At 35.4% G+C, this 60,948-nt stretch overlaps 2 protein-coding genes across 2 annotated transcripts in view; both read right to left on the bottom strand.

Moving 5' to 3' along the window:
- Window positions 1–4,393: 4,393 nt before the first annotated feature.
- LOC118980774 (membrane cofactor protein-like) lies at window positions 4,394–39,328 on the bottom strand. The gene is made up of 10 exons (XM_037037412.1): window positions 39,106–39,328; window positions 35,994–36,179; window positions 35,560–35,659; window positions 24,632–24,717; window positions 22,128–22,325; window positions 13,501–13,683; window positions 10,441–10,488; window positions 6,371–6,421; window positions 5,836–5,871; window positions 4,394–5,327 (listed from the first exon to the last, which is right to left on the bottom strand). Exons 2-10 carry the CDS (start codon window positions 36,145–36,147, stop codon window positions 5,263–5,265), a joined length of 921 nt encoding a protein of 306 aa, XP_036893307.1. The 5' UTR covers window positions 36,148–36,179; window positions 39,106–39,328; the 3' UTR covers window positions 4,394–5,262.
- A 13,213-nt stretch (window positions 39,329–52,541) lies between these two features.
- LOC118980775 (complement receptor type 1-like) overlaps window positions 52,542–60,948 on the bottom strand; it is a 19,418-nt gene continuing 11,011 nt past the window's right edge. Inside the window, exons 6-8 of the mRNA XM_037037413.1 lie at window positions 60,535–60,607; window positions 56,774–56,878; window positions 52,542–54,058 (exon numbers count right to left, since the gene is read on the bottom strand). Of these exons, the coding sequence (XP_036893308.1) occupies window positions 54,010–54,058; window positions 56,774–56,878; window positions 60,535–60,607 (227 nt within the window). The 3' untranslated portion in view covers window positions 52,542–54,009. The remainder of the gene's footprint in view (window positions 54,059–56,773; window positions 56,879–60,534; window positions 60,608–60,948) is intronic.

Raw genomic sequence — 60,948 nt, 5'->3', positions numbered from 1 at the left:
AGAGTGGGCCATTTTGTTTTTATTTTTCTCAAAGTATCTTTTGATTCATTCCTTGATCTCATTTTTAACTCATTGTTTAGTAGCTTGTTTTTTAGCTTTCATATGTTCATGTGCTTTTCACTTTTCATTTTGTATTTGATTTTTGGTTCCATACTATTGTGACAAGAAAAAACATGGCATGGTTTTGATATTATTAAATTTATTGAGACTTGATTTGTGGCCTAACATCTGGTGTATTCTGGAAAATTTTCCATGTGCACTTGGTAAGAATGTACACTCTGCTTTGGGGTGAAATGCTCCAGAAATATTAGTTATTTCTGGTCTAAAGTATCTTGTAAGCCCAGTGTTTCATTGTTGATTTCTTGTCTAGATGATCTATTTATCTATGGCAAAGGGGTGTATTGTCTCCTAGTATAACTGTATTATTATCAATTGCTTTCTTTATGTCCATCAATATATTTAGGAATTTCTACACTGGGTTTGTAAATGTTTATAGAAGTGATATTTTCTTGTATTGATCCCTTTATCATAAGAAATGGCCCCTTTCTTCTCTTGTGACAGTTATTCTTTTAAAGTCTACTTTGTCTGATAATAAGTATTGCTACTTCAGCTTTTTTTCATTTGCGTTTGCATGAAATATTTTTTCATTCCTTTATTTTCATCTTTGTACATCCTTTGATCTAAAGTCGGTCTTTTTTGACAGCTTATGTACAGTTCTGTTTTTTTTAATCTATTCAGCTACACTATGTCTTTCTATTGGATTATTTATTTACATTTAAAGTAGTCATTGGTAAGTATATTTTTATTGCTTTTTTTGTTTTATGATTGTTTTTGTAGTTCTTCTCTTTTACTTATTCTCTTGTTTTTTACCTATGTTATGCTGATGACTTTTTATAGCGTTGTGTTTGGGCTCCATTTTCTTTATTCTGGTATATCTCTTATACATTGTTTTGGGGATACCATGTACTTCATATATACTTAGCTAGTTTTATAGTAGCCTATTTTAAGTTGATGCACACTTAAGTTCAAACACCTTCTAAAATCACTACAATTTTTATTCACCTCTTTTATGTTTATGCTTTTGTCATTATTTTTAACTTTTTGTGTGTAATTGTACATGTCCCTTAATTTATTGCTGTAGTTACATGTGTAATTTTAAAATAATTTTACTTGTTACTTAACTTTTGTGCTAACTTTACATTTTTTGATCCACTGCTTTTACTGTTTGCCTTTGTCAGTGAGATTTTTTTCTCTCATGTTTTATGTTTGTTTGTTTGCTGTTTTCTACTTTAAAAAAGTCCCTTTAACATTTCTTGTGTTTCTGGTTTAGTGGTAATGAAGTTCTTTACCTTTTTCTTGTCAGGAAACTATATATTCTTCAACTCTAAATGATAGAATTGCTGGGTAGAGCAATCTTGGTTTCAGGTCCTGCCTTTTATCCCTTTGACTATTTCATGCCAGTATTTTCTGGCTCACAAAGTTTCTGTTGAGAAATCAGCTGATGGTTTTGTGAGAGCTTTTTACTTGGCTGCTTTTCTCTTGCTACTTTAAAGATTATGTGCCTTTAACCTTGGTCATTTTAATTATGATGTGTCTTGGTTTAGGCATCTTTGTATTCATTTTGTTTAGAATTCTCTGTACTTGCTGACTTTGTATGTCATTACCCTTTGACAGGACAGGGCAGTTTTCAGTTATTATTTCTTCAAGTAGGTTTTCAATATCTTGTTCTCTCTTCTCCTCATGGTACCCATATGATGTGGATGTTGGTGTGATTGATGTTTTCCCATAGGCCCCTTGAATTCTCTTATTTTACATTTTTTCCCCAATTGGATGTTTTCTTCTACCTTGTGTTCTAGATTGCTGATTCAGTCCTCTGCTTCATCTAACCTGCCTTTTATTGTCTATGATGTATTCTTTCTTTCAGTTATTGTATTTTATTTTTAATTGGTTCTTTATTGTTTTATGCCATTTTTAATGTTTTCTATATCTTTGTTGACATTTACACTGAGTTAATCTATTCTTCCTATAAGTTCACTGAGCATCCTTATAACCATCATTTTAAACTCTATTTAATCCACTAGACTGCTTATCTTCATTTCCTTTAATTCTTCTCTAAAGTTATCTTGTTCTTTTATTTGGGACGTGTTTCCTAATCTCATTTTGGCTGATTCCTTGTGCTTGTTTCTATGCCTGAGGTAGATTTGCTACATCTCCTGGTATTCCCAGAGTGGCCTCATGTAACAGATGTTACATAGACTCTGTGGAAAGCAATAGTGCAGTCTCCTTTATAACTTTTACTAGGTTATAACCAAAAAGTCTCCTTTATAAGGTGTTGCATGGCTTTTTTTTGTGTGTACTACACAAATCTTTTAGACTTATAAACATATCCAACTGATAGTATTTCCTATACACAGTGTAGTGCATACATAATTTAAAATATGCTACTGATTGAAATATAAACATGCATGTGGATGCCTTCCATAAATACAAGATGTGGGATGAAAATGAAAGAATGCTGGGTACTTTATTTATTTATAATTTATTTTTCTAAATTATTAATAATAAATATTTTATTTATTTATTTTTTAGAGAGGATTCATTGGTAGCAGTTTGAATCAAGTCATTAACAATGGCAGCATGCTATTCCTTCTGCTCTGTTAGCAGAAGCTGTGGAACAAATTTTGCCATGACACTTTTCATGCCAAGACCCCTCATCAAAATCTCAGACACAGTAGATTTTGGAATCCCCAGATCAGCTTCTAGTTCTCACACTGTCATTCACCAATCTTTGCAGATTATAGCCCATACATGTTCAACATTCTCAGGTGTTCTACTTGTTTCAGGCCTTCCAGAACATGGGTCACTTTGAACAGATTCTCAGCCTTCTCTGAAGCATTCATACCACACTTTTATTTGCACTGCACTCATTGCATCATTCCTGAAAGTCTTCTGAATCATCAGAATAGTTTCCACGGAGGAATGTTCAAGCTTAACACAAAATCTGTTGCAGATCTGTCATTCTAATCACTGTTGTTTTTATTGTGGCAACAGCCACACAGTACACATACTCATCCAATGTCATCAACCACCTTCACTGACTGCTACAGTGAAGTTGTAATTGTTCATACTGGTGCACAGTCCACTCACCTTGGCTGACAGGTTACACTGAGGTTGCACAGACTATTCTCTTTATATTAACATTGGCTGGACTTTTTCCAGATAGACCTTCTATTTCCTGTGCTGTACTTTATATGTCTGTGACTACTCTGTAGCTACCAATTTGTACTTCCTAATTCTTTTACTTTTTCACTCGTCCTTCAAACCCCTCTCCTATCTGTCAATCATCAAAATGTTTCTATATCCATGAGTCTGTTTTTGTTCTGCTTCTTTGTTTATTTTTGATTCAGTTGTTGATAGATATGTATTTATTTTTATTTTATTATTCATATTTTATATTTTTTCTTCTTTTTAAGAGGACTCTAACATTTCATGTAATACTGGTTTGGTGGTGATAAACTCCTTTAGCTTTTTCTTGCTTGGGGAGCTCTTTAGTGTCCTTCAATTCTAAATGATATCTTTGTTAGGTAGAGTAATATTGGTTGTAGATCCATGCTTTTTATCACTTTGAATATTTTTAAATACCTTCTGGCTTGCAAAAGTTCTGTTGAGAAATCAGCTGACAGTCTTATGGGAGCTCCTTTACATGTTAATTAACTGCTTTTCTCTTGATGCTTTTAAGATTCTCTCTTTGTCTTAACCTTTAGCGTTTTAATTATAATATGTCTTGGTATACATCTTATTTGGGTATTTTAAAAAGAGAGCCAATAATAGAAAAAAAATGTTTGAACTCTTTACGAGTGAAAAACATACTTTTGTTACATAGCCCAAACCAGATGATTAATATAAAAGGGAAAGATATTATTGTAAAAGTTGACATAAGTGGAGCCATTTTAAAGTAGAGCTAGAGCAGTTGTTCTAGAGGAATGGCCTTGCATCTCTTGCTCCCTGAACCTTTGGAATGTTTGAATGGGGCATAACAACTTTTGGACTAAGACAAAGCAACATTGTGTTATAAACAAATGTTTGTAAAGTCAGCAGAGTTATAGATCCTGACAACAACGAAGGATAATTATGGACTTTGTATTTGAAGATAGAATCCATAACTAATCACACATAGCTAAAGGGTACCTCAATTTTTCAGAGCTGATAAAATTCTTTCTTCTTTTCTCATAAAACCCCTTCACTTTAGCACTATAATTGGAACACTGTACAGGTTTCTGCCTGAATTTGTGTGGCATGGCTTGCAATTCTTTGATCCCAAATAAAAGATCGTTGGCTCTCATTTTAGTTTTTAAATTTTAAATAAGCATCATAAAACCATAAAATTAAAATACTTAAAATTATTGCTTGATTTCAAAGGTATTTGAAAAATTACAAAAAGTTACTAAAATTAAGAAATTTCAAAGCATAATCTTGGTTTATGCTCCAGGATTTACTCTATGTCTTTCATTAAATTGTTAATTATTTTATTAAAATTTAAGTTTGATGTTTAAACACTATTCTTCTTAGAAGATATGTATTTGTAGACTTTTTTCCATTCTAAACCTGCCCTTTACCATTTTTATAAATAAAAAAGCAGATAAAGTTAATGAGGTGGCTTGTAAATATTATTCCTTTCAGTAACTTGACATTTAACCACATCAGTTTACTATACCCTAGGAAATTAAGAGAACATAAGAGAGAAATAAAATAGTGTTGCTTCTAATTCCTATTTAATTTATATAAATAAAAATTCTAAATGAAAAAAATCAAATTGGGTACTTGAATAATACACCTACATAGCTTCTTACAACTTCCTTCATTATACAGGCAATTTTCATTCTAAAAATTCCAGTCTCAAAGTCTCACAGTGAACCATTTTAAATTTAATCCTGGCCACTAGTCTACCTTAGAAAATAGGGTATACCTACAGTTGGAAAGGCCCCATCATACTCCATGATTCGCTGCAGAACTTGAGTCTAAAATGTCACTAAAATTTTTCTTACAGTTACAATAACTGAAGCATCTCTGACAGGTTATTCTTGTCACAGTGCTATTAAAAGTAGCTGGAAGTAATTTTAGTAAAAAAATATAATTCAGATGGCACACTATTGCTGCACATTTTAAAAATAGATGACATGCAATACAGAGTACAAACAAAAGAGACACACAAGTATGTCAAGAGTGAGAAGGACCAATAAAATCAGAAGAAACATGTTTAATTTACCCTTTCTTCTCTCTGCGAAGGCATTTATACAAGCAGGTGCAAATTATTGCAATGGCAACAACTATAAGAAACCAGAAAACAAATTACATGTAATAATCAAAAAAATAATTTCCAAGATTCAAAATCTAGCAGATGAAATTAATGTTGGTTACCTTTCAGTGGTCAGAAATGTTATTTTATTTAAGCACATATATATTTATATTCCATCTGAACGTTTCATTGTCTAAATGCAATTCCCTGGAATCATGTAAGTAGTTCACAGTAAGTCTGAGAAGAGTCCTTGTTTAGTTTAGAAAATTACCCAAATCATATTTGTGATGAAAAGTCTTATGACTAGACATCTTGGAAAGAAAACATTACTTAAGGTTTGTTAATAACTGGACATACAGAATTTAAATGAATATACAATCACCAACCAATTGGAGAGGTGAGGGATATTTTCTACACTGATTAACTTAATTTCAAGATAAAGCTATAGAAACTAAAAAATCTAAACTAAAAATCATTAAAAGTACACTTCTTCATTGCAATATTTTGATGCAAGTAGTATTCAACTTTAAGATACTTACGTATAGTAAAAATAATTAGAGCTATGACTCCTGAATCTGAGAAAAAAATGAAAGTAGTTTTAAAGATATTGAGCATATGTGAGTCCCAGATGACAACTGCATTTTACTTTCAATCAGAGCATCTAAAAACTACAGCAAAAAGGCACCAAGCTACTTTTAGCATGACTATTAGTACATCCAAGTCATTCTGATCATAGAACACTTCAAATAGATTCTGGTTATTGGATGTGTCTTATAAAATTCCTAATAGGAACCTCACCTGTCACTGTTTTGTACTGTAGTTATCACACCAGGTTATTTAGTACAAGTAAATAGGATAATTAGAATTCATAAGATTAGAAAAAACTACTTTATATATATCTACACATACTATCATATTTGTTATGGTATTTGGATACTAAAATAACTATAAATGTCAGTTATCATTAATAATTTGTGACATCTTGTTTTTTCCCTAACTACAAGTCATTGAAACATAATGTATTCGTGTAGAACTCTAAGGTCTCATAGTAAAGAATTATTAATAACTAAATACCTAATTCCACAATTTCTTCAATTGGTGGTAATTCAACAGGATTGGGATACCCTAGAAGAAAATGGAAAGAGTAAAAAAAAAAAGAGAAAGAAAGATTAAATAAAACTCAAAGATCTATAATTTCTATGGCATCGATATTTTGTATTTGTATAAAATTGCTTATGATTTCATTTCCTTTTAAATAGTATCTTTTATTAAAGTAGAATCATAAAATATTCAAAATTTTGAATTCAATATTCATATTGAATGTGAACAACATTCTTCTTCCTATGCACTGACATTTCCTGTCACAGTACTGTGTTGCACAGCAAGCAGATTGGTCATTACTATACTCTCAAAATTAGATTTGAAGTCAACACGATTCCATCTAAATTTTTTTAAAGATTTTGAAATTGATCTAGAATAGAAATATTTGTTAATATAATGAAGGCCATTTGTAAAAATCCCATAGCAAACATCATAGTCCATGGTGAAATATTGAAAGTTTTTACCTTAAGATCTGGAACCAAATAGGATGCCCACATTTGCCTCTTTTATTCAACATAATACTAGATGTAGGGTCACAGTAATTAGGTAAAGAATAAAATAAAAAGGATCAAAACTGGCATGGAAAAATAAAATTATCTCTCTTCACAGATGACATGATCTTTTACATACAAAACGCTAAAGATTGCACACACCCCAAGCTGATAGAACTAATAAATGAATTGGGAAAAATTGTAGGCTATGAAATCAACATGCAAAAATCTGTTGCATTTATATATATATATATATATATACACACACCAAAATAAACAACCCAAAAAGGAAGTTAAGGAAACAAATCCATTTATAATATCAAAAAGAATAAAATATTTTGGAATAACCAAGAAGGCAAATGACTCATACAAACACAAAAATTGTGAAAAATAATTAAAGAAGACACAAATATATAAAAGATATTCTTTTTCATGGATTAGAACACTTAATATGTTAAGATATGATACTGAAAAAAATAAACAAACAAAACAAAACCCTGCAGATGAAGTAAAAACCCCTATCAAAATTCTGAGGGTGCTTTTTGCAGGAATCAAAACAATTCATCCTAAAGTTTATATGGAATCTTAAAGCACATGAAATAGTCAACACAACCTTGAAAAAGAAGAGTTAAGTTGAGAGGACTTATGCTTCCTGATTTCAAAATTGGTTACAGGGTTACAGTAATCAAAACAGAATGGCATTGACATAAAGGAATACAGACCAATGGAATAGAATAGACAGCCTAACATATATGGGTCAAATAATTGCCCACAATGTGCTTCTAAGAACATTCACTGGGGAAAGGGTAGTCTTTTCAACAAATGGTTCTTGGAAAACTGGAGATCTGTAAGCAAAAGAATGAAGTTTGATTCTTACATTATACCATACATAAAAATTCATTCAAAAGTGATAAAAAAATAAATAAAAAACTAAAACTATTAAACTCTTAGAAGAAAACATAGAGGATAAACTTCATGGTGCTGGATCTGACAATATTTCTTGGATATGACACCAAAAGCACAGGCAACAACAACAAAAAGATAAATTGGACTTCAAAATTTAAAATGTTGTGCATCAAAGAACACTGTCAATAGAGTGAAAAAGGCAACCTACATAATGGAAGAAAACATCTGTAAATCATCCATTTGAAGAAAGATTAATTTCCAATATATAATGAACTCCTAAAAATCATCAACAAAAATTCTAACTTGATTCAAAAATGAGCAAAGGACTTGAATGACATTTCTCCAAAGGAGATATAAAAATAGCAAATAAGGGGACAAAAATATATTCTACACATCACTAATGAAGGGAGAAATGCAAATAAAAACCATAATTATGCCAAGTGATTAAGCCAGGTGGTGAAAGACAAATACCACATGATCTCACCTTTAACAAGAACCTAAACAACAAAACAATCAAACAAGCAAAATACAACCAAAGACACTGAAGTAGAGAACAGGCTGACAGTGTCCAGAGGGGAGAGGGGAGGGCATTTCAGGGGGAAAGGGGAAGGGTTTACAGGTATAAGTATAAAAGACATGAGGACAAAAACTAGTGGGGGTGGAAATGGGGGGAATGGGGAGGGCTTGGTGGGTGGGCTGGGATGGGAGTAAAAGGCAAAAAAACTGTACTTGAACAACAATTATAAAAATAAATTAAAAAATAAAAACCATAATGAGATATTACTTCACACTTTTTACCTACCATATATTAGAGTGGCTATTATTTTAAAAAATAAAACACAGGTGATAACATGTGTTGGATAAGAGGTAGAGAAGTTAAAGCCTTTGTGCATCATTGCTGAGATTGGAAAATGGTGCAGCTTCTGTGGAAGACAGTATGGTCATTCCACAAAACTAAACATAGAATTACCATAAAATCTAGCAATTCTACTGCTAGGCATATACCCTCAAAACTGAAAATGGAGACTCAAACAGATACTTGAATGCCAATATTCAGAGAAGAATATTCCGATTAGCCAAAAGGTGGAAACAACCCAAGAGTCTATTTAAACAGATGAATGGATAAACAAAGTATGGTATATATAAGCAATGAAATATTTTCAGCCATAAAAAGAAATGAAGTTCAGATACATGCTACTCTAGGATGGAGGAACCTTGAAAACATTATGGTATGTGAAATAAGCCATATAGAAAAGACAAATGTAAAATTCCACTTATACAAAGTACCTACGATGTCAAATTCATAGAAACAGAAATTAGAATATGGAGGTCACTGGGGATGGGGAGTTACTGTTTAAGGGGTATAAAATTTCAGTTTGGGAAGATGAAAAGTTTTGGAAATAGTAATGATGATTGTGCAAGAATGTGAATGTATTAGTCAGAATGGTTGAAATGGTAAAAAAATTAATTAAAAATTGATCTGAAAAAATTAACAGGAGAGTAGCCTGCACACTTCTGAACAGGAAGTGTTCTGCCATATATTAAAGCACGTTATAATGCTACATTAAAAGAACAATTTTATGCTTGCACAGGAATATACAGTCAAGAGAACAGAAACGAGGCTAGAACACCTCTGAATTTAATGCATGTTAAAACAGTTGGAGAGAAAACAATGTATTCCATAGATGGTGCTACTTAGCTACTGAATGGGGTGAGTGGAGTGGAATAACCCAGTCTCGTTCCATTTAGCATAATTTTCACATATACCAATGATTTAAATACAAAGAATGCAGTCAGAACACATGATTGAAATGTTTACATGAGTATAATTTGAAGGCTTAAAGCTGTTATAAGAAAGACACAGCACTAATAGACATTAAGGTAATGTCTCACTCAGGGCTGAATGTTTCAATGTAGTTGAAACATTCAACTACCCAGTAATGTATACCTTCTCACACATAACTGACCACTGATAGGAGAATAGTTAAATAAAACATGATATATATTAAAATCATCACCTAACTACATCCCCAATCTAATAGAGTAGTGTAAATTGTGAGAGTTTTAGAAAAATATGAAAAGCATAATTCCATTTCTGGTTAAAAAAAATGAAAAATGTCAAACTACATATAATTACATAAATAAAAATAGTGATGTATCCTTATACATCAGAAATGGATAAAAATACATCTAGTTATCAACAGTGATTAACTCAGACAATGTACCAGAAAGAGAGATGAAGAACTAATTTTTCACTCTGTATACTTTTTGTAATGTTTGAAAACTGACAAAAATACATCTGTATACTACACATGTAACAAAAGTTATAAAAAGAAATCCATACACAATAGTATAGTATAAAAGTCTTAAAAGAAAATGAACTAGCAAAATTAAGGCCAAAAAAGACCTGAAAAAATGTTCACTATGTATTTATTACAAGGTGTTTAATTTATAATGAGCTCTTACAAGCAACAAAAATAATGTTTTAGAGACCTAATAGACAAAAGACATGAATAAATAAATGTAGACAAAAAAGGTTCAGCTTCATTAATAATTAAAAGAATGCAAGTTAAAACAAGACATGACTTTTCATCCATCAGTTTACAAAGTTCTTAATAATATAAGTAGGATAAAGAATTACTGAACCTGGATATCTTACAACTGGAGGCTTGTTTGGATGAGTAGGCTTAAAACCTGAAAAAATAAATTTTATTCCATTCATCAGTCTTATCAGTAAAAATTATGGATTTAATTTAATTTTCTGTTAGAAAGATTGATTGTCCGTCAAAATTAAAAATGTGTGTACTTTCTGAACTTTGCATTTCTATTTCTGGGAATATGACCTAAATGTATATTTTATACAAGTATATAAGGATATATGTATACATAAAAATGTTCACTACAACTTTATACTTTATAATGGAGACTCTAGAAGATAACTATTAACAAATCATAAAAATTATGTGTTCAGAGTAAACATATATATATTTAAAATACATCATCCAAATAGTATCATATGAAAAAATTTATATCCTTTTTTCTTAGTCTTTCATAAACATTATTTCATATTAGTATAATCAGATCTACTTTATTACCATTATATGTTGTGACTGGTCCTTTTTGTACAGTTTTTCTCTAATAATAAAAAATTGATTACAGTAGTAATACCATGAGGAGGTTTGAGTTTTAGAAATAATTCTTGTCCTTTCCCCTCTTAATAAGTTTTTTTCTCACAATCCTCTCCTCTTCTTTCAAATATTAAACCATATCAGTGTTTTATAAATCCTTTATGAATTCTTATGGTCAACACTTTCAAAAGAGCACATCAACAAACAAATTATCCTGCGATGCATATACCCACTAGGACCATATGAGCAAACATGGAATGGTCAGTAAGTATAAAATTCTCATGCAATCTTACATAGCAGTCCACTAAAAAACCATCTCTTCTCCCCCAACTCCCAAACCTCACAGCACTCAACTAAGATACTCATGGAGGTATCAGGCATAGACAAATTATAAAAAGGTGTTTCAATGACCACAGTGACATGCATAATTCTCCTTAATCCTTTAGAGTTTAGGGCAACAGAAAATATACAAGCAAATTAGAAGACAATGCTTGAGATTTGAGTTCAAATACCCTCATTAAACAACAGGAAATGAAAGCCCACAAAAATGATGTTCCATAAGTAAGCAGAACAAAACTAGAGCCCTGAGTGAGGTCAGCCCAGGCTCTTCCCACTATCCCCACTATTCTTCTTCCCACAATTCTCTTGTCTCTTGTTTCTGCTGAAACCAAAGAGAAGCTAGAGATAGCAGCAGCAAAATTAAATCCACCGTATCAATTATTTTGATACACCATCCACCATATCACAATAATTTCTCAAGTGTTGAGCAGAGCAGTTGATGATTAGTCCATGCAAGAAGTCCTCCATTTCATTTCAATAAATAATGACTTCTCCTGCCTTTCAGTTGGTATGAAACTGAGTTTCTGTGGCCAAACAGAAATGCCCAGTAAAGGCACAAAGAGTACTTTTTTGAGGTAGAGTTGGTTGGGGTGAGGGTAGTAGAAATACAAGCCTTGTTCTAGAGACAGCAGAAATTTCCCAGTTCAAATTGTAGTACATAAAAAGAAGTAAACAGTCCGGGAAATGAAACATAGTCCTGGACCATGATGATACATTTAAATGTGTCAAAAGGTCACTTTTAAAATAAATTAAAATAGCAAATTTGGTGACACCCACAAAAATACATATTAGAAAATAAACACTATAGACCTATCTCACAAATATCAATTGGACTGATGCTGTAANTAAATAATGACTTCTCCTGCCTTTCAGTTGGTATGAAACTGAGTTTCTGTGGCCAAACAGAAATGCCCAGTAAAGGCACAAAGAGTAATTTTTTGAGGTAGAGTTGGTTGGGGTGAGGGTATAGAAATACAAGCCTTGTTCTAGAGACAGCAGAAATTTCTCAGTTCAAATTGTAGTATATAAAAAGAAGTAAACAGTCCGGGAAATGAAACATAGTCCTGGACCATGATGATACATTTAAATGTGTCAGCCCTGGCTGGTGTAGCTCAGTGGATTGAGCACAGGCCTGAGAACCAGAGGATCGCGGTTCGATTCCCAGTCAGGGCACATGCCTGGGTTGCAGGCCAGTTCTCTGCAGGCCAACTCCCAGCAGGGGATGCACGAAAGGCAACCATATATTGATATTTCTCTCCCTCTCTCCTTCATCTCTAAAGGTAAATAAATAAATAAAATCTTTAAAAAATAAATAAAATAAATAAAAAAATTTGTTTAGTTATTTAAAAAAAATAAAAATAAAAAAAAATGTGTCAAAAGGTCACTTTTAAAATAAATTAAAATAGCAAATTTGGTGACACCCACAAAAATACATATTAGAAAATAAACACTATAGACCTATCTCACAAATATCAATTGGACTGATGCTGTAAGTCATGCACGAGCTTTCTTTAAGAGGTTACTATATGCCGTGCACTGTGCTAAGTGGTTTAAGTGCAACTAGTTTAAACTTTATTTTCACCCAGTGAGAAAAGCATTTGATTATTTAAGTAAATACATTTGAAATTTAAGTAACTTGCCCAAGCTTATATACCTGTTTATATCTGCAGACTATGACAAATAATTTTAAATCACTAAGAATAATAACTAAAATGGCTATAAATATGTTCTCATATATTTTATTACTAAAGGTGGTGAGTGAGAGTACATAACATGAATTTAAAGTATTCTTGTAAAATATAAGTAGGATGTTCCTAAATTTGAATTGCCAGGAATTGACACTGAAAAACATAATAATGTAGGGTCAATCACTTGGGAATTACCACTTTCTTTTCATTTATACAAATTATCACTTCTATTCTTATTTAGATATAAATTCCCATGTTTCAGTTTATTTTGAAAAATGGTTGCTAAGCATGTTTATACATGGAAGTACTGAACAAGAGAAATTTATAAATCTACCTGACATACATAACCTGCTAAGAACTGTATGAACACACACAAAAAGTACAACAGCAAAATTCTATATGAACTTTACCTCATGTATCTGTCATGGATATAAATACAAGATGGAGTTAATTACTAAAATTGCTTATTTTCAAACATTCTGTATCACTGATATTTAATGTCAAAGAAATAAAACCTTAAGAAACAAGAAGGAAAATAAAACAATATGTACCTCTAATACATGTTGGCATCTTAGGCTCCCAAGTATTGTTTCCACCACAGAATACTGGGTTGCTGCCATTAAGATAGAAACCCTCCAGGCACTGAAATAAAATCTCATCTTGGTAGGAAAATTTTTCTTTAATTTTTGATACTGGTCTTCCATGTTTGAGTACTGGATAGTCACATTTGACCACTAAGAAGTAGAAAAATTCCAGAATTAATGGAAAGTTGCTTTAATGTAGTACCTGGAAAAAACAGTGCAAAGTAACAATTTCCAGTGGAAAAAGATAAAGAATTAAAGAAAAGGTGTTGTTTAAAAAAACATTTTTGTGCATTTTAGTTCCATGTAAACAGATTTAGAGAAATCTGATAAGTTTTCCACCTAGAAAAAAAAAAGTCATTATAGCTTATTGGTTTCATACATTTTTTTTTCTCCCATAGATTTTGTGAAGAGTGCGAGATACAAATTCTGGGTAAGTTCAAATGCAACTTTTGATACTCTTTACTTCTAGAGACTTTTAAAATTTTACAGTGACACTGATTACAATAAACTGTCTTTTTAGAAAGGCAGAAAAGACTCTTGTGGAAAGGTAATAGTTGAGTTGAAATTTAGACGTTGAAAAGTTAGCCATGCAAAGAGATGCAAAGAAAAAGTTTGCAGGTAGTAACAACATACATAAACTGGGATGTTCAAGAAATAGAAAGGCCCATGGAGTTAGGACCATGTTTTATAAACATTTTGGACTGTAACCCAGAAATTTAAAAAAGAAAAAAAAACAACTTTAGGTTGTAAACCATTATATAAGCACTCAGGGCTGAGAAAAAGTTAAATGCTAATACTTAGACTTCATAAAGTTAATACTTAGACTTCATGCCAGTGTGCTCTGTTAATTGCCTATTCCACTCTGCTTCTCAAGAAATAAAATGCTGGTCATGATCCCTAGATTGATTTCAGAATCCAGTGATGGGTTTGGAAGAATTTGGGAAAAAAAATACTGCGCTAGGCAGTAAGTACAAGAGGACAACTTGCAAGATTAAATCTTAACAATACATAAGGACCCATAATGTACAGCCACTTAAAACAGATGAGTGCTCTTCCTTCTCACCTATGGATCTGAATTTCTATCAGATATCTTTCCCTTTCAGCCTGAAATACTTCCTTTAGCAATTCTTGGAGTGCAGGTCAGGTAATAATAATTCTCTTAGGTTTTTTGTTTTCTGAAAACATTTTTATTTCATCTTCAGTTTTGAAGATTTCTCCCTGACAGAGATTTCTATGGTGTTTTATTTTCCATTCTGCATATGAGCAAATAGTCTTCTAGTCTCCGTGGTTTCTTAGGAGAAATCAGCTGTCATTCTTTCTTAAAGGGGTCAGACAGTGTAATATTTCTTTTCTGCCTCACTAGCTGCTTTTCCTTTTGTATTTTGTTTTCAATAGTTTTGTCATGATGTGTCTACTTTAGTGGGGTTTTCAGAAACTAAAAAATATACTTATCCTGCTCGCTAGGTTTACTAAGTTTCCTGGGCTAGGGGATGGTTGTTTTAGACACAATTTCAATATTTTTGGCCTGTATTTAGTAAAATAATCATTTACATTGTTCTATCTCCTTTCTTTCTGAAACTCCAATTACATTTAAACATTACTCCATGTTTAAATGCTTGTCACTCTCCCACAGTTCTATAAGTTTCTTTCTTTACAATCTTTCTTCTACAATCATGTTAGATTTGCATTGTCATGACTTCAGGTTCACTTATATTTTCACTGTTGTGCCAGTCTGCTATCAATTCCACCTAATTATTTGCCTTTAAATTAGGTTTACTGGATATAATTTACATCCAGTGAAATTCATCCTTTTATTTGCACGGCTGCATTAGTTTTGACAACGACAAATAATCATGTAATTATTACCACAATAAAGACAAAAGAGTTCCACTATCTCTCAGTACTTCATCATGCCTCTGAGTGATTCACCTTTAGTCTCTGCACCAATCAGTCAACCACTTCTGTTTTCAATCTCTATTGTGTTAGTTTTCCAGAATATCATGAATGAGATCACATCCTTCTGAGTATGGCTTATTTTACTAGGCAGAATACATTTGAATTTTATTCTTGTGGTTGCATGATTTGGGAGCTCATTCCTCTTTATTGCTGTATACTTACACCACCATATGGATGTACCACAGTTGTTCATCCATTTACCAACTGAAGAAAATGTGGGTAGTTTCCAGTGCAATATGACTACAACTAAGATTACTATGAATATTCTCATACAAGCTTTTATGTCAACATGCTTTAACTCTACTTGGATTGACAAGTACAATGAAGTGTATTTTAAACTTTGTAAGAAATTGTAAAACTGGGCTCCAAAGTGGCCTTACACTTTGCATACTTACCGGCAATGTATAAAAGTTTCAAGTGCTCCATATCTATGCCAGTACATACTAGTTGCTAGGCTTTTGTTTTTGTTTTTATGCCAACCATTTTAAAAGGTATTAGACTACATCTCCTTTTGGTATTTATTTTTGACATTGTATTTATTTATTCACTTTTAATTCTCACCAGAGGATACGTTTACTAATTTTAGAGGGAGGGAGGGAGAGAAAAAAATCACTGATATGAGAAACACCAATCAGTTGCCTCTCGTATGCACCCCAACTGGGGATTGAACCCACAACCTAGGTATCTACCCTGACTGGTAATCAAACCCACAACATTTTAGTGCCTGGGATGATGCTCCAATCAACTGAGCCACGCAGCCAGAGTTCCTTTTGGTTTTTAATTACATTTTTGTACTTAAGATATTGAGCAAATTTTCATTTTCATTACTTGTCTGTCATTTGCATATTGTGTTTGGTGGCATGGGTATATTTAAATCTTTTCCCTATTTTAAAACTATGGATTGTTCTCTTATTGTTGAGCTTTGAGAGTTTGTCATATATTGTAGATAAAAGTCCATTATCAGGTGTGTGCTTTGCAAATAAATATTTTCTCCCTATTTATGGCTTTGTTTTAATTTTCTTAAGTCTTTTTCAGACCAGAGGCTTTGAGCATGGATCATCTAATTTACTAAAATATTTAAAAGAATCATGATTCATGGGTTGTATTTAAGAAATTTTTGGCAATACCACAAATATTTCGTAAGTATTCTCATAGAAGTATTACAGTTTTAGGTTTTACATTTGAGTCTATAACCTGTTTTGAGTAAATGTTTGAGAATGGTTCTAAAATTGATTTTGGTTCTTTTTTCCATATGGAAGCCAACTGTGCCTTACCATCTTTGAAAAGATCATTTTTCCAATGAATTGTTTCTATACCTGAGATGAAAAGCTACTGGAAATATTTGCAAGGGTCTAATTATGGACTATTTTGTTACATTGTTCTTTATGTCTATCCTTTTACAAACACAGTGTCTATTCCTTACAGCGTGCTTTACATAAACTTGACATCAGGTAGAGTGTGTACTTCCATTACATTCAAAATTGTTTTGACTATTCTAGTTCTTTTGTCTAAATTTTAGAATCAGTTCTTTCAATTCACCAAAAGTTTTGCTGGCAATTCTATTGGGATCGTGCTGAATTTATAGATCAAATACTGAGAATCGATGTCTTGATAATATTGAGTCTTCCAGTCAATGACTAATGTATATTCCTTCATATATTAAGGTCTTTTAAATTTTCCTTTATTAGTACTTAGTAGTTTTTAGCATTCAAACCTTTTCACATATACTGATAGATTTGTATGTAAGTATTTTGTGTTTTGGAGGTATTCTAAACAGTATTTTTAAAATTTCAGTTTCTAGTGGTTTACTGCTAGTATATAGGTATACAATAGATTTTTGTAGGTTGACCTTACATTTTGAAACCCTGCTAAAATGAAAGTATTTGGAAGTTTTTACACAGACAATAATGGAATAAGTGAAGAGACTATTGTATTGCTTCCTGTCATATACATACATACACCTATTCCCCCCACCCCCCTTGTTGCGGGACCTCTAGTGCAATGCTGAGTAGAGTGGTGAGAGTGAATATGCCTCCCCTGTTCCCACCTTGGGAGGAAATAAATTGGTCTTTTACTATTAAGAATGATGTTAGCTGTGAGATTGATTCCTTTTAACAAGTGAAGATATTAAGTTTTCTTCTATTCATAGTTTGCTGACAAGTTTTATTGTGAAAAGATGATGAGTTCTGTTAACTGCTTTTTGGTGGCATCTAACAAGATTATATCATTTTCTTCTTTAAAATCTATTTATATCATAAATTACATGAATAAATTTTTGAATTTGAACCAATCTTGCATTTATGGAATAAATTTCAATTGGTTATGATGTACTAATATTGTTCTATATGCAAGATTAGATTTGTTGATATTTTCTTTAGACATGTTGGTTCTATATTTATTAAGGATACTGTTTATAATTTTCTTGCAATGATATTGCCTGGCTTTGTATCATGCTAATGCTGTCCTCATGAAATGAGTTGAGAGGTATTCCTTCCTCTCATATTTCTTGGCAAATTTGTTTACATGTGCTATTATTTATTCCTAAAATGTTTGGTAGAATTCCCCAGGTGGGCTATCTGGACCTGCAGTTGTCATTGTGAAAAGGTTTTAAGTCTGTTTCTTTAATAAATATAGGACTATACAGGCTACCTTTATCTTTGAGTAGTTTTGGTATTTGGTGTCTTAAAAAATTTTTTTATTGTAGGAACACCTCCTTGGGCTACTGCCATGTTACTAACGAGCAAACTGAGCCTTAGAGAGACAAATAAACTTAGCCACAGTAACCCAACTAAGTGACGAAGCACAGTTTTGATAGTTATAAAACTGCTTTTTTCATATATGTTCTCATGGTTACAAGTGTTTCACTAAAAACTTTGCATGAAGATTCAATGTTAATCTCATCTCACTCAGTATTTTCTTTTTGTCCATCCCTCTACTCCTCTCCCCTTTAGCAACCATTAGTTTATTCTCTGTGTCTCTGTTTTATATGGGCTGTTAATCTGTTTTGTTGTTTTAGATTTTACATATAAGATAAATCATATGATATTTGTCTTTTTTATTTCTGATTTCACTTGGAATGAATACCTCTTAGGTCCATTCATGTTGTAGCAAATGGCAAAATTTCATCCTGTATATTGCTAAGTAATATTCCATTGTGTGTGTGGGTAGCACTTTTTTTTTCTTTTTATAGTTTTATGGTTTAAAATTTTACATTTACAACTATAAACAGTACTTTTTGTATATTGTGTGAGGTAGGGATTGAAGTATATACTTTGTCATATGGCTTCCAAGTGTTTTTAAAATATATTTTATTGATTATGCTATTACAGTTGTCCCATTTCCCCCCCCCTTCACTCCTCTCCACCCTGCATACCCTCTCCCACCCAAATTCCCCTCATTTAGTTCATGTCCATGGGTCATATTTGTAAGTTCTTTAGCTTCTACGTTTCCCATACTACTCTTACCCTCACTCTGACTATTTTCTACCTATCATCTATGCTACTTATTCTGTGTACCTTTCTCCCTCTCTCCTCCTCCCACTCCCCTGTTGCTAACCCTCCATGTGATCTCCATTTCTGTGGTTCTCTTCCTGTTGTTTGCTTAGTTTGATAGGTTGGCTATCTCTTCATTGCTTAGTTGCATCTTTTCTGGAGCTTTGATCTGTTCATTTGTTTGGGCCATTTTTTTTTGGCCTTGATGAGCCTGTTCCGTTGTGAGGGGCAGAACCTTAGGCGTCCACCCGGGTCAGGCAACCCAGTGGCTGGGTTGTGATGCTATATTGGGGCAGAGGTCCAAGAGGGAACAATGGTGCTTGCTCCTATCTCTGTCAGATCTCAGTCCCCTCTGCCGCTTTTCCCAAGCAAACTGGGCCTTCTGGTGCTGATTCCTGAGTGGGTGGGTTTGTGTACATTCTGGGACCCTGTGGGTCTCTCCAGTGAACTCTCCTGTGAGGCTGGGAGTCTCTCCTGGCACCTCAACCCCAGCAGGTGTTTTCAATGGGTGTTTTGAGGCTTTATTTCCCTGCGTTGGAACCCTGGGTCTGTCTCGCTCCCCAGTTTTGCCTGGTTTATCTGCATGTGAATGTGGGACCACCTGGGTCTGAAAGCTACCTTGAGTGCCAAGGCCCTCCATTGTCTGCCGCCTACTTGGGTCCACCAGCTGCTGCTTTGCATGCCCGGGCCAGCCATCACTTTTCTTTGCCATGACCCCTCTCCACCTGATTTTGCCCCTCCTACCAGTCTGGATGAATGTGTCTACTTTAACTCCCTGGTTTTTGGATTTCCATACAGTTCAATTTTCTGTCAGTACTGGTTGTTATTTTGTTTCTAAATTTTTGTTGTCCTATTTTGGTTGTGCAAGGAGGCACAGTGTGTCTACCCACACCTCCATCAGGGCCAGAAGTCCCATTTTCTTTATCTATTCATCTATCAATGGACATCAGTAACTTGTGTCTTTCAAACAATTTGTTAGTTTCATTTAGGTTGTCAAATTTATATGCATAAAGTTTTTTGTAATATTTCTTGTTATTTTTTACATTGGTAGGACATTAATTTTGTCTTCTTTTTAATTGGTTATAAATGTCATCTTTTTATTTGTCATTCTAGCTAGAGGCTTATCTATTGTATCCATCTTCCCCAAGAGCCAGGTATTAGTTTCATTGATTTTCTCTGTTATTATATCTTTTCAATTGTATTGACATATATATATCTTTATTACCCCATTTCCTTGTTTCAAGTTTAATTTGCTCTTCTTTTTTAGCTTCTTAAGGCAAAAGTTCCAGATTATTTTTACTTTAGAGATGGGAAGGGAGAGAAACATCAATGTGTGGTTGCCTCTTGCATGCCCCTTACTCGGGAACTGACCAGCAACACAGGCATGTGCCCTAGACTGGGAATCAAACCAGCAACCCTTTGATTCACAGGCCGGCACTCAACCACTGAGCCACACCAGCCAGGGACAAAAGTTCCAGATTATTGATTTGAGATTCTTTTAATGTATTTTATACTATAATTTTTCTAAGTAATACTTTTGCTGTATCACACAAATTTTGATATTTTTATTGTTGTTCAAGTACAGTTATCTCCATTTTCCCCCTCCCCACCCAACCCCAACTTCCACCCTCAATCCTAAACCCCTTTGGCCTTGTCCATGGATCCTTCATACATGTTCCCTGACTAGACCCTTCCCCTTCTTTCCTCCATTATTCCCATCCCTCCACCCCTCTGGTTGCTGTCAGTTTGTCCTTTTTTTCAGTGTTTCTGATTATATTTTTCTTGCTTGTTTGTTTCATTGATTAGGTATGTTGTGTTTTCACTTTTATTTAATTTAAAATATTTTCTAATTTCTCTTTTGATTTCTTCAACTCAATGGTTAGTTAGAAGTGTCTTACATGATTGTCAAATAGCAGTCATGCACCACTTGACAACAGGAATATGTTCTGAGAAATGTGTCATTAGGTGATTGGCGATTGCATCATTATGTGTACATGATGGAGTGTACTTACACAATTATAGATAATATAACCTACTATAGTAACTGTAGGTGCTATACTTTTATACAACTAACAGCACAGCATGTTTGCTTACACCAGCATCACTACAAACACATGAGTACTGTCCTGTGCTATGATGTTATAACAGTTACAATAGGAATTTTCTGTGTGATAGCAATTTTTCAGCTCCATTATAATGTTATGGTACCACCGTCGTGTATGCAGTCCATCACTGACTGAAATATCATTATGAGATGTATTGCTGAGATTGGAGATTTTTAAAATTATCTGGGTTTTTTTATTTAAAAAAATTAAAAAATAAATTAAAATTTTAAAATAAATTCATTCTATTATGACCAGATAATATACTCTGATTTAAATTATTTGAAATTAAAAAATATATTATCTTATAAGATATCTTAAGAATATGGTCTATCTTAGAGAACATTCTATATACACTTGTAAAGAATATATATTTTGTTGTTATTCAGTAGTCCCTTTCTTCATAAGTCAAATCCCTTTCCGTGTCTCCCTGCTTTTGGTTACTCTCTAGTGCTTAAATTTTTTTTATTTTTAAAAGATTTTATTTGTTTATCTTTAGAGAGGAAGGGAAGGAGAGAAATATCAATGTATGGTTGCCTCTTGTGAGTCCCCTGCTGGGAACTGGCCTGCAACCCAGGCATGTGCCCTGACTGGGAATCGAACCGCAATTCGTGTGGTTTGCAGGCCCGCGCTCAATCTACTGAGCTACGCCAGCCAGGGCTCTGGTGCTTAAATATTATTAATATGTGTACAGAGTTTACTCCACCATTAACTATAGCTATATCTCTGAGATGTTTTAAGATAAGAATACACTTTCTCATTTTTAAGCCAGCATGTGTTGTGTTTTTTGGTTCTTTCAAGCAAAAAATCTTAACTTATACTATACTCAGTAGTTCATAGTGTGTAAACTGGAATGCGATTTGGGTTGGAGGTAGGAAATTCTACAACTAGAACTATATTTGACTCAATTTGACAAATATTAAATTAAATTAGAAGTCAGTTTAACAGGAGGAGGAAGCATGTATGAGTTTGTTTACTTATAGCTAAGTTACAAAATGTTTCCACAGTATGTACAAATGAAGAAGATAAATGAAAATATCATTACCTTTACACTGAGGAGGGTCACTACTCCATTTGCTAGGCCCAGAACAAATAAGCTTGCTCTCTCCTACAAGTGAATATTCATCTGGTCCATTTGAAGGATCACAACTATAGGTCACTAATTCATTAAATTCAAATACCTTCCTCCAGCTATTAGTGTGTTTTCCATTTTCTATTTTTCCAGGTGATTCACACAAAATCTCTTTAAAAAATAAAACACAGGAATTAAGAGAAAAGAAAGGTGAAAGACTAAGAAAACATTAATAAAATCCTATGAAATGTCTTCAGTAATTTCATCAACATGATTTCTACAGTCTAGTTGTGAATCTAATATCCATTTAAAAGGTTCCATGAGAAAATGTATAACCCTAAGTCAAATCATATAAAATGAACTTTCAAAGAAAACTAATTTTCTTAAATACCTATATTTATCTAGAAGGCCACTTTAAGTTTTGTTCTAGTCATCATAAGAGTTGTTGAAAATTTCATGAGAAAATATGCTTGTGATTAAAGATAAAATTTACTGCTAGCCAAGATGTCCTTCATAATTTATAGATATATCAATTTGTTAATTGCTGGTTCACAATAATACTAAGATATTGTCTTTTTCACTTTCATCCTTATGAGTATACAGTGAAAATTTCCAAAAGCTACAAACTGTTATTTTACAACAGACTGACTGTAGGTATCTTCTTTTAAGCCAGATTAGGAAGAGATTTATAAAAATGTAAAACAATGCCTTTATTCTATTTGTTTTAGAAATTTTGTATTGTTTATAAAAATACATTGTATATTTTAACATGTATTGAGTATACCATTTTTAAATAAATTATTTTAGAAACTTCTCAGTTTTAATTACAATATAGTAAATATTAATAGGCAGAACCCATATAAAGCAAAGCTCTGAGATCTTTGTTAATTTAAAAACATGAAAGACAAACAACAAGTGTTGGCAAAGATTTCTAGAAAAGGGAATCCTCTTGCACTGTTGGTGGTTCTGTAAATTGGTGCAGCCACTATGGAAAACAGTTGTGAGTTACAGTAAAATATTAAAAGTAGAAGTACCGTATTACCCAGCAATTCCACTTATGGGTACTTATTGGAAGAAAATGAAAACAGTAATTCAAAAGGATATGCACACTCCTAGATTCATTGCAGGATTATTTATAACAGCCAAGGTATAAAAACAACCTAGGTGTCTATCTATAGGTGAATGGATAAAAAAGTTGTAAAATATATGAGGTCTGTCCAGAAGGTATCTAGCCATGTAATACAAAAAATAGAGACATCTACTGAAGAAGACACAAGATACAAGAAACACTGTACTTAGGGCAATTCCACCTCCATCCCTTTCAAAGTATGAATCTTGGGATCTCCCACAGTTCTCCAAATCATCAGCTGTCCCATCATATTTTCCTGAATCTTATAGTCTGAAATCTCTTCCCCTTTGAAGGTGATTTTAGTTTTAGGAACAGCCAGAAGTCGAGGGTGGCAGACCTGGGCTGTAGGGTGCTGAGTCACCTGGTGATTTGATGTTTCACCAATAAACTCTGCAGGAGACATGATGCAGGAGCAGGCATGTTGTCACGATGATGCTACCAATCATGACAGTTTCATCTACCAGCTGTCCACAGCTGCAGCCTTCTGAATCATCTAAATAGTTTCCGGAGAGGAATGTTCAAGCTTAACACAAAATCTGATGTAGATTTGTTGCTGTCCTTGCTCAGTCATTTTGAATATGATGGCCACACAGTACACATGCTTGCCCAACAACAAATACCACTCCCACTGACTAGTACAGTGAAGTCGTCATTGTTCATGCATGCACATTCCAGTCCACTCTCCTTGGCTGCCAGGTTACATCAGTGGCACACAAACTATCCTTGTTATAGTAACAATGGCTGGACTTTTTCTGGACTGACCTCATATATGTATGTGTATATATGTACATAGGTATACACATAAAAAACATACAAATATACACCCATATACAATGGAATGTTACCTGGCCATAAAGAAGAATGAAATTTTGCCATTTGCAACCACATTGATGGACTAGACGGTATTATGCTAAGTGCAATAAGTTAAAGAAAGACAAATGCCATATGATTTCACTTATATGTGGAATCTAAAATAAGAAAACAAACAAAACAACAAAAATATACTTATAGAGAACAAACTGATGGTTCACAGTGAAGTGGGCTGGGAGGATGGATAAATAAGGTTGGGGGAATAAGAGGTATAAACATTCTGTTATAAAAGGAAATATATTCACTAATAATGTAATAAATTTGTATGGTGACAAATGGTTACTAGACTTATTGTAGTGATTGTATGGTAAGGCATATAAATATTGAATATACTATGTTGTACTATTGTATGTCAACTATACTTTAATTTTAAAATATCAGCATAATAAAAGGAAATATATTCACTAATAATATGGATCCCAAGGGCCAAAAAGATCAAGAATTGCTGGTCTAAATTTTATAGTGAAAATTTACTTACTTTCACATGTTGGAATAGCATAGTCCCAATTCACCTGGTCTCCAGAAAGTTTACAAGTTAGAATTTGTTCACCTTTTAAGTAATAACTAAATTAAAAAAGAAAAGGTTACTGGTTACTATTTCTTTACCAGTTATCAAGATGTACATAATAAAGAGGAAAAGTTCATATAGTTGTTTTTCTACATTAAAGTAATTTAAGGAGGAATTTTCTTGAATGACATAATATAATGAAAGTGCCAGCCAAATCTGGTACTTCATTAAACAGTTTTGCATTTGAACACACATTGGCCAAGAAACAAAGATATCTAAATAAATCTGTCATGCCTATCTTGTCAGTCTGGTCTCTGCTCTCTCTGGCAGTCACATATAGGGGTGTCCAATCCACAACCCAGGGTGGCTATGAGTGCGGCCCAACAAAAAATCATAAATTTACTTAATGCATTATGAGATTTTTTGTGATTATGTGTCACAATGTATTTAATGTGTGGCCCAAGAAAACTCATCTTCTTGTGTGGCCCAGAGATATCAAAAGGTTGGACACCCTACACATTAATTTCTATGCTTTTACTTCTTCCATTCTATTCAATCAGGACAATAATTGAGTAGACAGATCAATCCCTAGAGCTTGCTTGACTAGATTAAAGTTCCATCTCCATGACTGACATGTTATTGATATTGGGCAAAATCCCTAATGTTTCTCGTTTTCACTTTCCCCATCTATGAAAGGGGATAATAGTATGTAAGTTGTGAGGTTGTTTTCAGTGTTAGATGACTTGGTATCTGATACATAATGAGTGCTAGGTAAGTTTTAGCCCTTATTAATTAATACAGGTGTGCCTCAGATATATCACAGGATTGGTTCCAGATCATCACAATAAATCAAGTCATACATTTTTTTTTGGCTTACCAGTGCATATAAAGTTATATTTGTGCTGTACTGTAGACTATTAAGTGTACAATAGCATTATGTCTAAAGAAACAATAAGGACACTTTAATTAAAAATACTTCATTGCCAAAAGTGCTAATCATCATCTGAACCTTTAGCTGCATTGTAACTCTTGCTGGTGGAAGGTTATGTCTTGATGTTAATGAAAACATAATATATGCAAAGTGCAATAAAGCAAAGGACAATACAATGAAGTATGTACATATTCTTTTTTAAAAATAATCTTCACTTGAGGATATGTTTATTGATATTAGAGATAGAGGGAAGGAAGGAAGGAGTGAAAGAGAGGGTGGGGGAGGGGGGAGAGAGAGACATTAATGTAAGAAACACAAGTCAGTTGCCTCCTGTACATGTTCTGACTGAGGATTGAACCCTCAACCTAGGTATGTGCACCAAGAGGTGATCAAATGCACAACCTTTTGGTGTATGGGATGATGCTCCAACCAATTGAGCCACCTGATAAGGGCTGAATGTATTCTTTAAATCAGAATATCTTTCTAGGAATAGCTCAGGCATATTAGATGAAACAAACAAAAAAAATCTCTGGTTTAGAAGAGGTACAGTCTTTGAGGCTTCTTTTGTCTGGGGAGATCCTTATTTGGCATTCCATTTTAATTGAGAGCCTTGCTAGATAGAGTAGTTTTGGTTGCAGGCCCTTGGTTTTCATTACTTGGAATATTTCTTGCTATTCCCTTCTGGCTTGGAGCATTTCCATTGAGAAGTCAGCTGCTAATCTTATTGGGGCTCCCTTGTATGTTACTTCCTGTTTCTCCCTTGCTGTCTTTAACATTCTCTCTGTCTTGGAATTCTGCCATTTTAATTATGATGTGTCCTGAAGTGAGACTCTGGGCTCCTCTTGATTAGGACACTGTTTCCTAGATTTGTGTGAATTTTTCTCTCATCAAATTAGGAAAGTTTTCCATCACTCCTTTTTCAAACAGGTTTTCTATCCCTTGCTCTTCTTCTCCTTCTGGTATCCCTATTATACAGATATTATTATGTTTCATGTTGTCCTGTATTTTCCTTAACCCCTCTTTGTTCTTTCTGAGTCTCTTTTCCTTTTCTTGCTCTTTCTGGGTGTTTCTTTCTACCTTGTCCTCTGCCTCACTGATCTGATCCTCTGCTTCATCTAGCCTGCTTTTGATTATTCTGTGTTCTTCAATTCAGAAATTGTACTCTTCATTTCCTCTTGGCTCTTGTCGATTTCTGTTTCCATTTTCAAGCTGATATAGTTTACAATGAGTTCATTGTAGTTTCCCTGTAGATTCTGGTAATTCTCCATGAGCTCATTGAGCTTGCTTCTAACAACTGCTTTGAACTCCAAGACAAATTCCAAGACAAAGAGAGAATGTTAAAGACAGCAAGGGAGAAACAGGAAGTAACATACAAGGGAGCCCCAATAAGATTAGCAGCTGACTTCTCAATGGAAATGCTCCAAGCCAGAAGGGAATCTGATAGTTGAGTTGCCTCTATTTTACTTAGCATTCTTTCTGAGGCTTCCTCCTTTCTTTTCATTTAGGAATTGTTTCTTTGTCTTCCCAATATTTGTGAGACTCTTCTTGTCAGCCTCTCTGCTTCTTAAATTGATCTGTTCTGACTCCCTGGGTTTATGGTGTGAACTTCTATGGTAGAAGACCTGTGAGATTCAGTGGTGTAGTCTCCTTGATCTGAGTTTACTGGTCTTGGGCTGTTATTTACATTGGCTTTCTGTATGTCTTTAGGTTTTGATTGTTGTTGGGGATTTCTTTGGTGGGTCCTTCCCTCCAGCTGGTTAACTGAGGGTCAGTTGATACATCACATCTTGTATTCTGTTGTGCAGGTATGGACAGGTTGTATTGAAGCTGATTCTTCTGTGTGTACAAGGTTTTGAGGCTTCTCTCTCGCTCTTGTTAAGTTGTTGGTTCTGGGTAATTTCTCCACCATTTAGTTGTATTTCCAGATTGGTCCTGGGTTAAAGTTAGTGTGGCTTCCACTTCCTCCTTCACCTTCTGTTGTTATCTGTTAGTGGTTCCTTTGTTGGTGGGTTTCCTTTTCCAGTGGGTGTACTGGTGTTCACGGCTCCCACCTGCCCTTTTTTGTGACCAGTTGCAGGGGAAGGCAAAATGGTTTAAGACAGTGGGAATGTATTCTATAGTATTTAAAGTACCAACATGTAGAGAAGAGATAGGGGATCCTTTACATATGTATAGTGTTAAATATGTTGCTAGTTGCTATTTCACCCAACTAGCAACTTTTTAGAAAGGGTAGAAACAAAGATAAGACTCTTGTTGGTATGAAAAAATGGTAATAAATAAGTACCTATCAATAATAACCTTAAATGTAAATGTATTAAATGCCCCAGTAAAAAGACATAGAATAGCTGAATGGATAAGAAATCATGATCACACATATGTAGCCTAAAAGAGACCCACTTCAGAACAAAAGACCTACATAGACTGAAAACGAAGGGCTGGAAACAAAATTTCCAAGCAAACAGAAAAAAAAAAAAGCTGGGGTAGCAATACTCACATCGAACAAAATAGACTTCAAAAAAAAGAGCCATAAAGAAAGACCCAGAAGGTCACTTCATAATACTAAATGGAAGAATCCATCAAGAAGTCATAAACATAGTAAATATATATGCACCCGACACAGGAGCATATATATTTCCAAAAACATAAAGAAAATCTTGGAGAACTTCAAAAAAGATATTGACAGCAATACAATTATAGTAGGAGGTTTTAGCACCCCATTGTCAAAAGTGGATAGATCTTCCAAACAAAATATTAACAAGGATATTGTGGCGATGAAGAATGCCCTAGATCAAATGGACTTAACTGATATATATATACATATAGAGAGAGCCCTTCATCTCAAAGTAGCTAAATACATATTCTTTTCAAATACATTCGGAACATTTTCAGAGACAGACCACATGATAGAACACAAAACAAGCCTCAACAAACTCAAAAAAATTGAAATCATATCAAGCATTTTCTCGGACCACAAAGCACTAAAACTCATGGAGATTGAACAGCATGCTATTAAATGATGAATGGGTCAAGAATGAAATTAGGGAAGAAATAAAAAAAAGTTTCTGAAAACAAATGAAAATGAACTCACAACAATCCAAAACTTATGAGACACAGCCAAGGCAGTCCTGAGAGGGAAGTTTATAGCAATATAGGCCTACGTAAAAAAGATAGAAACATTTCAAATAAACGACCTAATCCTATGCCTACAAGAACTCGAAGAACAACAACAAATACAGCCCAGAGCAAGTAGAAGGAAGGAAATAACCAAGATCAGAGCACAATTAAATGATACAGAGTCTAAAAGCACAATTCTAAGGATCAATGAATCCAGGAGCTGGTTCTCTGAAAAGATGAACAAAATCGACAAGCCTTTATGCAGACTCATCAAGAAGAAAAGAAAGAGGACCCAAATAAACACAATCAGAAACGAAAGAGGAGAGATTACAAATGATACCACAGAAATACAAAGGATTGTAAGAAATTACTATGAAGAGCTGTACGCCAAGAGATTTAAAAACCTAAGTGGACACATTTCTAGAAAAATATAATCTTCCAAAACTCAGTGAAGAAGCAGAAGGCCTGAACAGATCAATAACAGCAGAAGAAATTGAAGCAGTAATCAAAAAACTCTCAACACACAAAAGCCCTGGACCAGATGGTTTCACAGGAGAATTCTACAAAACATTTAAGGAAGAGCTAACCCCTATCCTTCACAGACTATTCCAAAAAATTTAAGAAGATAGAAGACTCCCAAACTCTTTTATGAAGCCAGCATCCTCCTAATCCCAAAACCAGACAGAGATATACCAAAGAAAGAAAACTTCAGGCCAATATTGCTCATGAACATAGATACTAACATCCTCAACAAAATAATGGCAAACCACATGCAGCAATGCATTAAAAAGATCATACACCATGATCAAATGGGATTCATCCCAGGGGTGGAAAGATGGTACAATATTTGCAAATCAATAAATATAATACATCACATAAACAAAAGGAAAGACAAAAATCACATGATCATATCAGTAGATATGGAAAAAGCATTTGATAAGGTACAGCACCCATTTATGATAAAAACACTCAAGCAAAGTGGGAATAGAGGGAGCACAGCTCAACATAATAAAGGCCATATATGAGAGATCTACAGCCAACATCATACTCAATGGGCAAAAACTCAGAGCTTTCACACTAAGATCAGGAACAAGACAAGAATATCTACTTTCACCACTCATATTCAACATAGTATTGGAAGCCCTAGCCACAGCAATCAGACAAGAAAAAGAAATAAAAGGTATCCAAATTGGAAAGGAGGAAGCAAAACTGTCATTGTTTGCAGATGGCATGATAGTATTTATAAAAAATCCTACAGACTCCATCAAAAAACTACTTGATCTAATAAGTGAATTTGGCAAAACAATGAAATATTCAGAAAAAATATTGACTTGGCAAAACAAAGTCAATATTCAGAAATCAAAGCCATTTTTTTACACCAACAATAAAACAGCAAAAGCAGAAATCAGGAAAAATATTCCATTTGATATTGCAACAAGAAAAATAAAGTACCTATGAATAAACCTAACCAAGGCCTGTAAAAAACTTGTACTCAGAAAACTATACAACACTGAAGAAAGAAATTAAGGAAGACACATACCAATACCATGTTCATGGATTGGAAGAATTAACATCATCAAAATGTTCATACTACCCAAAGCAATTTACAGATTCAATGCAATTCCTATGAAAGTACCAATGACATATTTCACAGATATAGAACAAACATTTCAAAAATTTATATGAAACCATAAATGACCCTGAATAGCTGCAGCAATTTTGAGAAAGAACAACAAAGTAGGAGGTATCACAATACCTGATATCAAACTGTATTACAAGGCCACTGTAATCGAAATAGGCTGGTACTGGCAGAAAAACAGGCACATGGATCAGTGGAACAGAACAGAGAGCCCAAAAATAAACCCAAGTCTCTATGGTCAATTAATATATGACAAAGGGGGCAGCAGCATAAAATGGAGTACAAGTAGCATCTTCAACAAATGGTATTGGGAGATCTGGACAGTTATATGCAAAAAAATGAAACTTGGTCACTAATTGACACCATACACAAAAATAAATTTAAGGTGGATAAAAGACAAATGTAAGTCATGACACCATAAAAGTCCTAGAGGAAAACATCAGCAAGAAAATCTCAGTCATTCTGCACAGCAACATCTTCACTCATATGTCCCCTAAAGCAAGGGACGTAAAGGAAAGAATAAAAAAATGTGACCTCATCAAATTAAAAAGCTTCTGCATGACTAAAGAAAACAGTATTAAAATGAAAAGAGAACTAACCATATAGGCAAACATATTTTTCAATGATACCTTGGACAAAGGTTTGATGTCCAAAATATGTAAAGAACCCACATGACTCCAATCCAGGAAGACAAACAACCCAATTAAGAAGTGGGCAAAAGACTGGAAAAGACACTTCTCCAAGGAGGACATACAGAGGGCCCAGAGACATATGAAAGGATACTCAGCATCACTAGCCATCAAGAGATGCAAATTAAAACCACAATGACATACCACCTCACACCACTGCGAATGGACATTAAAAACAAGTCAATAAACAAGTGTAGGAGAGGATATGGAGAAAAAGGAACACGAGTGCAGTGTTGGTGGGAATGCAGAATTGAGTGCCTGCACCCAACTGATCTCTCCTTTAACTGGAACCTAATCAACAAAAGAAAAAAACAAATAAAATATAATCAGAGACACTGAAAGTAAAAATAATCTGACAGTAACCAGAGGGGGAGGTGGGAGAGAATAACAGGGGGAAGGGTTTTCAGGAACTACTATAAAGAATACATGGACAAAAACAAAGGGGAAGGTGCAACCAAGGGACAGAGGGGCATTTGGCTGGAGTGGGCAGAGCAGTTGGGGGGAAGGCAGACAACTGTAATTAAACAAGAATAAAAATAAATTAATTAAAATTAAAAAAATCAATTATTTAAATTCACAGTAGTCTCTCCTGAATTCTCATTGCAATATTTGTGAATATCTATTTGATACTTCCTATTTACTATTTTGTTGTGACATTTCTTGTATATATTCTTTTTCTCAATAAGGTACCATTTCTTTAAAAAGAATTTATGTATCAAATGTTGAATAGCCCTCAAAATGCTTTAGCTGTCTTTCTCTAAAACTATTAGGTGGGTGTTACTTTTTTTTTACTTGATTAAGTTAAAAAATAGTGAAACTGCTTATACATAGTTTTGCTTGTATTTTCTATCAAGGCTCACTCATTCCCCTCTTCCCATATTTTAGTGTTTTGAGAAAGAATTCTGAGAAGATGACAGAGTAGGAAGCACTAGGACTCTATCTACCCAACTAGACAATGAATGATTTCAATGGCAGAATCTGCTTGATGTAACTATTTAGAACTCTGGAGTCTACTGAATACCTGCAACTTCCAAGGGAAGACTCTGACAAGTAAACGTAATTTCAATAAGTTTCAGCTCTTAGGAAAATAGTAGCTACACATTCTCCACCACCCGCAACAGATCAGGCACCCATGTATGTGTTCTTGAAGCAGCTTGAAGTGAGTTGGTGGGGAAAAAAAGTCCTGTTGTACAAATATCAGGGGTCTGCACTCTGATTACTGCTTCTGGTCACAAAGAAGTGGACAAAAAGATGGACAGTTGTTGTTGTGGCATCTCTTCCCCTGCTAGCATGCCCTTTTCTTCCAAGCTGAAATTATTTTCAGGGGATTTAGAGATCCCGCATCCTTTTCTCCCCACTTCGGGTTTTGCTTTTCCTCTCTCAGGAGCCAGACATTAAAACCAAGGACATTCAAAAGACAACTATATGTATATGGGATATTAGAAATTGAGTGCATGTGCCCATGGAAATGCTCTGAAACAACCTGAATAGACTTTCAATTTACATCTGAGGCTGATCCTCAGCACAGAGATACCCTACAACAATCAAACATACAAAAACAATAACAAAAAAACAGTAAGGCCTAAGAATGGCGAAGAAGCTGATTTCTAGAGTTACTACATTTTTAGATTTAAATATATAGTATTCCACCAAAAAAATCAAAGGCATGCAGAAAAAGAGAAATGTATGGTCCATAAAAAAAATAGAAACTGTTCCTGATAGAGCATGATGACAAATTTACTAGACAAAGACTTCAAAACAACTCTCTTAAAGATGCTCAAACAACAAAATAAAGTGGAGAAAGTCAAAAAAAGGATATGTGAACAAAACTGAAATATCAATAAGATGATATAAAACCTAAAAAAAGTGAACAAAGTTCTGGACCTCAGAAGTACAATAACTGCTATGAAAAATTCACTAGAGGGATTAAAGGCAGATTTGAGCAGGCTCAAAAAAAGAATCACTGCTCATGAAGTTAGGACAGTGAAATTTATTGTCTGAAAAAGAAAAAGAAAACAGAGGGAAGGAAATTTAACAGAGCTTAAGGGACCTGTGAGATACCATCAAGTGGACTAACATACTCATTGTGGGAATCCCAAAATGATAAGAAAAACAGCATGGGCAAAATATATATATGAAGAAATCATAACTGGCAACTTCCCAAATTAGATAAAAGATATAAATATAAATATCCAAGAACTCAATGACCTCCAGGTAAAATAATTTCAAAGCAACCCACACCAAGACATAATACAGTTGACTGTCCAAATCTGTGGGTTTCACAAATGTCGATTTAACCAACCAAGAATTCAAAATATTCTTTAAAAAAAAGTATAGATTTTTTCTTGTCATTATTTCATAAACAATACAGTATAACAACAATTTGCATAGCATTTATATTATATTAAGTATTGTAAGTAATCTACAGATGAAGTATACAGGAGGATATTCATAGGTTATATGCAAATATTATGCATTTTAATGTGTAAGAATTGGATTGGTATCCACAGGGGGATACTAATCTCTTATGGATACTAATCCAAGGACTAATGTAATCAAACTTTCAAAGACCAAAAACAAAGAGAGAATCTTAAAACTGGGATGAGAAAAATGAATCATCACACACAAGGAATACTCAATAAAATAATAAGCAGATCATCAGAAACTTTGGAACCCAGAAGACAATGGGCTGCTATTCTAAAAGTGTGAAAAGAAAGAAAAAACCCTTTAAACAAAAAATACTTTTTCCAGCCAAACTGTCCTCAAAAGTGAAGGGGAAATTAAGACAGTCCCAGGAAAACAAAAGCTGAGGGAGTCTGTGGCCACTAGAACTTCCTTGTAAGACATTCTCAAGGAAGTCCTCCAAGGTCAAATAAAAGGACACTAGAAAGTAACCTTGACCCAAAAAGAAATAAACATCTCACTAAATATAAATACATGGGCAATTATAAAAGCTTGTATTCTTGTAATAATGGTTGGTAACTGTAATTTTTGTTTTCTTCACAGTTTAAGAGAGAATACATTTAAAGAAAAGTATTAGTGTGAAGTGTTACTGTAACTTTGTTTTTTAACTCCCAATTTTGTTTTCTATATGTTAAGAAATAACGTATTTAAAAGAACTATTAATTTATGCTTTGGGACACATAGTATATAAAGATGAAATTTTGTGATGGTAACAACCAAATGGCATGGTATGAAGCTATAAAGGAATTAGGTTGTTATCTGTTCTAATTTAGACTGATATAACTTTAGGATTTTAAATGTAATCCCCATGGTAACCACAAAGAAAATAGCCATAGAATATACAAAAAAGGAAATGAGAAAGGAATTTAAACATTTCATTATAAAAAGATGACTAAAGAGGCCCTGTCTGGTGTGGCTCGTGGTTGAGTGCCGGCCTGCGAATCCAAGGGTCACTGGTTTGATTCCCAGTCTAGGGCACATGCCTGGGTTGCTGGCCAGGTTCCCAGTAGGGGGTGCACTAGAGGCAACCACACATTGATGTTCTTCTCTCTTTTTCTCTCCTCTCCCCTCTCCTCTCTAAAAAATAAAATAAATAAAATCTTTAAAAAACAACATGACTAAATAAAGAAGACAGTAATATTGGAAGTGGACAAAAAAGCTGTCAGGAATATAGAAAACAAGTAGCACAAAGACAGAAGTCCCTCCTTATTACCAATAGTTTATATTTAAATGATAAACTCTCTAATCAAAAGAAAGAGGTTGAAAGAATGGACAGAAGACATGTGATTCTATTATATGTTGTCTACAAAAGACTCACTTGAGATCCAAAGACAAAATCAGGTTGAAAGTGAATTAACAGACAAAGATATTCCATGTAAACATTATCCCCAAAAAGAGCAGGGATGGCTATACTAGTATCAGATAAAATAGACTTAAAATTAAAATGGTTACAAGAAACAAATACAAGAGATCTTAAATATTATTAAATAAAGGTATTTATAAAAAGCAGATATAACAGTTATAAGCACTGTGGCACCCAATAACAGACATCAAAATATATGAAGCAAGTGGAATTAAAAGGAGAAATGCACATTTTTACATAGCAACCATTTCTACAATAACAGCTAAATAACTTTGCTACCCCACTTACAATATGACATAGAACAACCATACAAAAGATGTGTAAGGAATTAGAGGATTTTACTGACACTACATTTCTGTGACCCATTCCTCAACTCCGAGAACTGTTTTGCTTTTTTTAAAGTAGGGTACACTTTGTTGTCAAGGATAGAGTCATTATGACTACTACATTTGTGATGCTTACAATGATATCATTATTACACAGAGCAAGGGTTATATCATTTGGCTTTCCTCTGATGTAAATTTCTTTCTATTAAATACATCTCTTTTCAGTTTCCATAAAAAGCCCAAGAATTGACTGTTGCAAGTACAACTTGTCACACAGAAAGCAAAATAAAATCAACTTTATGGAAAAACTTAAGAAGAGAAGAAAAACAGTATGGAATCGATAATACCATATTTTCTTTAAGAAGCAACTTACCCATCATCACAATAAAAGTGAGCTTCTTTACCGAATTCAAAGCCTATATGTGAGTCAACTGCTCCACCATTTGGGACTTTGGGAGTTGGACATGATTTTTCTAAAAGAAATTTTTTTTTATTTTTTAATATAAATTTCAAAACAAATTTAAATCTATATCAAAATTCCACACTATTTGTGTATATTAATTTCTTGAGTTAACTATTACAAAGGAAAATGTAAAATTCACCTTTACCCTGTCAACCAATTGCCTACAGAAAAATTTCTGGGAGAGATCTGTCAAATTCTAAAAACTGCATTGCTATCTAAAAACCTAGTTTCACATGAGAAAAATCTTCATTGCCATAGTGGACAATGGACTCTAAATTGTGTAAAAAAATAAATAAACACTAGAGCAACCCCCTCCCCCCAGAAGAAAGGATTTGTTTACTTACTGTAGCAGGCTTCATCAATAGGGAACCAGGTATTATTTGGCTCACAAAAGGTGATGTAGGGGGCAAATAATTTATATAAGTGCCCTGGTTTGCAACCATAAAACACTTTCTCCCAAATCACATATGAAGATTTAGGGACACCCTTTATGATCATAGTGTCGAACACTGGTGCCTTACCACAGTCACCTAAAAATAAGAAAATAAGAACATAAAAGTAAAATATTCAATCTCTGACCAACCAGGGACTATGGCCTGGTAGCAGGTAGGTAGTACAGAATAAATGGAACACTCCTCGGCCAGATTTTAAGTAATTGTTCCCTGCTTTTACCCAAGTGCTGGTAGGAGTAGACGACGTGCTGCACTTGAAGTAACAATCTACTGGCTCTTAGTTTGTTGGGGAATGAGCTGCATTTTCATTCGACAGTAAATTTAAGAAACAAAAATCAATGTTTTAGGTTGGAGATTTTATATAGATATATAAAATGCATCTAAAAATGCATCTAAAATGCATTATATATATAATGCAAGGTTTTATATATATAAAATGCATTTTATATATTTATATATGCATGCATCATTCCCCATTTTTTCCCTAAATTCATTTCAAACTCACTTCTCCTCTAAGAATCTTCTGTAGTACATACCACTCTGCGCAGAGTACTTACTCTTCCATAGTTTGAAACAAACTTTTCACTTGTTTTAGGCTCAGTCTCCTCACAGGAGTCAAATTCCTAGAAGTTAGAGGTCATATGCTTTCTTATTCTACTAATGCTACCCAGTGCTCATGAAATGCTATGGTAAGAGGTGATTATTAAATAAACACTTTATGGATCATAGATCAAAATAGATATGGACTAAAGTATTTCAAAAATATATGAATTCATTTCATATTAGTGAATTGAGCATTTTATAAGTGAACAGATGCCATTTAAATGTTAAAATTCACTCATTTGAATAGCCCAATGTGATCAAAGTCTGCTTTCTCACACACTATTTTAAATATAATCTTCCTTCACTGATCAGTAGATCTTATATTCCCTCAGAAGCTCCTTGAGGTAGCTGTTTGGGCTGTAAATCCAATCTATCCTACAGTAAAGGTACTGTATTGCCATCCTTTTAGAATTTTTTACTTGTGCTTCATTTTGGTAGTTTTTTTCTCCACAGTTTCATTTTTATTTCAGCAATTCCTCTTATTTTTAATTATCTGTGGGCTGGAAAACCTAACAAATGTGTTAGAACAATTACATAAAATAAGGTGATGGAGACATATCAAGTCCTAAAGGGCTAAAAGAATGCAGAGGCCTCTCCCTCAAGGTTAAGGACCTAAGGAGAAAGGTCCATTTTGGGTCCTTAAGGGTCCTGAGAAACCCTTAAGTTTCTTACTCCCTGGATTGGTATGACTTCAAAGTGTGAGACTGGTCAAGAGAACTCCAAAGATGTGAAATTTTACTCTTATTTCGCGTCATCATCTAAGATTCTCTATACATACAGAGGCCAACATTTCATTTCCATCATGTCCTGAAATCGAGCTACTGACAAAACGTTTTCAACATTTCCACTATGCTGACCTAGTATCTGAATGTTCCTCAATCAACCGTCCAAAATAGAAGCAAAAAGCAACCCAAAAGCCCCAGTAATTAACAGCATTTAAAAAAAAAGAGGATTTGTATGGAGGTGAGTTTTATTAATACATTTACTGAATACCCTGAGCTAGACATTTTCACTTATAATAGGAAAACAAACATGAGCTAGACAGTCTATATAATTCTGTTCCTATACAAACGCATAACATCATTCTAGAATTTCCTGGAACCATCAAGAAAGAAATCATGACAGCATGTCTGTGATTAAATTATGCAACTGTCGCTTGATTTATCAAGTAGCTATCCTAAAAGTGGATGGCCTTCAGCTTTTAGTTTGAGCTGTGTTGTGTATGTGTGTGTGTGTGTGTGTGACCATATTACCATTACTTATTGCCCATTTCTTACGTATCTCATTTCTTACTAAGTTTGATTGCCAATTTTTTTAGGTTTCTTTAGATCTTTCCTTAAATAGGGCCCAACCTAATTTTAAAAAGTTAAACATTGCCCAATGACATTCAAGAACAGAGTATGTATTGTCTATACTGGACGGGAATAGGAAGGTAACTCCATAGTTCAAAAAAAAAAAGTCAGCAAGCCAATACCAATATTATTTGGGGGCAATAAGGAGCCTGTTGCCTTTACGTACAAAAAGCACTGCCTGTCGAGTTACCAATCCCTTTAAACCTCAGGACTCTCACTCAAGGACTCTCCTGCAAAAGGTGCCCCTTCCAGCCCCCATACAAAGCGAGCAGTGAGCTTCCCTGCCGCCACTCCACACAACTAGCCTGGACATTTCTGTAAACCACAACACCAGGTAACACCTGTTCCCCCAGCCCAACATAGCTGGCCACAAATACTCTCACCTCGCCCAGGGAACCGAGCGCAGAACCTCTCCACAGTCAAAGCACGGGCTCTAGCAGCATCCCCAAGCACCGGGTACTGAACAGAAAGCCCGCACTCACCTCAGCACAGGTGAGGGCTTCCCATGCTTAATAACTCAGTCCCCAAACACTAGCAAGCTTTTGCTGGAGACACACACCTTCACCCCGAGCAAAACCCGGCAGCACCTAGTGCCCCGAAAGGCTCAGCGCCCACTGCCGAGCAACACTCACCGCACTATAGGACCCCACTACCCTGGATCCGCCACAGCACAACCCTGAGGCTCTGCGGATAAGCATTCTACCCCAGCTCCCCACCACCGGGGTAGACGAAGCCCGGTGCCTCCTACCAGGCGAACCCAGCAGACCCAGCAGACCCACCAGGCGAATCCCCCCCCCCCCCACCCCGCCCTTGGCTCTGGTCGGTCTGCTCCCTGACCCGCTACAGTTCACCTCCGGACCACACACGGTCTCCAGATTCCTACCAAAGGACGTGGGTAACCGGACCACTAGGGCCATCAAGAGAATCTTAACGAAGCTCCAAGGAAAAAAAGGACTCTTGGGGCGGCGGGCAGGTGCCCTGCGCGGCTGGCAAGGCGCCGTCATTTTCCGGGAGGCCAGCGGGCAATCTGAGGGACAGTGAGCATTTACCTTTTTGAGTGCAGACACCAGACGCAACAATCGCTAGACTCACCAAGTGTTAAGTGAGTAACCGCAGGTGGGCGTGAACTACGGCGGCGCCACTGTGGCTGGGCGGGGCCACTCCGAGAGTAGAAAGGCGGGGCCGGGCGCGAGAGTGGGCCTCGGAGCGCTGGCGGGGAACGGGGAGTCTCCTTTGCTGGGTCCTAACCCACTCGGGTCTTTGGGCAGCTCCGGAAAGTAGACGAGCTGGTGGAGTCGTCACTGCGTCTCTTCCGGAACGCAGGACAGAATAAAGCACAACTTCCTGGAGGGGGGGGCGGGGGGCGCGGGGGGCGCGGTGGGGGGGGGGGAAGAACACAAAACAAAAACAACAAACCAACCAGAGCCTAGACAGTGGATCGCCTAGGGGCCAGCAGACCTCTAGTGTTCCACTTTTGTCCTCAAGTCTCCCAACGGTTACTAGTGCCAAGGCTCTTGCTCAAATTTGACATTAATCAGGCATAGTTAGGGGCAATACTTGAGGTTTTTCGTCGTTGAATGTTTCCTACCATCAAATGGATGGGATTCACTTGCCTGATGGTTTGGCCACTGCACACCCAACCCAACCCCTATTATAAATGATTCTGCCCATACTCCCATACTCCCCTGAGAGGGGCGCTGGGAAAGTAAATGTTGTTCTATCTTTTTCAAATATTTATTTATCTTTAGAGGGGAAGGGAAGGAGAGAGGAAGAGAAACATCAATGTAGGGTTGCTTCTCGCATCCCCTGCTGGGAACTGGCCTGCAACCCAGGTATGTGCCCTAACTGGGAATCTAAGGGCAATCGTCTGGTTCGCAGGCCTGCACCCAATCCACTGAGCTACACCAGCCAGGGATGTTGTTCTGTCTTTTTCAAACAACTTTGTTTAAAAACAAAGTGGGAATTATCTCTAAATGGAATGAGCTACAAGCATCTGCACAGAAAACCTTCCTAAATTAGGTATTGGAAGCTGACCTATGATGTGGAGCTAAAGTCTGTCCCTTAGCCTTGAGATCATTTCAGGGACTGAGTTCAAAGGAAAGGTATAGTCAAGGCTTTGAGTGAAGTAGAGGAATAAAAATTGGAGTGGTTCCTCCAATTTTTGCTAAAGATGTAATTAACCTGTCAAGTTAAAATGAAGAGAGAATGAGAATATACATGGTAGTAGACCAGGTTGCCAGCTGTGTGGTTGATGTTCTTTAAAGCAAAAGAAATCTAGAGAAAAGCACATATAGCAATACTTATATCAGACAGAACAGATTTCGAGGTAAGAAGGAAAAGAGACACAAAATGGACATTTTGTCATGATAAAGGGAATAATTTATCAAGAAGACATAACACATTTCTATAGACATACCCAACCTGGGAGCATTAGAATATATAAAGCAAATTACTGACAAACCTAAAGGGAGAAACTAATATAATAGTAGGAGATCTGACAGTAATGGGCAGATCATCCAGACAGAAAGTCAGTAAATAAATATTAACCTTACATGACACATTTCACAAAATAGACTTAATTGATAGCAATAGAACTTTCCATCCCAAAACAAAAGAATGAGTATTCTCAAGTGCACATGGAACATTCTCAAGGACAGACAATATGTTGGAGTGCAAAATTAGTCCCAATAAATGTAAAAAGATAGAACTCATACTAAACAAATATTCCAACCACAATGGTATGAAACTGGAAATTTTTACAAGAAGAATTCTGGAAAAACCACAAATATGTGGATGTTAAACAACACTCTACTGAATAACTTTTGGGTCAAAGAAAAATTAGAGGTCAAAAGATGCATAGAGATAAAAGAAAATAAAATAGGACAAATTAAAATTTGGGGAATACAGAAGAAGTATTACTAATGTGGAAGATTATAGCATTAAAAGCCTACCTCCAGAAATATAAAAAAATTGAAATAAAGTTTAATATTATACAGTAAAGAGCTAAAAAGAGAACAACAAATTAAACCTAAATTACTTAGAAGAAAGGAAATACTAAAAATTCAGAGTGGAAATAAATGAAATAGAAAATGAAAAGATGATAGGCAAAATTAATAAAACCAAGTGCTGTTTTTTTAAAGATAAACAAAATTGACAAGCCTCTGGCCACATGTACTCACTAAGGAAGAAACAGGAAAAATACAAATACAAAAAATCAGAAATGAAAGAAAAGTTACAATGAACACCACAAAAATACAAAAGATTATACAAGAATACTTATAAAAGCTATATGCCACTTAATTCAAAAACCTAAAAAAAAACCTTAATTCAAAAACCTAATGAACAAATTCCTAGAAGTGTACAACCTTCTTAGACTGAGTCATGAAGAATTGGAAAATCTTAATAGACTGATAATTAGTAAGGAAATTGAAGTAATAATAAAAAACAAAAGTCCAACAACAGATGGATTGACTGGTGAATTCTACCACATTCAAAAAAGAATTAATTCCAGTTCTTCTCAGCCTCTTCAAAAAATTGAAAAAGAGGGAATGGTTGTGAATTCATTTTATGAGGCTAAGGTTACCCTGACACCAAAACAAGGCAAGGACAACACACACACACAAAAGAAAACTACAGGCAATATCTCTGATGAACACAGATGAAAAATTCTAAATAAAATAATACAAATCAAATATAATAGTATATATTAAAAAGATCATACATTATGAACAAGAGGGGTTCATTCCAGGAATACAAGAATGAGTCAATATCCACAAATCAATCAATATGACATATACCGCATTAACAAAATAAAAAATAAAAATGGTATGATCATATCATTAGATGCATATAAAGCAAATGTAAAACAAAGTAAGATATGACGTGTATTTATGATAAAAAAAACACTTAATAAAATGGGTATAAAAGGAAAGTTCCTCAACATAATAAAGGCCATATGTGGCAAACCCTCAGCTAGCATTATACTTAATGGTATAAAACCTGGTAACTTTCCTCTAAGATCAGGAACAAGACAGGATGCCCACTCTCACCACTGCTGTTTAATGCAGTATTGGGAGTCCTAGCCAAAGCTCTGAGGCAAGGAAAAAAAAAAACATCCAAATTAGGAATGAAGAAATAAACTGTTACTATGTTCAGATGACATAATTCTAGATCTAGAGAACCCTAGACTCCACCGAAAAACTATCAGACATAATAAACAAATAGAGTCAAGTTGAAGGACATAAAGTCAATATATAAAAATTATTATGTTTCTATATACTAATAAAAAACAGAAATGAATAAAACAATATTATTTACAATCACACCCACAATAATAAAATACTTAGGAATAAACTTCACAAAGGAGGTGAAGAACTTGTGCACTGAGAACTACAAGACATTTTTGAAAGAAATTGAAGAAGACACCAAAGATATTTCATGTTCATGGATTGGAAGAATCAACATTGCTAAAATGTCCATACTACCTAAAGCAATCTACAGATTTAATGCCTTCCCTATCAAAATTCCAATGGCATTTTTCACAGAAATAGAACAAAATATCCTCATGTTGACATGGAACCACAAAAGATCACCTAATAGTTACAGCAATCCTGATTAAAAAAGAATAAAGCCAGAGGTATTATACTCCTTAACTTTAAACTATATTAAAAGCTACAGTAATCAAAACAGTGTAATATTAGCAGAAAAACAGACACACAAATCAATGAAACAGAATAAAAAACTCAGAAATAAATGCACATATAAATGGACAACTAAACTTTGACAAAGGAGCCAAGAATATAAAATAAAGAAAGAAAAATGTCTTCAATAAATAGTATTGGAAAAAGTTGACAGCCATATCAAAAATTATACTAATATCTTACACCATATGCAAAAATAAACCTAAAAAGGATTAAAGACTTAAATGTAAGGTCTGAAACAATAAAATACAAAGAAAAAAACATAGGCATTAAACTTAACAAACTTTGGTCTCAGATGGGTTTTATGAACTTGTCCCCAAAGGCAAAGGAAGTCAAAGCAAAAACAAATGACTGAAAATGCTTCAAATTACACAAAATCTCGTGCACAGCAAAAGAAACTATCAACAAAGCAAAAAGCTAACCAACTAAAGGAGAGAAGATGTTTGCAAATGATACTTTAATAAGAGGCTAATATGCAAAATATATAAAGAACTCACACAAGTCATTACCAACAACAACAACAAAAAAACACAGCCTGATTAAAAAATGGGCAATGGACCTGAGCAGACATGTTTCTAAGGAAGACATATGGATGGCCAACAGATGTATGAAAAAGTGTTCAATATAGCTAGTTACTAGGGAAATGCAAGTCAAAAACACAGTGAGATACCCCCTTACATCTGCTGGAATGGCTATTATCAATACAACAATAAATAATGAGGGTTGGACAAAAAAGAACAGTTGTTCACTGCTGGTGGGAAAGTAAATTAGTGTAGCTGCTATGGAAAACAGTATGGAGTTTCTTCAAGAAAGTAAGAGGAGAGCTACCACATGACCTACCAATTCCTCTACTGAGTATCTACGTAAAAAATTTGAAGACACTTATTTGTAAGAATATGTCTACTGCTATGTTCATTCCAGCATTATTTAGAATAGCCGAGACATGCAAACAACCTAAACATCCTTTGACAGACAATTGAGTAAAGATGTGGCACATATATAATGGAGTACTACTCAGCCCTTAGAAAAAGATGAAATATTGACACTTTCGACAGCATGGGTGTATCTGGACAGTAGTATCCTAAGTGAAATAATGCAGACAGAAAAGTAAAAGAACTGTATGATTTCCCTCGTAAGTGGGTTATAAAACAAAAAGCACCAACATAACAAGAAAACAAACAAACACATAGATATGAACACCAAATGGAAGTTAGCAAAGGGGAAAAGGAAAAGGAGAGTAAAAGGGGTCAAGTATACAATATGGGAAGACAATGAAACTTTGGGTGATGAACACAAAATTGAATATACAGATGTTGTATTATAATGTTGTACACCATAAATTTATATAATATTTTTAACAAATATTATCTAAAAATTTAAAAACAACAAAAATATTAGTAGGGGCAAGAGTCAGTTGTTTCTAAACCAAGAGTTGGAATGACTTGTGTGGAGGGTGAAGGAATTCCAAATAATAAGTGCTGTAGAGAGGGAGTAGGAAGAGGCTTGTAGCAGGATTACACTAAATGCATAGCTATGTCTCATGATGGAGTAAAGACACTAAAGGTGGAAATCTATTTTCTACTTAGTGCAACTTCACAAATGGAGACCTACAGTCCAGCAAACCTACATAACTCAGTATGCATAGCCTTAGCTAGCATAAAGATTCCAGGATACTATCTCACTTCATTGGTTCCTTTTACTCCAGTCTCAGCTCTGACCCTCACTAGTGGAGAAAGAACAGTGTTCCAAATGCGAGGTGTGTTTTATTATTTTTCATCAGTTTTCATGAGTCTTCTAAAGCTTTACTGAAAGAAATATCTACTTTGATCATAACACTTATTGTACCTCCCTTTTAATATGTCCAATACCATTCTCTCAAGGATCTGTTTTTATTCCTTCAGGCTGTTCTCAACAGAGCAATGGAAGAAGCACCAGATCCTAGTTGGCTGATGAGAAGGGAATAGAAGCTTCAACTCCCTAGCTTCACCTCACATGCTATCTGAATACACCGTTCATTACCGCTTCTTTTGCTTTATTCTCCTAGCATCTGCTGTCTCCCCTCATTCCTTGCAGGTTTTAGCTCCTAGCTCACAGTGACCTTTACCACCCTTAGTATACTCATACTTCCCAATGATTCAATATTTACAGCAATGCTATTTCCAAATACCTGGCCTCTCAGTGCCTTGATTTTTTCTGCCAATGATCTTGTCCTTCTCTCTACTCTGCCACTTACGCCCATGGAAATACCTTAGAACTTGTCCTCATTAATAACTGCAGACCTCCTAGAGTTTCTACCATACCACTCTCCAAGCACCAATCCTGCCCTTCTTCTTTGCCCTGACCCAAACAGCCTTTGTATTTCTCAGGACCTGCAGACCACTGGTCTCCCTTAGTGTCCTACCTTTCAGCCTTACCAGATTAAGTTTCATGGTCCATCGCTGTAATCACTGTCTCGCATGCAATCTCAGCTCCCTTGTCCTTCTTTCATTTTATTATATTCATTAGACCAATGATGGTCAACCCTTTTCATTTCATGGCACACAAAACTAATCATTAAAATTATATATATAGCCAATCAGACAAAATTGGTGTAATTTGGTTCATTCAAACTGAACGTTTACTGTTGGGCTGGTTGTTGTGTGTTTTTTAAAAATTGACAACCTAAGGGAAAGATGTCAGTGCCCCTGACTAAATGGTCAGGTATCCAATGTTTAATAAATTCTTGCAGCACAGCAGTTGAAAATTGCTGCATTAAACAAACAACAATCTTGGCTTGAGTCAGTTCTCCATAATTTTCCCCCTGTACTCAAGAAATGAAATGTGGTGGAAAATCTGTTATCATAATGACTAGTCTTACTTTAAAGATGGCTCATTTCAAATGGACCATTGTAATGCTGGCAGGTATTCCTACTCTAGTTGCCTAGTCTATTTACTTATCATTCTCCTAAGTGACTATTTCATATTTTTATACTGACATTAAATACAGTCTCCTATGTCATTCACAATCTCTGTTTATAGCTTTGCTTTCTGTTCAGAGAAAATAGAAGCAATCTGAGACAGTTTCCACAAACTTCTCTCCCTCATCAGTTTATCCAAAGACCTGTATGTGGCCCATATAGCTTTCTTATCTCCTATTGGTCTGGTTCTGCTGTTCACATCGTTATCTTAGACTGTATGCCATACAGATCATCTGCTCTCACTAGCTCAATGACATCACTCTAGTAATTCTTTTCTCTCACCAGCATCATTGTTTCTCCCTTTCTTGATTTCAGATACAAACAATTATTTCTCCAAACACAGCAGGCATAGTCCCTGTATTTTCCTTTTAATGTTTCTTTTGTTTAGAACACTTTCTTACCTATCTGCATGGCTACCTCCCTCATCTTGGGTTCTTTTGCTCAAATGTGATTCCATCAGTGAAGCCTTCCTTGGCCACTATTAATGATTACATACTCATTAAACTTTCTTTTCTCTTTCACTGCTTTGTATAGTTTAAAAATTGTACTTCTCATTTTTTGTTGTGTTAGATCTGGCAATATGCATATTGTCTCTCTCTGTTACAGAACAGACACACAGGGGCCCAGACTCTGAAGGATGGTATGCTAATACCATCCGGACCATCTACTGGGCTCGATTGTCCACCACCAGTTGGAAAGACATCTCTCAATGCCAGAGATTTGTGAAAAGGTAAGGGAATGTTTATTTAATGCTATACAGACTTAAAGTAGTGAACTAACATCTTCATTAAAATCTCAAAGTCCTTTAGGATATCCACCGACGTACACAGCTCTCCCTTCTCCACCTGCCCTAATTCAGGGTACTGTACGTAACTCAAGAAAAGAGCAAAAGTCCAGCATCTAGGTTCCTGCCACCATCTGCTGTGTTGCTGTCCAACCAGGGTCATATTAATGCTGTGTCACATTAATCCAAAGTAATGTGACACCTTCTCATGGTCTACTGGCAAGAGTTCTTTGTACCCATTTTCCAGGCAAAGTCTCTCCTGCTTCCCAGGCCACGTGGCCAAAGGGAGCACCCCAAAGCCACATGGGCCTCTTTTACCAAAGCTGCAGGGGTCTGCACTCTGGCTAAGTCTCATGGTTCTCCCTTCTTCCACCAGAGCCAAGAGGAGGTCCTTACTCTGCCGAAAGCTTGTGGCTCTCTCTTTTTCTTCTTACATGGCTGCAGGGCTCCCCACTTTGGCTAAGTCTTGTGGTTCTCTCCTTTCTTCACCAAAGCTGTGAGGGGGTCTGCACTCTGCCAAAAGCATGTGGATCTCCCTGCAAAGGTAGGGTTGCCACTCTGGCAAAGCTGAGTGGCAATTCTCTGCTAAAGCCTCATGGTGATTCTCTCTACCCCCAGCTGTGGGGGTCCCCACTCTGTCCAAGTGTGGTTCCCTCTCCTTAAATGGCTGCCATGTCTGGGTTTAAATCCCCATGCCAGTCCTCCTTTGCAGCCCCATTTCTGACTCCTCCTGCTATCAGCTACACTTGCCAGCATTCCTGTATTATTTCAAGTTTACTGGCCTGCCATTGGGAGTCTGGGCAGGTTTGGCCCCATGTCGTGGAGCCAATCATCTCCAAGCTCTCAAGCAGGTGCTGTAACTTGAGGGGCCTGCTCCCAGTTATGTCCTGGGTGGAAGCCACTTCTATCCTCCTGGCTCAGAGCATGGCCACAGCTATTTAACATAGCTATGTAACCAGTTAAAGGTTATAGGTATGTTAAATGACCATGCCAGAGGTTAGCTGCAAAGCCTTTGCTCTACAAAACAGCTCTCAATGGCCCTGCTCCATTTGTTCCTTCCCCAACTCAAACCTGTTGGGGGGAAGGGGTGAGGACATCTTAATATTTCCTGGACACCTTGAGTTCTGGACCCCCTTCCAAAACCCTTTTTGGGGCTCCCCTCTTGACTGCACCCTGTTACATCTCTTCACTAGAATAAAGTCTACATGAGGACATGTCTGTCCTTTTAACACTAATATGCCATGAACTAAAACATCCATGGGCATACAGATTTTACATAATTATTTGTTGAATGGATGAGTGAAGTAATTGATGTAGCTAAGGTCAACCACTTTTTCAGATAATTTAGTGATAAAGAGTAGGGAGGTAGCTTAAGAGAGAAACATGGATGGTTTGGGAAGGATTTGTTTTCAAATAGGCTGCTTAAAGTGGGCCCCTGGCTCATCTGGCATTGGTCTCCTGATTATTTCTTCAGGAAATTCCCTCTTTCACGTAGTTCCATGTGATTCACACAGACCATGGTTTCTCCACCCTGACTCTATTGATGTTGAAACAGCTTATTCTTTGTTGTGGGAGGCTACCCTGTGCACTGTGGGATGTTTAGTGGTATCTCTGCCCTCTACCCACTAGACATCAAAACATTCCCCTCCTCCAGCTCTAACAACCAAAAATGTCTACAGACATTGCCAATGTCCTCAGGGGAAACTTTGTCACTCCACTTGAGAACCACTGAGGCTGATCAATTCTATTCTAGCTCTAAGCCTGGGCAGGCAGTTCTGGTCTTGTCATGTGGTTCTTACTATTGCCCTGGCCCTAGTAAGTGGCTTAGCTGGGGGCACGTGATCTGTTTTGGGATAAATCATAGGCAGTGAAAGGATTTTTGAAGAAGGTATTGGACAGAAAAAGCTCTTTTTCCTGGAATGCTAAGCTGACAAGGTGTGTGCTTGGCCTTGTCAACAACTCTCTCTCCAGTTCTTAAAAAGTGTCAACCACAGACTGAGGCCAGCAGAGAAAGGCAGAAACAGAGAATGGAACAGATTCCTGAGGACATGATTTGAATATTTGATTTCTGTTTTGGGTGAAACCAGCTGTACCCATGATTTTTTTGTTATGCGATATAATAAAATTCCATTTTGGTCCAAACCAGTGAGAGATGGATTTTTGTCACTTGCATATGAATGGGTATTAGCTTGAGCAGGTTTACATCTTATTTATTTAACTGCATTCTTATTTATTCACTGCATTCTCAACACCTGATGTGCAATAAATTACTCTGACCCCTACTCCCATGAGAGGACCCCTGGGAAGTAGAACTATTAAGCAACATTGTGCAATTAAGTATATTAAGCCTCAACTCCATGGGGCCCTTGCTCTTCCAGAACTAAATGTTTCATTGAAGATGATATATACATGCATAAACAAAAAATAAGGACCAGGATGTACTAAGTGGCAAATTTTTGGAAGCAATGAATATCATTCGAGTTAGTATGGGTGGGACTTGGTTAGGAGATGTAGATATTGAGAACTTTTTGGATGAAACAATCTTTTAATGCTGGTAAATTAAGAATGAGCATGATTTACTTGCAGGGTTGTGAGTAAACCTGTATGACTAAAGAAGAAAAAAAGAGTAACGTGATTGGTAGTAAAAAACAAAAAAAAAAGAAATTGACATTTTATTTGTATTAGTTGCAAAAGAAGAACAACATCAACCAATGTGAGTAAACATTTTGAGGGGACCAGCACCCTAAGACTTTTATTTTAATTTTTAACATAACTTTTCCGAATGTGAAATGTTTTTTTTTTCATCTTCTATTTCTTTTACTTAGGTGGTAAATAAAAGGAAATTTGCTTTCTCAAGTTTTACCATTTCTTGTTAATACACGTTTTGTTTCAATAGGCTGCCATCCATTAAGCCTGCGGGAGGATCCTGGGTATTTCTGCATTGTGTTGTATACATGTGTGTTTGATAGCTCAGATGCTGGCTTCTTACAGCATTTAGTTATTTGCTTTATTGCTATACAAAATATTAGCAACGAATCCTTTCCATATTCCCTGCCATCAAACCCATTAAGATACAAAATCCTTGTCAAACATCTGGTCAAATGTGAAATGTTTTTAAATGGAGATGGATTTTAAATCACCAGTTCCATTTTAGAGCTTATCCCAAAGAAATAATCAGAACTGTGAATGATGATGTATAATCTCAGAAAAAAATATGAACCCTAACTGTCTAATAGCAGTATTAAGGAACTGATGGTAGGTAGCCTTGTGGGATGGAATGCTATACAACAATCAATGTCAAAAATATCAGGGTGAGAAACCATAATATATTCATAAGTAGAAAAAAGCAGAATCAAATTTGTGTATAACTTTTGATATCCTTTTTATTGAAACAAAAGCAGTTTTTGGTTTTCTGTGTTGACTGATCTTATATTACATTTCGAATCAGGTAAAGAAAAAATGTTTAACAACCCGATATATACATCAACATCTTACTTATCCATACAATGGTAGGGATAGAACCTGTATTTGCAGAGGGTTAAGGAATGAGAAGATGGTGAGGAAATGAAGGCTCTCAGTATAAAGCTTAAATGCTTCTTCTGGAATTACAAAACTTTATATATATCTAAACAGTTCTGCTTGTGAGATGAGCCAAAGACTTTATGGATTAAACAAACCATGGAATTTCTTCATCCTCTCAGACCAACATAATATCTGAGTCCTTGGCAGAGCATGTAAGACACCAAGTGTGGAGGTGATGTAAAAAATAACACCTAAACACCTTTGACTATAACATTAGATACTCCATGAGGCCACAGGATAAAGGAGGTATAATTAAGGAGACAGTACATAGAAAATTCAATGAAGGGAAATTATCGCTTCTCTTCATTCTGACAGTAATAAAAAAGTTATAGAGCAGAAATATTTAGTGGCTCAGTGTAGGCATTTATTTATGAAAACAGAGAATCCATTTACCCATTTCCACAACCATCTGTACACCATGCTATATGTCAACTATATCTCAATAAAGTTTTAAAAAACCCTTTTTCTTCTATTTATAGACTTGAAAATAAGTTTATTTTTCTTGTGACAAAATTAAAAAGATAGAGAAAAGCATGATTAGTATTTTGTTTCCTAGTATAGGTTCTAGATTAGGTTCAAGGTCTGAAGTTTAATTGAAATTTTCTTTCAATCAATAAAATTTCTACACTGCGTGTTCGCCAAGGCATTCTTAGTATAATTGCGAATTTTCACATCTATTGCTTCAACTTATGTTGAGTTGACAAAACTGAGGAGGCTCCATTTGCTAGGTTCCCAAGCTTGCTCCCTACTTGTCTGGACAAGCTCCATGCCTCAGGAATGGAGTTTTATTACCTTTTCTTCAGTGCCCAGATAGTTGTAGGCCTGTAGTAGATGTATAATAAATGTGTATTTAATACTGAAGGAAACAAGTGGGTGTTGCTGTCAAGTGCATTTAAAATGCCTCTGCCAGTTCTTCCTGCATCAGTTTACAAGATGCTAAAAAAGTTCTGAGAGATTTTATTTTAACAGTTTTAATACACTAAAAGCAAAGCTGAATTTGTCTCTAAAAAGAATGAGAGATACAACTGCCTGCACTGAAAACCTTCCTGAATCAGGAACCTTCTAGTGAGCTGACTTAGAAGTGAAGCTAATATCTATCCTTGAGAACATTTTAGTGACTGAGCTCGAAGGAGAGTACTGACAGTGGACTTCCTAAGGTCCTCACAAGAAACTCAAAAGAGTCAAGGTTTTGAGAGAAGTAATGGAGTAAAAACTTCGTGGTTCCTCTAGCTCCTCCTAAAGATTCTGTCAAACTACCAAAAAGAGGATGGTGAATATGCCTGAATACCTGGTTTTGAGCTGTGTGGTAGATCTCTTGTAAGGTTTTATGAATTGTGCTTTGATGTAGTTGGTAGATGGGGATGTCATTATCAGAGTCCAACTTCTTTAAAATGAAACAACGTTAGATGATTATTTGCTCCTAAATTAGTATATTTACATGATGCTTTTCAATGCCCTGGTGAATTGCAACTTAGGTGCTTGTGAAAACCTGAAAGAGAATGGCTAGACAGAAGATACACTATCTTTTTTGATGTGGACCCTGGGAGCTCTGCCTCCTCTGTTTGCACCTGGTAAGCATCTGCCTGCCAATAGCTGTTACCAGCAAGAGCATTGCTGTGGCATGCCACACCCAAAGCAGGTATTCTGAAACCAACCAAATACAGGAAGGAGGGCATTTCTCAGATGGAACACATTTATTTGTTCCTCTTGGCATTGAAGGCTTTAAAAAGTAAATATATTGCAAAACATATTCCATAAGTAGATTTTCAATGATAAAATATTTTATTACTTTCTTATAAGAGTGGAGACAGAAAATTTCATTTAAGTATTGTGGTCTTAAACTAAATTACATCTCACATCTAAGTATACAAAAGGGCAAAAAGAAAGTTAGATTAGCTTTAGAAATAGCTTTGGAGAGTGACTGTTTTAGTTGCTGCTTTGCAGATGGAAAATGTGTGGCCAGAGGTTAACAGAATTGCTCAATAATATAATTAGGTTAGACAATACGATATTTACATATTGTTAGTATGTATGGTAGTTCCCACAGACAAGTGATGTTTAAAAACTCTCATGAATTTCTAGCAATTAAAAAGTCACAGGCATCAGATATTGGTTAATCATATTGCTCACCAACCTACCCCATTCTGGGGTAAACAAAATAATTTAGAATTTTTTCTTACAAGGGGATTTTTAATTCTAAGCAAGGCTCATTCTCAGTTAATTTCTAGTCCTCCTTTTAAAGATACTGCTATTAAAATCTGAGAAATAAAAGAGATCTGTTCAAGTTCCAACTACGCAAACATTGATTTCCTTTTTACATTTTTGTGGACTACTCTTTCTTTATTTTCTTTCTTTCTTCCTTCCTTTCTTTTTTCTTTCTTTCTCTCTCATTCTTTCTTTCTTTTCCTTCTCTTTCTTCCTTTTTTTTTCTTCCTTCCCTTCCCTTTCTTTTTTTGTCTTTCTTTCTTTGACTTGTAGAAATATCTTTTGCCCAATTTGGAAGAAGGGGAGGGTTGGTCTTTGAATTATTAACTCTCAGTTAATCCCATGACCCTTCATCTGTGATATGTTGCATTTTTTTCTCTCTCACTTTGTCAGCTGACTTGTTGGTTATGCTGTTTTTTGTCTCTCTTACATGATCTTAAATTGACCTTCTAGTTGATATCCAATTCACTGTTTATATGTATTAGTGTAAATGTGGCAGAATATGCTTTAAAAACAACTACTAAAACCAGAATTACACAGAAGTTGGCAGTAGTCATACACAAATCTATTCTTAAAATATAGAAAGACTGATATTTTCTAGAGGTCATCAGCATGGCCCATAATATCATATCAAATGAATTTTTTATCTATAAGGATGTGGATTTTTTAAAGACTCTGGGGCTACTTATTAAGAATGTGTCAATACATGTTTACTAATCTGATAAATTCTTTAAAGTCATGTTTCTTAGTAAATTTAGTTTATTCTGAATTCATATAAATTATTCTTTTATTTAAATTTTAGTTGTTTTTAAAACAGAACATAGTACAAACTACTTTTGAAATAGACATTAGAAAATACACAAAACTTATTTTTTCCAGATATTTCTCTTGAATATTCCTGACCCACCTTTCCTATAGTCATTTAATGCCTTTTTAATAAATAGAAATTAGTTATTTTTCTTTGAGAAAGTGAAAACTGCTATAGCATACATTTATGTCAATTTGTCTAAAAGAGTAGATTCTGCTCTTTAAACAAAAAAAGGTATTTAAGAAATATATATGTGTGTATATAAAGAAACATATAAAGAAAGAATATGAATTAAAACATTAATAGTGGTTATCATTGGGTAGTATAGCTATAGGTGACATTTGTTTTTTTATATCTTCCTCCTGCATTTTCTAAATTCTCCTTAATGAGTCCATTCCATATTACAGTTAACAATTGAACAGCAGGAGTTTGAAGTGCATGGGACCACTTATATGTGGATATTTTTCACTAACTACACAGGTGGCTCTTCACATCCTGGGATTTCACATCCAGGGTTTAGCAAACCACAGATTGGAAACAGCATTTTTATTTAGGTGGCACCACTTACCCCCCACATTGCTCAAGAGTCATCTACATAAACAAGTAAACATAAGAAAGACAAATGACAAACTTATAAGCAGAAATCCTAGGTGACACCTTTTTCTTTTAAGTAATTGACACTACTTATATATTCTAAGTGCAGTCTTTCCACCAACTGAATGGTGTGTGCTTTCAGCACAAAGAAGGAAGATGGAGGAGTGACAGTGTCCAAACTAAGAGCATGGGCTTCCTGAGGTATCAGGAGAGCTTCAGCATCTTCAAGAGCACATGTCTGCATCTGTGAAGTCACTTCAAAGGTTTTATGAGTCTCAGGTCTAATTCTGTTGAAATGAATTGGCTCTTTTCCAAAGATGATTTTAATTTGAGGTGTTCTCCAGATTTTTAGTACTTTGTCCAGGAATTACACTGAAATAACAGGAATTTTTATTTAGATGACAGCATGGTCAACAACTGAACATCCCAAAATTTATATACTCATAATCATGATGCTGGCATTACTCAGAAGTTACAAGTTTAAAAGAAGTGTGTATTGCTCACTGTTATGGTGGCTGTAAATTGAGATACTGAGTATGTAAGAGAGACAAGAGTGACTAACTTGACCATTCTGCATTTCTTTTTTTTTTTTGTCAAAGAAAAAGTGTTCTCAAAGTTGAGCAGCTAAACAAAAAGAGTCTCTTTTCAGAAGATGTATAAATCCATCATAACACACAAAATCTTTCCTTAAGATCCCCCATAACCCACGAAGGAGACTTACAGAGTCTCTTTTCTAAACCATGGTTGTGGCAGGGGAATGTATTCAGGATCTGCTAAGCTTGGAAACAGGGGTTGCCTTCAGAAAGTATGTCCTCTTCTCCTTATCACAGTCCGGATAGAAAGGAGGTATTGTGTAGCCTCAGAGTCATGCAAATGCTTCCTTGGCCGTGCTGACGCCTCTCTTCTTTCTTAAGGCCAGGAACACAGTCTTGTCACAAATGGACAGACCCCTGATAAAGCCCATCAACTCACTTGAAAACCCCAGTAATTTCCGTCACCTGATCCTGCATCATTGTTCTCGTTGTAGCTCACAGGTGTTCCCAACATTATAAGTCACCTGCATTAATACTGAGCATTTTCAAATGCATCAACAGGTGGTTGTATCTTTCGAGTCTGCCTCTGTACTTTTATCACTCTCTGTGACCTTGTACCAGGCCTGAGTGCACAGATTTGCAGCTTGGTACAGACACTAATTCACTCCTTCTCTATGAGATATTGACACAAATGATTAACTTTTCTCCTGTAGAACACCCGTAGTCAAATGTTAATCTTGAAATGAAAATTTGAGATAAATTAATTAAGAAATTCTTATCCTTTTATTAAAAAGTGGCTAACAGTCAATGAACACAATTTGAGACACGCCTTGATGTAAAAGAATGCTTCCAAGAAAGAAGGAACTCCTGCCCTTTGCAACAGCATGGATGGAACTGGAAAGCATTATGCTGAGTGAAATCAGACAGGCGGTGAAAGACAAATACCATATGATCTCACTTTTAACAGAAACCTAATCAACAAAATGAACAAGCAAGCAAAATATAACCAAAGACATTGAAATTGAGAACAGGCTGACAGTGACCAGAAGGGAGAGGAGAGGGGATTACAGGGGAAAAGGGTAAAGTTTTTGCAGGAACAATTATAAAGGACACATGGACAATAACAAGGGGGGTGGTGTGGAAAAAGGGGAGGGAGATGGGGAGGGCTGAGGTAGTGGGGGAGGGGTGGAGGGAAAAGGCAGAAAACTGTACTTGAATAACAATTAAAACAAAATAAAACAAAAAACCCCATAAAGTTGAGGGAAAAAATTTAGGTAAATTCATTCTCAAATATTTATCAAACACTTTTCATTTGGTCAAGTCTATACTCAGAAATTTTGGGAACTTTAACAATATGGTCCTTACTTGTAAGTTAATTTAGCATTGGAGAGAAAATGTATAAGCACAATATAGGGTATGCTATAAGTGAATAATTAATGCTTATAGAATTAAAAATGAGCAAGAGAATGAAGGCAATAGAGTTAGGAAGTAAAAAACAGTGATTGGAATGTTGAATGCTGTAGGATGTATTTATATACAGTTTTTAACAATGGAAAGAATGATTGTCCCTTGAAGAAACCAAAGTCCTTCAACATCATATCAATATAATCTCAAAGTATAACCGTTCAAATGTAAAATAACATGGAAAGTAGCTTAACAATACTAACTATTGGGTGGAGGTATTACAAATAATTTTTGTATTTCTCAGTATTTTCTATGTTTTCAAAATAAGCACAAATTATCCTTGCAAGAAAATACTTTATTTATTTATTTTTTTAAGGTTTATTTATTTATCTTTAGAGAGGAAGGGAAGGAGAGAAGGAGAGAAATATCAATGTATGGTTGCCTCTTGTGAGTCCCCTGCTGGGAACTGGCCTGCAACCCAGGCATGTGCCCTGACTGGGACTCAAACAGTGATCGTGTGGTTCGCAGGCCCGCGCTCGATCCACTGAGCCGCACCAGCCAGGACCAGAAAATAATTTATTTTAAAAGTTGGAATAGGCAGGAAGTGCTGTGAGTTCCAAAGAGACATTTCTTTAGACTGGAGTTATTTGGGAGTTTTTTGGGTGAGCGAATTCTGAGCTGGGCTAATGCAACTTAGATTGTAAAAATGGTGGAAATGTGCTTTAGGCAAGTAACCTGGCAGAAATGAGGCAAAATCATATGGTATTTTAAGCAGTATTCCAAAAGGAATACTTATTGGAAGTATTGGAAGCTGGGGGAGTTGGAGGCACACCCAATGGCAAACGCTTGGGTTCCACAAGGGAAAGTAAAGCTTTCTACGTCTCAAAGGTTCATGGCATAAATGTGCAAAACTACAGGAATGCTTTGAAAACCAGTGCCTGTGCACAGCACTGACAGAGTCCTCACCCCAGATCACAGAGACAACAGTTATCCAAGAAAAGCAAAAACAATGGCGTTTCCAGCTCCTGAATACTCACAAATGTCTTTGGTATCAGTGACCTACCTGGTGCAAGATTAGATTTAAATCCTGTTTCCATCTTCCATATTTGAGTTGTTGCAAACATTTTGAGTTAATTTGAATGTTAGGTACCTGCTACATTCCTCATTTGTTTGCACGCTTTGTGCATGATCACAGCTGCTTTCTTGGGGCTGTAAATGGATATTCACTTCTTTAGGTTCTTCATCTTTATTACTGCTAATTGGCAGGGGAGAAAAAGATGGGAAAGTAATTTAATTACATACATTTTAATTTTGAAAGAAGTTAGCTGGTGGCTCTTTTTTTAAAAAATTTCTGCACAATTAGAGCACAATTTGCCTCAGGTTTTGGATATCTTTATAAGGCATCTAAAAAGAAAAATGTAGCCAAGTCATACTTTTCAAGACTAAGTAAAACCTTAGATTAGGAATCAATACTAAAACCATCCTATATGTTGTGTCAGAACTCTAAATTGCTTCTCGACAAAAGTTCATGCTGTAAAACAACACATTTTTCTATTCTCAGTTACATTAATTAGTGAATACTCTTCAACAAGACTGTAACATCAAGCTTCATAATGTAAATGGCTTTGCACTGCAATCTAACATAAGGCTTCCTTTTTCCCTGTAGTGAATATACATATTCTGTATTTTGTAGAAGACCTATTATGTAGGAAGTAGCAGTTGTTGTCATGAAGATATATGAGAACTGACAGTAAAAGAAATATGTAATCACTTAAATCTTAATTATAAGTCATGTATAAATAACAATAGCTAACATTTTCTGACATTCATCATAAGCAATGCATTCTGTTAAGTTAAGGTAGGAACTGCTATTACCTCTACCTTTCAGGCAAGGATAATACAGGTTCAAGAGATGTAATATGTTTTCCAGGGTTTTAAAACTAGTAAGTGAGTGTGAACACAGGTCTTACTGATACAAAGCCCATGGTCTTACATGATATACTGTGTTGCCTCTTTTGGGGTTATTTAATGAGCAGTTCATTTTAGATAAATGATAAGTAATACCAGTACCTATATTTCAAGCATGCATTACTATTAGGGATTTAAGACTGGAAGCACAAAGAGAAAATGTATGTTACTGCTTTCTACTACTTCCTTATTACTTACTCTTTACCCTCTCATTTAAAATAGATGAGGATCTCATTTGAGACAGAAAAGAAAACTGTAAGTCAGGAGCCAAAGTTTTCACAGGATGAGAAAAGGCAAACTTTAGATCCAGTATGAGGAAGGAGAGGGTTGTACATCCAGGTGGTATGGGCTTCCAAGGAGCAGTGATTATGTGGTGAGATAAGTAATGGCCTGAAAATTGTCTTGGATGATGAGTTACATATGGGGTGTGAGAGAATACAACCTTAATGAGTATGTAACAGTGGGGAATTACAGCAGTGATTGGAAAAAACCATACTAATCAAGTAGTAATTATAAAATAGGCTGTATTAACAGACTCATAGAAAAACCATGTATTAAAATTTTCCTTATGAGTCTTTTGTAGACATCAGCAGTTGCAGTTCTTGCCTGACCTAGAAATGTCCCTGACCACAAGAACTGGACAAGCGTCAGCAATTCATATCAGAACCAGCAGAAACTCTGCCTGAACATCCTGTTCCTGAACATCTGCAGTAAAACTGTGGATAGAGCAATACAACTACATGATGACACACATAGGAGATAACATTGAAAGCATGAGAGAGCAGAGCTGAGAAGCTTCATGTTGCCAGAAATTCCTTGTCTCCCTCTTCCCATGGCTCCCCTGAGTGACCTAGCCAGGATGCCTGAGATGCTAAGATGGTTTTGGAGGCATGAACCTGCCATCTACTCAGATTGTAAACTCTTGAATAAACCCCTTTCCTTCTCAACTAGAACCTGCTTCAAGAGTTTGACTTTCTTGGTAGTGGGCAGCCAGGCCTGTGGGTTACTTTCCAGGTTTCAAGTAATGCTGAATGAATGGCAATCTAGTTGGTTCATGGTGGTTGTGAGAGATTGCATACTGTTTTACAGAAGGATATTGGCTCAAAATACCCAAATAGTTAAAACAAATCCAATTACATAGAGGTGGGAATGGGAGGTATACAAGAAAGGAATAAAAAGAAATATTCCAGCTTTATAGGATATATATTTCTGAGTACTGAATTTTCTGTAATATAGATTAAGAAATGAGTAACTAAACTTATCGATGGAACAGCTGAATGGGTTCAGGATTTTGAGTCAAATAACTGGAAATAAAAGCTTAACTCTTAACAACTTCCTACTGGTATGATATTAAGCAAGTCACTGAATTTCTCTGAATCTACCTTCCATGCTTTTGAACAACATTGTTGTACTTGCCTACCTCTTAGAGTTGCTTTGCATACAAAAGAAGAGAATAAATGATAAAGCTATGTTAGCTGTTGCCATTCATATGACTAATGTTGTCTACCGCACAAGTAGAGGTCAGAAATTATTAAATAAAATTATTTGGAGTGCGTATAGGGTAATAGGGACCACCTGGTTCCTGTTCATAGGGAGAACATCATCAGGGAAGGGAGATGGTGAGGAGTGTGGCGGGGACCAAAAACATTAGAGATAAATTAATAGAGGTGGGAAATTTAAAGAAGGGGGAGAAAGGAAGTGACTAGGTTTTTTGCAAATAGTTCAGCTGTGGCACTCTACTTTTAAAAATTTACATTGGTATGTTTCGTGAAATGTTAGACCTTCAGTTTTTATAATGCTTTTTAAAAAAAAATATTTTAAATTTATTTTTAGAGGGGAAGGGAAGGAGAGAGGAAGAGAAACATCAATGTATGGTTGCTTCTTTTGCATCCCCTGCTGGGAACTAGCCCCTGCCGGAAACTGGCCCGCAACCCAGGCATGTGCCCTGACTGGGAATCAAACCGGGATCATCTGGTTCACAGGCCCGCGCTCAATCCACTGAGCTACACCAGCCAGGGCAATATAATGCTTTTTAGGAGACTACATTTGTGTAGAAAACTGTTCAGCTAAATTTATAAGCGGTTTTTCATTGGTATAGAATTTGTTAAGCTTATAACATTGATTTCTTTGATTTTGATCTCACTGATTTTATTATTGTTAAATGAACTAATACAAAAATTATGTATCTTCTCTTCCCAATCAAGAATATTTCTTTATTTAGATCTTAATCCTTCAAGGTATTCATAAAATTGAAGGTAAATTGTTTTTAAAAAAGAGTTTATTTAGTTTTAGAGAGAGAAGAAAGGCAGAAAGAGAGGGAGAGAAACATTGATGCAAGAGAGAAACATCTATTTGACTGTGTTTCGTATGCCCCTAACTGGGGATTGAACCTGAAACCCAGGCACGTGGCCTGATTTGGAATTGAACTGGTGACCTTTCACTTTAAAAAATGATGCCCAACCAACTGAGCCACATCAGCCAGGGCTAGAAGGTGAACATTTGGTCTTAATAAAATATATATTTTTAAATAACCAATTCAATACCTCACACTGGCAGTCTGAGATGTGTGTACCAGTGAGGCACACTCTGACCATTAGCTCCCTGATAGGATCTGTACGCAGAGGCAGGACCTGGAATGTCTCAGCAAAGTGGGACAACAGCTGCCTCATTAACATCTTTGGGGGAATTTTTTTCTACCGTTTTCTCTTAAGTAAAACTCAAGTTCTTCTTAAAATTCTAACCTTTTAAACGAAGTGTTCTTAATATGTTATATATTAGTGTGAACACTTCTCTATGCATAGTGTGCTTTAAAGGTCTTCTTTATAAGAATTACTACATCTGTTTACACAAAAGTAAATGAGGTTTTCATTTACTTCTCTTTGGCTTCCAGGAGGAGGCAAGTATAGTAATCAACATTTTCTAAGAGAATATGGCTGTACTGACCCCTTTTTGTGCTTTAGAATCATCCAGCAGGAAACAATGATGAGTGCAGGAAAGATCACACCAAAGGATGTGCCTAGGCAGTAAAACAAGACAATTAAATGCATGGAAAATCTAATCCATAGATTTTAAATTCTATCTTAATATATAGTCTTTCTAGAGGTTGCCAATGATTTTTTAAAAAATGCAACTAAATTCTGGTTTAACAAACACTGACACAGGCTTACCTTTAAGATTGCCCTTCTGCTTCTTGTTTAATCAAGGACATTAGTGTTACAACCACAGGATTATAGGTAAGGAGTGAGCAGAGCAGTTTTGTAACCTTTAGTCCAACAGCAGCCTTTCAACAAGTATACGAGAACAGTACTGGTGCTGCTGGGATCCAGCCCTCCAGGGCTCTGCACCTGTCACTTGTGT

This window comes from Sturnira hondurensis, unplaced genomic scaffold, assembly GCF_014824575.4.
Source record: "Sturnira hondurensis isolate 20B ecotype Veracruz unplaced genomic scaffold, ASM1482457v3 Scaffold0023344, whole genome shotgun sequence".
NCBI lineage: Eukaryota > Metazoa > Chordata > Mammalia > Chiroptera > Phyllostomidae > Sturnira > Sturnira hondurensis.
Note: the sequence above shows the minus strand (reverse complement) of the source record. Positions and strands in the feature narration are given on the sequence as shown.

Coding starts and splice junctions, on each gene's coding strand:
- LOC118980774 (XM_037037412.1), bottom strand. CDS start 36,147: ATGATCATAAAGGGTGTCCCTAAATCTTCATATGTGATTTGGGAGAAA. Junction 24,718..35,559: donor CACTTTTATTGTGATGATGG/GTAAGTTGCTTC, acceptor TTTTTAATTTAG/TTATTACTTAAAAGGTGAAC. Junction 22,326..24,631: donor TGCTATTCCAACATGTGAAA/GTAAGTAAATTT, acceptor TATTTTTTAAAG/AGATTTTGTGTGAATCACCT.